General features: G+C 40.6%; 3 protein-coding genes and 1 non-coding gene across 4 annotated transcripts in view; all 4 read right to left on the bottom strand.

Moving 5' to 3' along the window:
* The window catches only part of LOC106728732 (filaggrin), a gene marked incomplete at its 3' end in the record, with an annotated part of 15991 nt that extends 2114 nt beyond the window's left edge, over positions 1–13877 (bottom strand). The window contains exons 1-4 of the mRNA XM_032464773.1: positions 13811–13877; positions 5370–5528; positions 3123–4772; positions 2047–2358 (exon numbers count right to left, since the gene is read on the bottom strand). Of these exons, the coding sequence (XP_032320664.1) occupies positions 2047–2358; positions 3123–4772; positions 5370–5507 (2100 nt within the window). The remainder of the gene's footprint in view (positions 1–2046; positions 2359–3122; positions 4773–5369; positions 5529–13810) is intronic.
* A 28386-nt stretch (positions 13878–42263) lies between these two features.
* Positions 42264–45985, bottom strand: LOC116658823 (filaggrin-2-like). The gene is made up of 2 exons (XM_032464772.1): positions 45155–45985; positions 42264–45042 (listed from the first exon to the last, which is right to left on the bottom strand). The coding sequence occupies exons 1-2, from the start codon at positions 45983–45985 to the stop codon at positions 42406–42408; spliced, it is 3468 nt and encodes a 1155-aa protein (XP_032320663.1). The 3' UTR covers positions 42264–42405.
* On the bottom strand, positions 45901–49560 carry LOC102508893 (filaggrin-2). The gene is made up of 3 exons (XM_032464251.1): positions 49331–49560; positions 48097–48256; positions 45901–47346 (listed from the first exon to the last, which is right to left on the bottom strand). Exons 2-3 carry the CDS (start codon positions 48232–48234, stop codon positions 46051–46053), a joined length of 1434 nt encoding a protein of 477 aa, XP_032320142.1. The 5' UTR covers positions 48235–48256; positions 49331–49560; the 3' UTR covers positions 45901–46050.
* Positions 49561–51090: 1530 nt separating this feature from the next.
* Positions 51091–51162, bottom strand: TRNAS-AGA. The gene has a single exon. It is a non-coding gene; the product is annotated as a tRNA-Ser (tRNA).
* Positions 51163–72089: the final 20927 nt, after the last annotated feature.

Raw genomic sequence — 72089 nt, 5'->3', positions numbered from 1 at the left:
TGACTCGCGCCTGGCCATGGGATCCCTCCTGCTGGTGCCTTGAGGTGGACCCAGATCTTCCCTGGGTGGTCACAGCTTGTCTCCCTCCATCTTGCTCGGAGCGCTCGCTGTCGCTGGCCGGGCTGACACTGGATTCCCTGCGTGTACGGCTACCGAACACATCTGAGGTTTGTCCGTGCTCAGTCCGTGAGTGTCTGGAGCTGTCTCGTTCCTGCTCATGGCGGCGCCCCTGTCTGTGGGCAGCGCTGCTTCCGGACTCTGCGTGGACAGAGTCCCTCTCTGTAGGGGTGGCCCTGTGCCCTTGCTGAGAGTCTGAGTGCCTAGAGCTGACTCGCGCCTGGCCATGGGATCCCTCTTGCTGGTGCCTTGAGGTGGACCCAGATCTTCCCTGGGTGGTCACAGCTTGTCTCCCTCCATCTTGCTCGGAGCGCTCGCTGTCGCTGGCCGGGCTGACAGCTGGATTCCCTGCGTGTACGGCTACCGAACACATCTGAGGTTTGTCCGTGCTCAGTCCGTGAGTGTCTGGAGCTGTCTCGTTCCTGCTCATGGCGGCGCCCCTGTCTGTGGGCAGCGCTGCTTCCGGACTCTGCGTGGACAGAGTCCCTCTCTCTAGGGGAGGCCCTGTGCCCTTGCTGAGAGTCTGAGTGCCTAGAGCTGACTCGCGCCTGGCCATGGGATCCCTCCTGCTGGTGCCTTGAGGTGGACCCAGATCTTCCCTGGGTGGTCACAGCTTGTCTCCCTCCATCTTGCTCGGAGCGCTCGCTGTCGCTGGCCGGCTGACACTGGATTCCCTGCGTGTACGGCTACCGAACACATCTGAGGTTTGTCCGTGCTCAGTCCGTGAGTGTCTGGAGCTGTCTCGTTCCTGCTCATGGCGGCGCCCCTGTCTGTGGGCAGCGCTGCTTCCGGACTCTGCGTGGACAGAGTCCCTCTCTGTAGGGGTGGCCCTGTGCCCTTGCTGAGAGTCTGAGTGCCTAGAGCTGACTCTGCGCCTGGCAATGGGATCCCTCTTGCTGGTGCCTTGAGGTGGACCCAGATCTTCCCTGGGTGGTCACAGCTTGTCTCCCTCCATCTTGCTCGGAGCGCTCGCTGTCGCTGGCCGGGCTGACAGCGGATTCCCTGCGTGTACGGCTACCGAACACATCTGAGGTTTGTCCGTGCTCAGTCCGTGAGTGTCTGGAGCTGTCTCGTTCCTGCTCATGGCGGCGCCCCTGTCTGTGGGCAGCGCTGCTTCCGGACTCTGCGTGGACAGAGTCCCTCTCTGTAGGGGTGGCCCTGTGCCCTTGCTGAGAGTCTGAGTGCCTAGAGCTGACTCGCGCCTGGCCATGGGATCCCTCCTGCTGGTGCCTTGAGGTGGACCCAGATCTTCCCTGGGTGGTCACAGCTTGTCTCCCTCCATCTTGCTCGGAGCGCTCGCTGTCGCTGGCCGGGCTGACACTGGATTCCCTGCGTGTACGGCTACCGAACACATCTGAGGTTTGTCCGTGCTCAGTCCGTGAGTGTCTGGAGCTGTCTCGTTCCTGCTCATGGCGGCGCCCCTGTCTGTGGGCAGCGCTGCTTCCGGACTCTGCGTGGACAGAGTCCCTCTCTGTAGGGGTGGCCCTGTGCCCTTGCTGAGAGTCTGAGTGCCTAGAGCTGACTCGCGCCTGGCCATGGGATCCCTCCTGCTGGTGCCTTGAGGTGGACCCAGATCTTCCCTGGGTGGTCACAGCTTGTCTCCCTCCATCTTGCTCGGAGCGCTCGCTGTCGCTGGCCGGGCTGACACTGGATTCCCTGCGTGTACGGCTACCGAACACATCTGAGGTTTGTCCGTGCTCAGTCCGTGAGTGTCTGGAGCTGTCTCGTTCCTGCTCATGGCGGCGCCCCTGTCTGTGGGCAGCGACTGCTTCCGGACTCTGCGTGGACAGAGTCCCTCTCTCTAGGGGAGGCCCTGTGCCCTTGCTGAGAGTCTGAGTGCCTAGAGCTGACTCGCGCCTGGCCATGGGATCCCTCCTGCTGGTGCCTTGAGGTGGACCCAGATCTTACCTGGGTGGTCACAGCTTGTCTCCCTCCATCTTGCTCGGAGCGCTCGCTGTCGCTGGCCGGGCTGACACTGGATTCCCTGCGTGTACGGCTACCGAACACATCTGAGGTTTGTCTGTGCTCAGTCCGTGAGTGTCTGGAGCTGTCTTGTTCCTGCTCATGGTGGCGCCCCTGTCTGTGGGCAGCGCTGCTTCCGGACTCTGCGTGGACAGAGTCCCTCTCTGTAGGGGTGGCCCTGTGCCCTTGCTGAGAGTCTGAGTGCCTAGAGCTGACTTCGCGCCTGGCAATGGGATCCCTCTTGCTGGTGCCTTGAGGTGGACCCAGATCTTCCCTTGGTGGTCACAGCTTGTCTCCCTCCATCTTGCTCGGAGCGCTCGCTGTCGCTGGCCGGGCTGACAGCTGGATTCCCTGCGTGTACGGCTACCGAACACATCTGAGGTTTGTCCGTGCTCAGTCCGTGAGTGTCTGGAGCTGTCTCGTTCCTGCTCATGGCGGCGCCCCTGTCTGTGGGCAGCGCTGCTTCCGGACTCTGCGTGGACAGAGTCCCTCTCTCTAGGGGAGGCCCTGTGCCCTTGCTGAGAGTCTGAGTGCCTAGAGCTGACTCGCGCCTGGCCATGGGATCCCTCCTGCTGGTGCCTTGAGGTGGACCCAGATCTTCCCTGGGTGGTCACAGCTTGTCTCCCTCCATCTTGCTCGGAGCGCTCGCTGTCGCTGGCCGGGCTGACACTGGATTCCCTGCGTGTACGGCTACCGAACACATCTGAGGTTTGTCCGTGCTCAGTCCGTGAGTGTCTGGAGCTGTCTCGTTCCTGCTCATGGCGGCGCCCCTGTCTGTGGGCAGCGCTGCTTCCGGACTCTGCGTGGACAGAGTCCCTCACTGTAGGGGTGGCCCTGTGCCCTTGCTGAGAGTCTGAGTGCCTAGAGCTGACTCGCGCCTGGCCATGGGATCCCTCCTGCTGGTGCCTTGAGGTGGACCCAGATCTTCCCTGGGTGGTCACAGCTTGTCTCCCTCCATCTTGCTCGGAGCGCTCGCTGTCGCTGGCCGGGCTGACACTGGATTCCCTGCGTGTACGGCTACCGAACACATCTGAGGTTTGTCCGTGCTCAGACCGTGAGTGTCTGGAGCTGTCTCGTTCCTGCTCATGGCGGCGCCCCTGTCTGTGGGCAGCGCTGCTTCCGGACTCTGCGTGGACAGAGTCCCTCTCTCTAGGTGTGGCCCTGTGCCCTTGCTGAGAGTCTGAGTGCCTAGAGGTGACTCGCGCCTGGCTATGGGATCCCTCCTGCTGGTGCCTTGAGGTGGACCCAGATCTTCCCTGGGTGGTCACAGCTTGTCTCCCTCCATCTTGCTCGGAGCGCTCGCTGTCGGTGGCCGGGCTGACACTGGATTCCCTGCGTGTACGGCTACCGAACACATCTGAGGTTTGTCCGTGTTCAGTCCGTGAGTGTCTGGAGCTGTCTCGTTCCTGCTCATGGAGGCGCCCCTGTCTGTGGGCAGCGCTGCTTCCGGACTCTGCGTGGACAGAGTCCCTCTCTGTAGGGGTGGCCCTGTGCCCTTGCTGAGAGTCTGAGTGCCTAGAGCTGACTTGCGCCTGGAAATGGGATCCCTCTTGCTGGTGCCTTGAGGTGGACCCAGATCTTCCCTGGGTGGTCACAGCTTGTCTCCCTCCATCTTGCTCGGAGCGCTCGCTGTCGCTGGCCGGGCTGACACTGGATTCCCTGCGTGTACGGCTACCGAACACATCTGAGGTTTGTCCGTGCTCAGTCCGTGAGTGTCTGGAGCTGTCTCGTTCCTGCTCATGGCGGCGCCCCTGTCTGTGGGCAGCGCTGTTCCTGGACTCTGCGTGGACTGAATCCCTCCCTCTAGAGAACTCCCTTTGGTCCTGTGAATGACTTGTGTTTTCTTCATGCTCAATTTTGTTTTCAGAGGCAGATTGATGGTAGCTGTGTGAGTCTTCTGAGCGTCCTTCACTGTCCGTGTCCTCACTTGTAGTGTATCCTTCGTTTCTGATATTCGTCAAAGGAGGAGATGGGTTTTCATATCTAATTTTTGAGTCTTTGATTGTATCATTTATATTTCTCTCTATGAAGGTAATTTTTTCTTTTGATTTTATATCTGGAGTTCTTCTATTTCTTTGCTTTTCTAATTGAAAATCTGTAGTAGTATCTATAGTTTCTTCAGATTCTTGATATGAGTCCACATAGCGTGGTGTTCCCGATTTTGCTCGTACTGTACTTTTATTTTCATAATGATATTCGTCTTCATTTCCCTCATATCCCGTGTTGGGGCTTACACTTAAGTTTCGGCTTCTTTCTTTCAGTTCAGTTGAACTTGATCTCCTTATGTTTTCCCCTCTTGACTTCTTAGCATAACCGTGTGTATGTCCTGAAGTAACTCTTACTCCTCTTCTTCCTCCACTTCCAGAATGGGACCCATGTCTGTTTCTTCCTCTTCCTCTTGGGCTCTTTGATCTATCTTTCTCCTTTCCATCACTGCTTGTTGAATGACTGGACTTTCTCTTTTTTTCTTCTTTATCCTCTTCTTCTATGACATCTTCTTCATCTTCATGATGGTGTCTATACTTTTTCTGCTTTTGCCCTGATGTGTGGAAATTCTGTCTCCTGGTTGAATTATAATATGCTTGGGCCAACTTGAACACCATCAGAAAAAACTCTGTAAAGTCTATTTTCTTGTCGTGGTCTATATCGAGGATATGCATGAAGACATCAGCAGTATCTGGGTCATCTGGGTTCTGTACAGAGGGAAGATAGAGAGGGAAAGTATATAAGATTGACTCAGATGGTCAATTAAATAGACAAAGTTAATCTAGGGAATGTGAATTCTTGGTATGTAAAAAGACAACCAAATTTTTCTGTAATAATATTTATCTTAACAGGAAGCTGCTGATAATGTAGTAAAAGAAATGTATCCTAATCATGGTGACAGAAAAATTTGATGGGGCAAATTCTATTTTACTACTTCTTCAAATGTAAATAGTGTATAAGTTCCATAACTGTATTCTCTTTTAGATATACCCTCTTTACATTCTTGAAATTAAAATGAGTGTTACGATGAATTAACTAACTAGTATTCCTTTTATTTGTCAGTAATTATTTATATTATGTTTTTTCACAGATCGGATGTGTGTTTGTGTGTGTGTGTGCGTGCGTGTGTGTATAGTATACCTAGAGGCATAAAGAAGGCAAACAAATTATACCTGTTTTGAAATAAGATTAAATCAGTGCATCTTACAAAACAAATGTCAGCAAAATTTCACACTAATATTTTGACAGATTTTTGATGCAGAACAGAAATACTATGCACTACAGTCCTGGCAGATATCTTTTACCTTCAGGATTGGTCGAAACTCCACTTCCAGAAGTTCCTTCAGTTCTTTTTTGCTCAGTGTTTCAGTCTCCTTATCGGTTTTTGAATATTGATGGAATAGGTCGATGATGGCAGTGATGTTTTCCAGAAGAGAAGACATGTTTTGGAAGTATATGGGAACCTAGAAAGAAGAAATATAAATGTGCCTTTTTAATGTTTCTTTTCTTTCGTAGTTCATATCCTTTATTATAAAGAATTTCCACATTTTAAAATCCATATCTTACCCTATGTAGTGCAGCTTTAAAAATGGAAGATGGCCAGGAAAAATTTTTATTATCTACATAGTGTAGATCAACACAAAGTTTGACTGAATTACTAAAACTGCCAACATTTGGCCTTGAACCCATTCCCAGCAGGATTTAAATCCTCTCACAGACCCTAGTGTACTGTAGATAAGATATCCTTTTGTTGATGTGGCCATTGTCCATGGCAGGATTTTAGAAAGGCTATTGGTCAGAAGCAGGAAAGTTTATTCATGCCAATTTGCTAAGAATCAATTCTCCAAAAGGTAATTTGCTAGTGATCGCTGTGTTGGAAGGCAGTTTCCTGAATCCTATTTTGTCAGATGGCTGAGACACTCAGTGAACTTCCTCTCTGTTTACTTGGGTTTTTTATTTTTAATTCGATAGAATGGCTTTAATAGATTTTCGGTATTATAAAGAAGTTTTGATTGGATCAAATGGCTTTACTAACTTTTGAATATTATACAAGATATTTTGTTGTCTAGCTTTCATTTTGCCACTTAAAGAATAGTGTTTAAGGAATGTTCAATTTATCTCACTGGTGAACAAAGGAATTACTAAGCATGTCCGTACAGTCTAATTTTTAACATGAAAGCATCGTAGTGACTGCTTTAGAACTTTTAAAACTAGGCCAAAGATGTCCTTAATTTTTTAGTTCACTGAGGACTTGGAAGCCTTAGAAAATAACAGTGTGAAAGGCTTTACTGTGGTAGCTGGATCTATGGCATTTATGGACCTTGGATTTTTGGTAAGAGGAAGTAGGTATTGATTTATATTTGACTTGGTTAAATATGTATTTTGATAAGCTTGTGGATAAACACTAAAAAAAATGTATAACTTTGAAACCATTAATAGAAGAAAAAGGGGAAAAACTTGATCATTTTAGTAGAAGCCAGGGAAGAAAAAAAATAAGAAGCATAGAAAAGGCAGGGTAAACACGAAGTATAAAGTGAAAGAGTAGAGTAGAATTAAATATAATTTTATCATTAATTACAGTAGGTGTAAAATGGACCAGACTTTCTGGTTAAAGGACAGATTGTAAAGACTAGATTAAAATATAGTTATATGCTTTTTACAAAAATACACTGAAAATTTTAAGATTCTTTTAGCTACTAATATCTGTGGTGATATTTCGGACCTGGACTTTGCTGTAGTTAGACAGTCTCCAAAATCTCAGTCTCAAGGATTTACTCTTTGTCTTTCACTTGTACCCAGACTTCAGTAATTCTTTGACCTCACAATTCACTGCTTTCTGTACTCACTTCCCTTTTCAGCTTGGTTAGACATTATAGTTTATCTCCATCATTGCTCCTTGCATACACGCTCTATTTCTTGTCCCACACTCTCTTGTACTCACTGGCAAAAGTTCCAACAGTGCTCCCTTTCCTTTATCTCAGAAGATGACCTGCTTTTTATTCCACTGAAATCTTGAAAGCCATTAGAAAATTATTTCTTCATTGTCCCAATATCTGATTAGCCAGCCTATTGCATTTGACTCCATATATACCTTAACCTTCACTGCTTTTCTGGTGGATAAACTGTCTGTGCTGCTCTCCTCTGTTTTGGCACTGGACCCCACTCTCTCTTGTGTATTCAAACACTGTGGTTTTGCAGTTGTCCACTTTTCCTCCCACATCATCGGCTTCTTTTTCTTTACTGGATCATTCCCTTCAGCATGTATTCATGCTGAAATGTCTCTTATTAACTACCCTCTTCCCCATTGTACATATCCCTTTAAGCACCACCTGATTTATCTTTTCTCTTTTATAGCAAAACCCCTTTCTCAGTATTCTTTGCTAACCCCTCATCTTCTGCTCAATCTAAAAATGTTGGAAATCCTCATGGCCCATGTCTTTGACCTTCTTTTTTAATATATCTATTTAATTTTCTATCTCATTGAGTCTCTTGACTTCAGATACCATCTCTCTGATGACTTCCAAATTGAAACCTCTAAGCATGACCTTTCCTTTGATTTCTACATTCATTCATTTACACTTTAATTTATTTAACAAATATGGAACACCTACTACAGGATTAGGTACTATTGTATGCTCTGGGGATATGGTAATAAAAATAGATGAGATGTGTTCTTATGAAGACAATAAGCAAATAAATGAATGAAGCAATTAGGTAGTGAGAAATGATATACATACCATTGAAAGAAGAATGGTGCTATATAGAGTGTTGAGAGGGGTATTTTAGATTGATCAGAGAAGATTTGGTGGTAGAAAGGATATTTGAGCTGAAAATGGAAAAACAAGAAAGACTAATCTTGTTGGTTACTTGGAAAAATTTAGGTGAAAGGAGAAGTGCAATGATCCCAACATGAGAAGTAACTTGGTGTGTTAGTGCTGTAGACAAAGGACAACTCGAGAACATTGTGGGCAAATCAGAAGTGATACAACTTAAAGTCAGATTTACAGATGGGTGAAAAAATGATGATTTAAATAGGATAACATTTGTACACTTTATTCTAAGTATTATGAGAAGTCACTAAATGATTTTTTTTATAAGATAGTAATTTAATACGATTCAGTTTTTAAAGGATCACTTTGTAGAATGGCTTATTAGGTGGTTTCAGAATAACAGTCCTTTGAGAACAACTAGAAAGCTGGAGTGTGTGCACACGCACGTCTGTTTAGGCATTATAATCTATCAAAACTATGACAATTTATTGAAGCCTACATTTAGATTGGAAGGAAGTTCAGTAGTTTGGGGAGTTAAGTAACTGCAATTTTTAAAAAGCGAATGAGAGGTATCAAGCCACAGATTCCAAAAGTATTATAAACTCTAAGCAAGATATATAAAAGAAAACCACACCTAGACACATAATAAAAAAAAGTGTTTAACACTTAAGACAATGAGGAACTCTTAAAAGTAGCAAGAGAAAAACCAGATATTATTTTCAAAGGAGCAACTATAGGACTGACAGTTGATTTTTCAAAAGAAATAATGGAAGCCCAAAGACAATGAAATGTACTCCTCATCTTTCTGTAGGAAAATAAGTTCTATACTAGAATTCTATACCCAGTGAAAGTATCCATGAAGAAGAAAGCTTAAGTAAGGACATTTTCAAGCAAACAAATATCACCAGTAGATCTGCCATGAAAGAAATATTAAAGAATGATCCTAGTTAGAAGCACAGAGAGGCAGGAAAGAATGAAGAAAAGTCAAAAAATTGTGTGGGGAAATCTAAATGGATATTTTGATTGAAAATAATAATAATTTTTTTTCAGGATTTAAGATAGAATTAAAATGCATAACAATATCAGATAAGGGTGGAGGGGGTAAATGGAGTTTAAGTACTGTAGGATACTTGAATTGTTTGAGTAATATTAAAGTATTTTTATAATATACTCTAGTAGTCAAGGAAATGTGCTGTAATCTCTAGGGTAAGCATAAAAAGAATGGTAGAAGAATATATAATTAAGAAGTTAATATGATAAAAATTAACTGACAAATATTGAATTTATCAAAAAATGTCAAGAAGACAAAAAGAAACGTAGAATAGGTGGGCTGATAGAAACTAAGTAGTAATATGGTAGATTTAAACCAAATAGTGCAGTGGTAACTGAATATGAATGGACTAAATACTGCAATTTAAAAACAAAGATTGTCAGACTAGATTGAAGAAAAATTACATGCTGCCCACAAGAGACACACATTAAAGATCTAGAATTGCCAAAGCATTACTGAAGAAAAAGAAAGAGGCTGGACGAATAACTCTCCCAGACTTCAGACAATACTATAGGGCTACAGTCATCAAGACAGCATGGCATTGGTACAAAAACAGACATACAGGCCAATGGAACAGAATAGAGAGCCCAGAAATGAACCCACAAACTTGTGATCAACTAATCTTCAACAAAGGAGGCAAGAATATACAATGGAATAAAGATAGTCTCTTCAGCAAATGGTGTTGGGAAAACTGGACAGCAACGTGTAAATCAGTGAAGCTAGAACACTCCCTTACAGCATACACAAAAATAAACTCAAAATGGATCAAAGACTTAAACATAAGACAAGATACAATAAACCTCCTAGAAGAAAATATAGGCAAAACATTATCTCACATACATCTCAAAAATGTTTTCCTAGGGCAGTCTACCCAAGCAATAGAAATAAAAGCAAGAATAAACAAACGGGACCTAATTAAACTTACAAGCTTCTGCACAGCAAAGGAAACCATAAGTAAAACAAAACAACAACCTACAAAATGGGAGAAAATTTTTGCAAATGATGAAATTGACAAAGACTTGATCTCCAGAATATATAAGCAGCTCATACAACATAATAAGAAAAAAACAACCCAATCCAAAAATGGGCAGGAGACCTAAACAAGCAATTCTCCAAGGAAGAAATACAAATGATCAATAGACACATGAAAAAATGCTCAGTATCACTAATTACCAGAGAACTGCAAATCAAAACTACAATGAGGTATCACCTCACACCAGTCAGAATAGCCATCATTCAAAAGTCCACAAATAACGAATGCTGGAGAGGCTGTGGAGAAAAGGGAACCCTCCTACACTGCTGGTGGGAATGCAATTTGGTGCAGTCATTGTGGAAAACAGTATGGAGATTCCTCAAAAGACTAGGAATAGACTTTCCATATGACCCAGTAATCCCACTCCTGGGCATATATCCAGAAGGAACCCTACTTCAAAAGGACACCTGCACCCCAATGTTCATAGCAGCACTCTTTACAATAGCCAAGACATGGAAAAAGCCTGAATGTCCATCAACAGATGAGTGGATAAAGAAGCTGTGGTATATTTATACAATGGAATACTATTCGGCCATAAAAACCGACAACATAACGCCATTTGCAGCAACATGGATGTCCCTGGAGAATGTCATTCTAAGTGAAGTAAGCCAGAAAGAGAAAGAAAAATACCATATGAAATCGCTCATATGTGGAATCTAAAAAAAAACAAAAACAAACAAACAAACAAAAAACATAAATGCAAAACAGAAACAGACTGGACATGGAATATGGACCTCTGGTTGCCACGGGGTGGGGAGTGGGAAGGGACAGGCTGGGATTTTGAAATTTGTGGATGCTGACAGGCATGTGCAGAATAGATAAATGGGATTATGCTGTATAGCACAGGGAAATACATGTGGGATCTTGTGGTGGCTCACAGCGAAGGAGAATGTGACAATGAATATATGCATGTTCAGGTATAACTGAAAAATTGTGCTCTACACTGGAATTTGACACAACATTGTAAAATGACCATAACAATAAAAAAAAAAGTTAAAAAAAATAAAAGAGGCATACATTAAATATGATAACAATGGCTGAAAGTGAAAGGATGGACAATAGATACCAAAAAATTTGATAAAATGCAACATTAATTTTGACTTATAAATAAAAGATATCAATTATATCTACAAAGATGTTATAGAAACATCATATTTAATGGTGAAATGTTGAAGGCTTTTCTCTCTGGGTTTGGGAATGAGATCATTACACCTGCTAATATCCTATTCCACATTGTATTGAAGGTCCTAGCCAGAGTAAGACAAAGAAGTAAAAACAGAATAATTGGAAAGGAGGTAACACAATTATCATTACTCAGAGAATAGTGTGATTTTTGTATGTGGAAAATAAAAAAAGTATAGCTCAAGTATTAGAATACATAAAATTAAGTGTTGCCAGGTATAGGAGAAATACACAAAAATCAATTGTATTTCTATGCAAAATCAAGAAATAATTAGAAATTTAAATTAAAAATGATGCTATTTATAAACATATAAAATCAGGCAATTCCTAGGAATAAATCTAATGAAAGATATGTACTCAGAAAGTTATAAATATTGAAGTTAATTAAAGATTTAGATAAATGGAAGTTATGCCTTTTTCATGGCTTGAAAGTGTCAATATTGTTAAGATGTCAAATCTCCCCAAATTCATTTTCACATGCAATAAAATTTTACTCAGAATCTATGACATTTTTAAAAATAAAGATTAATAAGGTGATGTCTAAAATTTATATGAAAATGTGAAGGGCCAGGATTAGCCAGGACAATCTTGAGTAAGACAAAGTTGTGGACATACCAGATGTCAAAGTATATTATGAATGAAGACAGCATGTCATTGGTGCAAGGCTAAACAAATAGATAAATAAAAGGTAAGAATCAAAAATCAGACCTATATTGTTATGCATGTTTGACTTATGAAAAAGATTTTGGTGCAAGTCGTCAGGGAAAGGGCACTGTGTTAACTGAATTCACATATGGAAAAATGAATTTGTTCCTAGGTGGATTTTGTATGTAAAAGATAAAAGAAGGACAACATAGGAGAATATCTTCAAGAACTTGGGGTAGAGAAATACTTCTTAATTTGAACTTAAAAACTATTAATCATAAAGAAAAAGATTGATAAATTGGACTACACTAAAAATAGTTATGTCTGTTCATTCAAAGAGTTTATTAAAGGAGAAAAGGAAAAGCCACTGAGTGGGAGGGCATATGCAAAACATCAACCAGTAAAGGGCTCTATCCTGAATATAAAAATAACTCCTATGAGTGATATAGAAATACAGACAACTCAATAGAAAAATGGATAGACAGCAGAGGAGCTTTACAAAAAAGGTTATCTAAATGACTTACAAACACAAAAAGTTCTCAACTATATAAATCATCCGGGAAATACAAGTTAAAATTACAATGTGAGATCATAGTACCCCTACAAAAATTACCAAAAAAACCAACCCAAAATGGAAATATAACCTTTCTAGTAGTAAATATTGGTGAGGATATGAAGAAACTGTATCTTCCATATACTGCTAGAAGGGGCGTAAACTGGCAGAAGTACTTTCAAAAATTGATTGAATAAATAAACCTAGTTACCTCCCCATCCCACAAACAAACAAACAAACAAACAAAAAATTGTTTGACAGTACCTAAGACCAGAAATTCACTGCTAAGAATATTTTCAATAGAAATATATACACATTTGTAACCAAAAATCACATGCAAAAATGTATTCATAGGTCCATTATTTATAATACCTCCCTAAATGGAAACAACTCCAATATCTATCAATAAAAATGAATAAATAAATTGATATTTTCATATAATAGTCAAAGGTGAGAGTGAAGGATAGCCTTGACCAAGTGGTCATGGGAGATGGGGACAGGTGGATTGGCATGTCTTATGGGCAGAGTTGACTGGAGTTGGTGGTGAATCTGTGTGGTGTAAAGGAAAGACTGGAATCATGCATAACTTCTAGATTTTAACTTGAGCAAAGAGTTACTTTTCACTACTTCTGTTACCCCATCATCTCCTTTCTCCTATTCTTACCTCCCTATTCTGTTTTCCACACCGCAGCCCAGAGTGATCTTTTAAAAATATATATTAAATTATCTTACTCCTCCTGCTTAAAACTCTCCAGTGACTTCTCAGGTATTTGAAATAATGCACAAAGTCTACTATGCCCCTTTTTACATGGTGTACCCTGCCTAGCTCTCTGACACTACCATATTCCCACTGTTCCTCTTGTTAAGCATGCTCACTGCACTCTAGCTTCTTTCATTCTGTGAAACAAGTTTACTCTTGCTTTAGAATCTTGTTCTTTGCCTTGACTGTTTCTCTTGTCATTAAGATCTCCACTCAAAAGACAATTCCTCAGAGACGTCTTTCCTGGCGATCCAATATACATGATTCTCCTCCCATTATTTTACTTCATGACTCTTATTTTCTTCATTGTAATTATTTGAATTACTTGTAATTCTTATTCATTTGTTTTTAACTGAATGTCTCCCAACTAAATCTCCTACTCCTACTCCTATACTACCACCAGCAGCAGCAGCACCACCACCACCTCTGTTTACTACTAATTGTAAGCTCCTGCGAGTAGGGAATTTATGTCATTCACTGCTGCATACTCAGCCAACAGCAGCACTTGGCAAATAGAAGGTAGTTAATATATATTTGTTTAATGAATGGATGAATAGATAATCCAGCAATATTAAGAGAGCAAATTTATGCCCTCATTTTCCTTCAGTATCAAAATAAACTTGTAGTAACATTGTTACTAAAAATAAAAGAACCCCAAACATCCAACTTTTTGCCTCAGAGTACAATACATCCAGATCTCCACCTTGCTTAATAGCAAGTGGCAAGTTTAGATGCATCCCCTCTTACTTACTTCCTTCACCAGAAGAGCAAGTAGAACGTAGCCTGAAGGAGCTTGCTGGGTGCTGAAGCCTGGAATAATGGCCTTTTTATAGCAGGTCATTTAGGGAGGAGCCATACTCTGTAGGATGGTCTGATTCATTCCTAACCAAACCCAGATCCACCCATATCTCCACCTCTATTTCTCTAGCAATGTGTTTACTTCCCAAATCGCTCACGTACTCATCTGTACTTGTTTTACCAAGTTCCAAAATTAAGTTTACATCATTCCCATATATTGGGGATTTTATGGAAGATTCCCTTTGGCTAGCATTGGCTCTTTGTGTTCAAGGTTCATACCTTCTGTGTTTTTTTTTTTGTTGTTGTTGTAACCCCTACTTTGACTTGGTAGGTGCTTGATAAATATCTGTTGGTGAGTTTACATCCTTATCCTTCTCTTTAGAGAAGTAGAATATATATTTTGAGTAACTTAAATACAATTTATATTTAAGCAAACATCACAAGCACCTAAATGCATGTCCCTTTTATCTATGAATTCCATTTCTGAATCCTGAGAGAACTTGCCATGAAAAATATTGAGCTTCTAGAAATTATAATGAATGCAGAGAAGATAGACAAATTTAAATTTAATTTTTTGAAAGAGAGCAAGAAAGTGGGCCCTTGAGTTAGAATCAGTGGTCACTAGGAGCTGGCATGAACTATTAGGCAAGAATTATTAGTCTTGTTTTCAAGGTTATTGCATTGGGGTAGCAGAGACATATTCTACTTACCATTCCTATGGGTTAAACTATGAGTTTTTCATTGATCCTTGTAAATATACAGGAGACTCTTATCCTTGGCCACTCTCTTGACTTCCAGACTGTATGTCAAACACATTCTGTTTCCATTTGGATGTCGCCTAGTTATCTCAGGTCATACTGTTCAAAACTAAACTCATTATCAACCTCATACCAAAACATACTGTCCTCTGGAAGTCCACATGTTGGTTAATGAGACCTCCATCCACTGAGTGTCTGTACAAAGTCATTTTTTGTTTCTCCCTCTCTTTAGCTCTCATTCTAATGTCATGACATGTCACTCTTACCTAGACTTGTATTCTTAATATGCAGGCCTATTCTCTATTTAGGGCTGCACTTTTCATTCTGGTCCTCACCATCTTTCAGTTGGATGTTAGTGAAAAGTGTCATGACTGGCCCCTCCACTATCAGCCTGCCTCATTCATCTTTTACTCTGATCTTACCATTCCTTCTGCTGGCTCCTCCTTACCTGTGGAATTCCAGATTTCTTTACTTGACATATAAGCCCCTTCGCAATCGGAATGAATCTGTATCTTTTTTAGCTGCTTCTCTTGCCACCTGTATTTTATGGGAAAAATCACTCTCAATTGGTCAACATTCCGTGGACGGTCTTTTAATGGTCCACCAACTGTTCAAAATCTCTGCTTGCTGTCCTACTACCTGGAGAGTCCCTCCACCTTAGCTTCTCTTCATCCTTTGGGACCCTCCAGAATCATCACCTCCTTCATGAAGCCTTACCTTACATTTCCAGATCGATCACAGTTCCCTCACAGACTCTATTGATCTCTCCCATAGCACTGGTGACCTTTTATTTTAATTATTTATTTATGTGTCTGCAGCAGCCCCCAACTTCCCAATTTTGTGTTTCTTCTCACCCTGGTATTGGTTGGGCCTGAATCATCTTTTGTGTTCTTGGGCCCTTTAACAGTTCCTGAGACATGATCAAATAAGAAGTGCAAGGGTGGGGTGTGTGTTGGGGGGGGCAGTCTTGCTTAGAGCTGGTGAGATAGAAATGTGCTTGAAATTTTAAAACTTTGTTTAATGCCCTCATTTCTAACCTCTTGAGGCCACCACTTCTTTCTTTTGTGGATGACTAACATCCACAGAACCCAGGTCTGCATTTTCTCCTATTTTCTTCTTGGGTTTAATTGTCTTTTTGTGCCAGGAGTTACTGTTATTGTCTCTCTCTTATCAGACTATCAAATAGTAATAATCTATTGCATGCCCATTAAGTGCCAAGAATGTGTTAAGATTTTGCATGTATTTCTTCTAACCCTCAGAACAACCCCATGAGGTCATTGCTATTATCCTTAATTTTGAGATCAGGGAACTGATAGTGACAAGGTGCCCAAGATTACCCAGTGAGTAAGTTACAGAAGTCGGATTCACCCCAGGTTATCCTGATTCCAACTCCCTCATTATTTCCACTGACAATGTTGCTCTGGGTGTGAACTTTTCTCCTTTTCTCAGCCTATTTATATTTTTGGTGTTTTAAACAGTGGTTTCTCTCAAAGTATCCCTGTGTCCGGGGTGAGCTTAACTGTGGAAACCATTGCAGGGGCAGCCGATAGACTAGATCATGCAGTGTGAGTTAGCTGAGGAAGGTGGAGTCCAGAGAGTGGCACGGATGGGCAGCCTTGGATCTTCTGTTTAATTGACAATTCTTGCAGATTCCTATCCATGTAGAGGGCAGTCCTAGTAGTCGGCTCCAGAGCTGTTGACCATGTTATGATCCTTACATTTTTTTTATCAGTAACTTGGACGAAAATGTGGGCAGATGGCAAATATTTTTAGGATAGACTGAGGATCCAAGGAGATTTTAGCATGTCACACCAATAAGTCAAATCTAATAAAAATGAATATTATTAAAATGAAAGTAAATTCTGACCTCACAAGGACATTAAACTTCACAAGGACAGGGTAGAAGACCTGAGTGAAAGGAAGGGCATCGTGACCGTGGCGGTGCGATGTAGTAGCTGTAGAGGGAATGCTATTTCAGCTTGCATGAGAAGAAGCACATTAACTAGAACAAAGTAAGTGGTGGTGTTCTCCGCTGGGCATTTGTCGGATTGTTTCTGTAGCTTTGTATTCAGTTCCGATGACTGCTTCTCAGTAGGGATGTGGACAACTTGCGTGTTTCGAGTCAAGTAAATAGGATGACTGGCTAGATGGGTGGTAAAGGGAACAGGATGAGAAACAAGTGGATGGGAGGTGAGTCTGTTTTCCACGATGTGAAATTGTTACTGTGCTTGGGTTGTATAGAAACTCAGATAAACGGGTAGGGACTGTAGGGAAGCCTATTTTGACTTTGTATAGGAAGAACATTTTAATAGTCAGAGTTGTCCAAAAATGAAAAGATTTATCTTTGGAGATGGTGAGCTCCCTGTCACTGCCTAGAGAATTTTGAGTTGGATGAGCTCTTGGCAGTCAATTAGTCTAGCTTCCTCATATTGCATTTGACAACTAGAAGATCCAAAGCTGCATGGCTGATAAATCAACAGTGCAGGACCCAGGCCTCCAACCCAGGACTTTTCACTCCAAATACTCTTCCCATTGCACCAAGTTACATTTGTTACTGGGAGGTGAGCGTGAGACAGGGATATGTCAGAGGGTTGTTAAGGAGGGAACATTGGGTGGATGTCTGATAAATCCCTCTTTCCACCTGAGAGCTATGAGTCTATGATTCAAGTAGATTTCTTTGATCCAGCTTAGATAGCTATTTGATCAGTGCAGTTTAATAACTGCAGGGATAACAGGACTGTACATTGTACTTTATGGTAGATTTCACTATTCCCTCTGTCTGTCTGTCTGTCTGTCTAGCATATATATTTAGGGTATATTACCATACCTTACTCTCTGCCAACACACCTGATCCTTCTTGCATATTTGCTTTTTACCTTTAAATCCTAAAACTCTTTCCCCCTAAACCTTTAAAATTACTGACCATGGAATAGTGAACTCTGAGATGTGGGGCACCTTCTCTGTCCTCAGAGAGAATTTATTTTTTGCCTCATCTTTACAAGACAGTGAAATGGCTTCAGAGGCATTTTAGGTGTCCACAGTTGTATTTTGTGGCTACCAGGATTTGTTAAGGGGTGAAGAAAACTCCCCAAATGTCAGGAGTTATTGACAAATCAGAAATTACAGGATTTCAGCCGCAATCATACGTTTGTGGTTGTCCCTCCCTTTTCCTATCCAATGGGCTGGGAAGGCACTGTGTTGCCATATGGCCTCTGGGCTGCTGAAGTGGGTCAGGTTGTCACGATTCAGGGACCAGCCCTTTGCGATGTGTGACTGAGGCTGTAGGAGTGAAGGGGAGTTGGAATTTGTGGTTAAATGATTCCCACAGGAGCTGTAGTCATCTCCTGGGAGGTGCTGTTTTGGAGGTGGGATTTCTCCAGGCTGAATATTCTCTTGGATTCTTTGGCAAAGTTGTAGCTCATGTGCCTGCTTCGCTGCCTAGTAGGGGAGCAGCGTCCGGCAGGAGCGCCTCTGCTCCTAGCTTGTGCTTACCAGGGCAGTGGTGAAGGAAGTAACGTTGATCCCGAGGAACAATTTCAAGTTGCCTCCAGTGACTTCAGGTTCTTACATTAGTCTTGTGTGTGTGTGTGTGTGTGTGTGTGTGTGTGTGTGTTGTATGTGAGAGAGAGATTGAAAGGAGGGGAGGGATATGTGGGCAGAATGAGAGTGAGAAAGAGCGTTTTCTAGATGTACACAAGCCATTTTATGCCAATCTGGATTGCCTCTCAGATATATAAACATGCCCAACATATGGACAAGTTGGAAATTGAGAACAGAATTGAAGGAATCTTGTGGCAGAAGTGTGGTATGGGATGTATGCTTATGTATGTTTAGCATGTCATTCCAGCTACTCAAAATGCAGGCCACACACACACACACACACAATGAGAATATGGGTGAGAGAGACAGTCAGAGGAAACGACGATTAAAGACAAGTCTTTTGGATAGTGGAGGAATCTTTTCCAGGAGGACTTACGTCGGTAAGATGTTATTTTTCTAAAACCCTGGTGGTTAAAAAACCCCTCACGTACAACTACAGAGCTGGCCAGAGGCTCTCTAGGGTGGAAAGGGAGTTGCATGTATGCAGTAACTGTGTTATATGGAAGTTTTCTCTAAAAGGGACAAAAGTAAGAAAAAAATTACAGAAGGAATGATAGAAGTGCAACTGGTTACCTCACTGTAGTTAAGGAAAACGTCTTCCTGACTTAATTTTTGAATGGTTATGAACAGAGAGATCATGAATCCTCAGAGTGGCCCCATCAGCAATGACTCGTATCAGCACTAAATGACAGACCTGTCACCATTCCACATCCCATAGAAACAGTGAGTTTCGGTGACAGATGCTGCAGCATTAGGAAACTGGAAAAAAAGAATCCAGGAGCAAGCTAGGACAGAGACACGATAGTCATTATGGCCAGACTTCACCACTGTCACCTGTTCCCACAGGGTCTGGAGAAGGCCCGTGATTACAGGAGAATGTGGAAGATCAGAGGGGCTAGAACTTGGAATAAACTCCTACTCTCCTTCCTACCTGCTCCCTAATATGTAGGGATATTATAGACAGATAGTTAGATTAGTGTGTATTCTGGAGGGAAAATTTCTGCAGGTGCCAGAGGGAAGTTCAGATGAAGAACAGGTCACAGAATTCAGGGATCATTCATTCATTCAACAAACATTTGTTACCAGCCAACTACTCACCGGTCATCATGCCTGTCACGGACCATCAAGGAAGAAGTCATGCTCCCTGTCCTCACAGGTTTCATAATCTAAAAACAGAGGTGTAAACAATGTGATCTGTGTTATAATAAAGGTATTTATAAATCATTTATGGAAAGATAAATGAGGAAGCAACTCATCTTCTTCTACTTTTTAACTTTTCCCCAAACTTTATTGAGGAATAATTGACAAATATATTGTATATATTCAGTGCACAGTGTGTTGATCTGATATAAATATACAATGTGGAATGATTACCAAGATCAAGATAATTAACACATGTATCTCCTCTTTTTGTGTGTGTATGGTGAGAACACTTAAGATCTACCCTCAGCAACTCTCAGGTATACAGTACCGTATTAACTGTAATCGCCACACTGCACATTAGATCCTCAGGGCTCATTCCTCTTACATCTGTGAATATGTACTCTTTGACCTGCATCTCCCCATTTTCCCTATTTCTCCTACTTTCCAACTCCTGGCAGCCACCATTCTTTCTTTGAAATCAACTTTTTTTTAAGTGATAACATACAATATTGGTCTTTCCTTGCCTTACATATTTCATTTACCATAATGTCCTCCTGGTTCATCCATATTATTACTAATTGCAGGATTTCCTTCTTTTCCTGAAAATGGCTGAAAAAGCTTCCATCATAATGGAAAATATATATATATAATGGAATATTTATATATTAAATATGTTACATATATAAAGCATATCATATTTTCATAATCCTATTCATGTGTTGAAGTACATTTAATTTGTTTTCATATCTTGGTATTATGAATAATGCTGCAATGAATATGAGACTGTAGATCTCTCTTCGAGATACTGATTTCATTTCCTTTAAATATATACCTAGGGGTGGGATTGCTGGATCATATGGTAGTTCTATTTTCAGTTTTTTTAGGAACTGCCATCTGTTTTCCATAGTGGTTGCACCAATTTACATTCCTACCAACAGTGTGTAAGGGTTGCCTTTTCTCCACATCCTCAAAATTTATTTCTTATCTTTTTCATAGTAGTCATCCTAACAGGTGCCAGTGATAGCTCATCGTGGTTTTGCTTTGCATTTCTCTAATGAGTAGTGATGTGGAGCACTTTTTCATGTACCTATTGGCCATGTATATGTCTTTTGGAAAAAAAAAGTTCAGATTCTTTGACCATTTTTAAATTGAATTATTTATTTTTTTCTATTGAGTTGTATGAGTTCTTTATATATTTTTGGTATTAACCCTTTATCAAATGTATGGTTTGTAAATATTTTGTCCCATCTTGTAGGTTACCTTTTCAGTTTATTATTTGAAGCTCTAGTTTAATATAATCCTACTTGTTTATTTTAGCTCATTTTCTGTTAGAGAGATGAAGAGGAGGTGATATTTGAGTTCAGCTTTAAAGAATGCATTTATTGGATTGTGTGGGACAGAACATGGGAAGATTGACCTGAAAGGCCGCATGGAAAGGCCTCAAAAATCATGCTAAGTCAGGTGATGTTATCTTATTTACACTGGAGAACAACTGAAGAATTTTTAAGTAGAAAAGTGACGGGATCAGATTTTTATTTAGTAAAAATAACTCTTAAGAATATGGATGGTGAATTGACGTTGATATAGGCAAGGATGCAGGCAATTTGAAAAAGGAGGGGAGATGATAAGGTTTCAGATCAAGGTGTTGGCAGTGGGACCTAAGGGAAGAGACTTTTCAGAATTAGAGCTTGACATTGCTTTGCACATGGAAATTGAAGGAGGGCAAAGAACAAGAAGCAATAGGTGAGAGTTTTGGCAACAGCTGGTGTAGAAGACGGGTTAGGGAGGGACAACCTCAGTAAAGTAGGTCCTGAAAGGTGGACAAACTCAATGATAGAGAATCCAGGAACAGGAGATTTAAGTGGGAAGGCGATGGGAGCTGCTATCAACAACGCCAGTTAGGAGACAGCAGGCTTTTAGGGCTCCTCTTTCAGGTCAGGGTTTTAATTTTGGAAGTAGAGAAGGCAGAAAAACAAAGATGCGCTCCTAACATGGGACCCTCACAGGTCAGGAACTAGGGAGAGACCTAGTTTTCACAACTAAGAGGGATCAAAGCCACGTTAGCAGAATAGGTGACCTGATGCTGACTCCTGAACTTTGAGGAACGTCCCTTCCTGCTGAAAGTCACTGTTTGTTCTAGGTGACAGGGGAATCTCACTAAACTGCCAGTCTGAAGACCCCTCTGTCTGCTTTGCAACCACATTTTATCAACTTGGACTTTAGTCCCCCCTTGCAAGTTCCTCCCCTCTTGGAGTTCATCCATAATAATTCACCACCTACACCCTGTAGATTAGGCAGATGTTTGATTGATAATCTCCATGATTATTATTGTAGCCTCGCTCCAGACTTTGACTACACCGCACCCGTCTAACCTAGATGTAGTCGGGGGATGTTCCAGAATAATGTATGTGTCTTAGCTGTGGGACCAGAAGGTTTGCAAAATATAATAGTCTGGGGACTTACGGGTTCAGAAAGTGAACATCAGAACCACTCTGGAGTTATACTGGTATCTTATTTACAATTTCTGCTTACAGCAAAAATTAAAAACAACGATTCGGGACTCTAAACTACCGCATGTCCAGAAGACACCGTGTGATCCAAGGCTTCCAGTTCCTTAAAGTGACTTTATGAGACCAATGATGCACTTTCAACCTTGTAGATTTCCTCATCAGTGGAGATCTTGTGGACATTGAGCTAGACTGTTGCCCCACCAACATTTCTTACTAGTTTTACCAGCACTGCCTAAAGTATGACCAGATTTTTTCAGTTTCTAAGAGCATTCATTTCAAGGCATTTATCTTCCTTTAGGATATCCTGATAACTTGGGGCAGATCCCCCAGGGCCAGGTCAGACATAATTTCCTTGGCATCCCAGAATGTTGACTCTCAAGCCAATGTGTTAGTCTGGAACCTAGCTTCTACCTTTGGCTTTTTTCAGGATGATGTTTCTGCTCTTCTATGGCAATCCTTGAGAAATTGAAGTAGTTTTTGTCCTCAATTTGTGTTTAGTCATTTTAACTCATATTTCCTGGATTCTACTTTCTTAACTCAGTATCTTTTTTTTAACCAAACCATCAGTTACACTTGCAAAGTATACTCTGGCAGCATTTTATGTATATCTATGCTTAAAGCAATTCAAAGAAATCTATTGCAGTTCTTTTTATAGTATGGATTTAGTAATCCTCAACTAATCATTTCATTTTTCCCCATGAAATCCTAATTATAAGAACTTTTCAAATGAGGTACATGAAAGGATTGAATTGAAATGACAGTACGTTCACAATATCAGTGCCCTAGTTGATGCCCATATCCCCAAGTCCATGGCAAAGTGTTGAGAACCCAGTCTCAACAAGTCTTGCAGACTTGACTTTGACTCCTGGCTCCTCCACGTACCAGCTCTGTGATATTGAGTAAGTTTCTTAATCTCTCTGACTCTTGTTTCCTTATCCTTAAAGTAAGGATAATAATATATAATTTGCATGGTTGTCAAGGGTATTAAGTGAATTATATGTCAATGTTCTGGCATTTTGCTTGACATTATAGCAGGTGTTCAATAAATGGCAATTATTAGTATTATGTTATTATGAAATCTTAACAGAATTGGTAACTCAGTGTGATGCACTCTTATTCTGATTTGATTGTTACATGTGGGTGTTTTTTCTTCAATAGAGAAAAGCAGGAGGTATATCTTTTTTCTTTTCCTTCAAGATTTGACCCCGTGAGAATATGGAAATTATTGAAAGTCCTTCAGGGGGCTGGGTGATCTGTTGGGTTCCTTTACTAACTCTGGGAGACCAAGGAGAAGGTTTTCATCTGTTTTAGGAAAAGAGTAGCTTCAGGGAAATAGTGAATGATAAATGTGAATACTAAATAACTTGGTGAAATTACTCCGGGTACATTTATTTTTTACCTCCCTTGTATACATCCTACCTTCTGCAACAGTCCCTGATTTTCATGTGGGAATTCATCCATTTCCCATTCTTACTGCATGTGGTTGGAGCGGGGCGGAGGATCTTGCTTTGACTCCGAGGTGAAGAATGTGTCTGAGTTTTACTGGGCAACAGTGGATGAGCATGTAACCTGGGCTGACTAAGGCAGAGTGAATCTCAGGACACTGGGGGGACCACCAGTAAAGAGACAGCATTCAGTGTCCCCCCACCCTGACCCCTGACACCTTGAGAGTTGAGCCTGGAAGCATATAGGCTGAGCTGCTGCAGCAGTTCACAACAGTATGACTCCAAAACTGGAGTCCGCAGAGAGAAAAGCAAAGGTAGAAACTGAGAGACTCCCTCAACCCTGATGATAACCCTCCATGCCTTGGAGGGAGTACTGTCTGCAAGACCCATGCAGGACTTTTCCATCACGTGAACCAATAAATTCCTTTTTTCATTTAATAAAGTTTGAGTTGAATTTTTCTGTTACTTCAGATGGGAGTAGAGCTAACTGATACAATTGCTGTTTGCTTTTTACTGTGTTCTACATTTATAATAAATGCGAAAAAAAGCAAAATAACCAGGGCATGTTACAGAAAGAGTGATAATAGAGAAAGGGGAGGAGGAGGAGAACCAGGCCCTCCCTACAAATGCTTTCATGGCTTCCCTTTCCCTCCAGACTGAGGACTGAACCTATATTCGTCAAACTGTAATTTTTTTTTAAGGCTACATTCTTTTGTGAGCAAGGGTAGGGACCTGCCTGAGGATGTTAGAGGGCTGTCTGTAGGAGCCTCTACAGAAAGAGGAGTGTGTGTCTGTGGCCCTGCCCTGTTCAACATTGGAAGCTACCCGGCAGCCTAAGCATGGCTCCTATTTAGAAAAGGATTTGATTTTCCCTTGTCTAACTAACTTTCCTTTTATCTTCTGAAGTCAGAGTTCCAGAATCCGTTTTTTCTTAGGTCTTCATTCTCTCCCGTGCTTCACCTTTCCTGAGATGTTCTCGCCTCCTCACAGACAGTGTTATGATCTTATACAATTACATTTCATAGACTTTGAGCCCAGACTTTTTGCTGACTTGAGAGCATCAACACCCAGGACACCAAAGTCTATTTTTTTTAAAAAGTTCCAGTTGTAGAGATTTGAGTCAATCATGTTCTTCACTTCATGGCGTATTATCACTATTGGTCTGTACAGATATTTTTTGGAATTACTGATTGATTGATTAACTTTTACTCCCATTCCTCTGTCTCTCCCCTACCAGACAATTATTCTAATGAGTTTACCATGTATTTCTTAATTTGTATAAGTTCTTTAAAATATCCATTGTTATTTTGTGTACTTTTCTTTTGTGTAGAGCTGTATGTGGTAAATCTCATTGTGTTTCTTACCTTTTTCACTTAGCATCCATCCTGCTCTGTGTATATCCATCCGCTACTTGTGACTGAGCCATGTTGTGCCCCTACTCAGTATACTGTGTCCTTCCCCAGTAATGGACACTCAGTTTGCTTCCAGTTCCCCAGCACAAAAACAGCATCATGAATAACACCCTCTTATATCCATTATGGATCTCTGAGAAGTGTGCTTTGCAGGCTCCAAACACAGAAGTAGAGTTGCCTGGTTTTAGGGTATGTGTATGCTTGATTTGACTAAATACTGAGGGTGCTCTTTGAAACAGCTGCACTACTGTATTTTCCTACCAGAAGCACTTCCTAAACCCACATGCACCCCAGCCAACACCTAGCATTATCTAGTCTAGTTCACTGTTTTTTCCATTTGTGTTTCCCTGATTAATAAGTTTGAGCATCCCTGTGTATGTTTCTAAAGTATTTTGATTACCTGTTCAAACACATTCCCATTTTTATGTTAATTGTTTTTTGACTTGAAGGAGTTCCTTATATATTCTTATATTAGTCCATTGTTGGATGTAGACATTGCAAATAATTTCTCCCAATCTGTTACCTGTTAACTTTGTCATGGCCCCTTTCCCTGAACAGACAGCTTTACTTATGTTGTCATAAAAATAATCATTATTTTTTAAATGTTGTGTGTATATAAAGTTGGGTCTATAATGTCCTTTTCTACCCTGAGATTACAAATACATCTTCCTGTATTTTCTTCTATTTACTTTATTGTTTTATGTTTCACATTCAGATATTTATTGCATTTGCAGTCTGCTTTTGATGTAGTTGTACATAAAGATTCAATTTTACTTAATCTATAGTGTGGGCTGGATTTGCAACTCCATCTATTAAAAAATCTGTCCTTTTCCCATTGATATGTGGTGCCCACTTTATTGTGTATTAAGTTCCCATTTAAGCAAGCGTATATTTCTAAGATCTCCATTATGTTTCAGTGATTTGTGTATTGTTGCAATAAATCACTCTGATTATTATGATTGTGATGTTTCTTAATACCTAGTACGACATGGTCTTCCTGTTCTTTTTTAAAAATATTGACTTACTTATTCACAGATCTTTATTCTTCTAAAAAAATTTTTGACAGAGTTATTTAAATTTCTGAAAAAAATTTTAAAATATTTGAGGTATCTGTGATTGTATTAAGTTTATAGATTAATATGGGATAAACTGATATGTTTAGAATATTGTCACCACAATCAAGAGGTGGAATATCTCTTCATTTATTCACATGACCTCCTATGTTCTTTATTAGATTAAAATTTTTCTCCATGAAGGTGTTCTGTATTGTCACTAATTTCTGGTTATATAGTATTTTGTTCCTTGTCTGAGTGATACCTTGTATTTTTTAATACATTTTTGACTGGTTACTGTTGGTGAGAAAAAAAATGCTTTTAATTTTTTAAGTTGATCTTACTCATAAATGTGCTGAATTATCTTATTAATTGTCATAATTTGCTGATTTTGTGGGGTTTTTCTAGCTAGAGGATCATATCATCTGCAAATAGTGAGTCTTTTCTATTTTTTCCCCAATCAGTGTACTTGTTACTTGTTTGTTTTTGCTTATAGCCATGGGGAGGATACCTCATACTTTGTTAAACTCTAATAGTGATGTTGTCCCTGATTTTACTTCTGAAAGGAATGCTCTAAAGTTTCTTCTTTAGCTATGAGGTATACTGTAAGGTTTTGATGTATAATCTTTGCCAAGTTGATAAACTTCCCATCTATTTCTAGTTTGAGTGTTTATCTCTGATATGCATTGGGATTTATCAAATACACTTTCTGCTTTATTGAGATAAACAGATTATTTTTCCCTTTGAGCATATTAATGTGGCAAATTACAAAGGTAGGTTTTCTGAGTTTGAATTACTTTTTCATTCCTGGTATAAACCTTGGTTAATCATGATATTATTTTTAAATGTGCTGTCTGATATGATTACCTAATATTTTATTTAGGATTTTAAAATATACTTTTATATGTTAAATGGAAATGGGATTATTCTTTTATTGTAATGCTCACATCTAGTTTTAGAATCAATATTATACTATATTATAAAATTAGCTAGGTGGCTTTTACTCTTCATCTTTTCTGAAAGAATTTGTATAAAATACAAACTGCTTAAAATTATGGTAGAACTCACTTATAATCTGGTTGTGATTGTTTTAAAGGTAGGAAGAGAAGACTTTGGATTATTATTTAAAACTTTTCCTATTTTTTTTTGCCTACTGAATTTATCTATTCTTGGATCAATTATGGCAATCTATATTTTTTCTATGAATATATCCTTTTAATGTAAGTCTTCAAATGTGTTAGCTTGTGTTCCGTGGTCATGTCTTCTTTTATATATTTGCTATATTTGTATCTAATTGTTTTTAGTGTTTGATCAGCCTTGGCAGAAGTCTGTCCATTTTATTAATAATTTCAAAGAAATAGCTTTTTAAAATTAATCCCCATCCCTTTTGTTCTTTATTTCATTGATTTCTGACTTTATATCTATTCTTTTATTCCATCATGCTCTATTCTTATGCCTTCAGCTAGATGTTTGGCACATTTGCTTTTACCCTTTGCTTTCCTGATAAATATATTTAATATTTTAAATATCCCTCTAAGAACTGGTTGAGCTCTGCCCCACAAATTTTAACATGCAGTATTATCATCCTAATTAATTCTTAAGTGTTTCTCAATTCTCTTCATTATTTTTTTTAACCCAAAGACTGGTTGAGTTTGCCTGACTGAGCTATCGGTTTCTGATAGAGCATTTTAAAATTTAAAAATCATTTTTATTGATTTATCAATTGCTCCCTGTAGTTTTTTTAGTTGTCTGATACATTTTAAGCCTGATTATTAGGTACATGTATATTTTGATAGTTATATCTCCTTTGTTCATTATATTTTGCAAAATATTATTTTAGATATTAAGAGCTCTACTCCAGCTTTGTTTTGGTCCACATTTGCTTGAATTTTTTAATCCTTTTATTTTCAACCATTCTATGCCTTTGTCTTAAGCATGTTTTTTGTAGACACCATGTTGTTGAATCCTTTTTGTTGTTATCAAATCTAAAAGTCTCTATTATTTACATTTTTGTAATTATGGTAATAGTAAGACTTGTTTCTGCCATCTTATTTAATACTTTTCCTTTGTAGTTTCTTGTCCATGATAAAATGAATGGTTAATCTTTTTATTGACAGGTATAAACTCTGCTTAGATAAATAAATAATTCATATTTAGCTATATATTATTTACTAGAGACATGCCTAATATAAAATTATTAATAAAGGATAAAAGAGAAGGGTGGAAATGATATGCCAGAAAAACATTAAAATTATTATCAGATTAAGTAGAATTAAAGGTGAAACATATTGGTAATTAAAGGCATAACATATTGGTAAAAGGAAAATTCATGAGGAAATGTCTGTGAAGAACTTTTAACCCCTAATACTTTATTTCAAGGTATATAAAGTAAGAACTAATTGAAATAAAGAAAAATATGGATAAATTTACAATTATAGTAGTTGACCTTCACACTTTGTTAGAAGTCAAAATCATTAAGTGAAAAAGATACAGAAGACTTGAATAATACAACTAACAAGCATATATATACACACATATATTTCTTCTTTCAACAGAGAATACGTATTATTTTCAATAGCACATGCAAAATTAATAAAAATTGACCATATACTAAGTTACAAAGGAAGCGTCAACGAAGTGCAAAAATTGGATATCACATATACCAGAGTAACTGACCACAATGAAAAAAAAAAAGGAAATCAATAATAAAGGGTAGATAAAATAAAATTCAAGTAATCTGTACATCTGGAAATGTTAAAATCACACTAATGGAAAACAGCATATTTCTAGGTAATTCATGAGACACAGGAAATAAAAATGGAGATTATAAGATATTTAAATAGAATGACAACTAAGGCAGTTTATTTAAAATCCATAAGATGAAGATAAAACACTCAGCAGAAAATTTATAACCTTAAGTACATTTATTAACACAAAGAAAAATGTAAGAAAATAAACTAAGCTTTAAAGTAGAAAAGTCAAGGCAAAACAAACCCAAAAGAGATAAAATGAAGAGAGTAATAAAGATAAAGCAGAAATTGATACACAAAATTATATTTCTCCCTCAAACTATGAGCATTCTTTCAAAAGAATAATAACACAAATAGAAAAATAAACATAAGACGACTTTAAAGAATAGTAAAAAAAAAAAAAAAAAAAGCACCAACAGGAATAACTACAGGTAAAATAATCATTTTAAAATAAAATATTATGAGCAACTAAATACTAATAATGTTGAAATGTACATAAAATGGATACTTTTCTAAGAAAATATACACCACCAAAATTAGCCCCCAAAACCTATTTCTGATTCTTTCTGATTATTTCAACTATAAAAGACTGACTACTTTAAGCTCTAAATGCCAGAGGAGGTCCAGTATTTTTTAGCTAGATTTGCTAAGCCTTCAAGAAATCCACATTTTATATGAACTATTCCAGGGCACAGAGAAAATGAAAATTCCCCAACCAACTTTATCAGGTTAGTATAACACTGACATGAAAATTAGGTAGTGAAAGCCCAAGAAAAGAAAACTATAGATTAATTTCACATATGAACACAGAGGTGCAAATATCCTAATAAAATATTAGCATGTCAAATCTAGGAGAGTATCAAATGTATTTAATGAGGACCAAATGAATTTTACTGTAAGATTGCAAGATCAGTTCAACCTTTGAAAATCAATTAATATAATTCATAAAATTAATCAAAAAGAAAGGAGAATATCCTCATTATCATCACAATAGACTGAAAAGAGCATCTGATAAAATTCAAAACTCATTTACGGTGAAAATTCTCGGCAAGCTAGGAATAGAAGGGAACTTCTTTAATTTGATAGAGGTTATGTAATAGAAACTTTTAGAAAACATTATAGATCTATACCACTGATAAGACAAGGATGCCTGCCATCACTGCTAATATTTCATAGTCCTAACCAGTAAGAAATGAGGTAGCAATTCCACTTCTGGATAGATTCTGAAAGAATTGAAAGCTGGTTCTTGAAGAGATATTTGCACACACTCAAGTTCATAGCTGCATTTTTCACAATAGCCAAAATGTGGAAACAACCCAAATGTCCATTGACAGATGAATTTACAAACAAAACGTGGTATATACATGCAATGGAATATTATTCAGCCTTAGAAAGGAATGGAATTTTGACATGTGCCACAACATGGATGAAGCTTAAAACAATATGCTGAGTGAAATAAACCAAAGGGACAAACAGTGTGTGATTGCACTTACGTGAGATACCTACACATCCGTGGAGGCAGAAAATTGAATGATTATTGTCTGGGATTGGGGGGATGGGGATGGACAGTTATTTTTTAATGAGTATAGAGCTTCCATTCTGGAAGATGAAAATGTTCTGGAGATGGATGGTGGTGATGGTTATACAACAATGTGAATATACTAATTCCACTGGGCTGCACACCTAAAATCAGTTAAAATGGTAAATTTTATGTTATGTGTATTTCACTACAAGAAAAAAATAAGAAATGAAGCACAAATGTGGAAAAGGTAGACAATTCACTTATCAATTTCAGACAAACAGTACCCCCCAAAATTAACAGATATTCAAAGATAATAAGAGTGCATCAAGATAGCAAATACACAAGTAGCAAAAACAAATCAGTATCTTCCTAAATAATACCAGTTGCCAATTCAAAAACATAACGCCACTTGCAGCAACATGGATGTCCCTGGAGAATGTCATTCTAAGGGAAGTAAGCCAGAAAGAGGAAGAAAGATACCATATGAGATTGCTCATATTTGGAATCTTAAAAAAAAAAGGAACATAAATACAAAACAGAAACAAATTCATAGACATAGAATACAAACTTGTGGTTGCCAAGGGGGCAGGGGGTGGGAAGGGACAGACTGGGATTTCAAAATGTAGAATAGATAAACAAGATTATACTGTATAGCACAGGGAAATATATACAAGATCTTGTGGTAGCTCACAGCGAAAAAGAATGAGACAATAAATACATATGTATGTTCATGTATAACTGAAAACTTGTGCTCTACACTGGAAATAGACACAACATTGTAAACTGACTGTAACTTAATAAAAAATGTTCTGAAATTAAAAAATATATATATATAATAGAAAAGTTCCATGTACATTAACAACAAAAATATGGAGTGCCCTCAAGTAAACTTATTGAAAAAAATGTATCTTCATAGGGAAAAATTACAGGAGGGCATAAAAGAAAACCTGAATAAATTGAAATATATAGCATATTAAGGTGATCATTTGCCTCAAAATTAATTTAAAAATTAATGCAATTCTTTTAAAAGTCTTTGAAGGATTTTCTATAGAATCTTGATGAAACTATTCTGTAATTCACATGGAAGTATAAATACATAGGAAAAGTTGATTTATCTTTAGAATACAAGGATGAAGTGTGGAGAAATTGACCCCCAGTGATTTAAAGTTTTAATTGTTAAAAAATGATGTGGAAAGTTGGAGATCAAGATGGCAGAATAGAAGGATGTGGAGCTCACCTTCTTTCACACATACATCAAAAATACATGTAAATGTGGAACAATTTTCACAGAATTCCTACTGAACATTGTAGAAGATCTCATACAACCAAAGCTGCAAGAAATATTGCCACAAAACTCAGTAGGATAAAAAGGAAATAAAAGGAATCTGGACAGAACCTGCATCCTCTGGAAGGGAGCTGTGAAAGAGGCCAAGTTTCCTTACCCTGGGAACCTCCTTCACTACCTAGGGGGTCAGCTGGGACAGATAAGGAGTTTCAGAGGATCAGAAGAATGCAGCAGCCAGCTTATGGCAGGCAGGATAGAGAGAGACCAGCACATAAGGACCTTACCACTTAGCTGCACTTCCCAGTCCAAGACACATGCCTGCTGGTGTGTGCAGCAGCTGGGTGCTGAAACTCGGGCTTCAGTAGACAGACCTGGAGAGGACTCAGTTTGGCTGTGCAGAGACAGCCCAAAGGGACCGGAGTGTGGTCTGAGTTGCAACTGGGGTATGCACACAATGGAAGCAGGTCTTCTAGAGGAGCCCCGTTGTCAACACGCATGTGGAGGGAGGGGTGTGGCCTTGCCATAGCAGCCTTATTCTCAGCATGCTAACAGGGGACATAGCTCTACCTCTACAAGCTCAGGGAGGGTTCAAGCACTGGCTGGTTGCCGAAACACAAATATGTAGCTGAAATCTGAGCCAATTCATGGCAAATCATATATCTAATAAGGGGCTAACATCCAAAATATATAAAGAACTTATACAACTCAGTAGCAAAAACAATTCAATTAAAAATTGACAGAAGACTGATTTTTGTATGTTAATCTTATATCCTGCTACCTTGCTGAATTCTCTTATTAGTTCTAGTACTTTTTGTTTGGAGCTATTAGGGTTTTCTATATATAGTATCATGTCTCTCTATAGTGACAATTTTACCTCTTCTTTTCCAATTTGGATCCCTTTTATTTCTTTTTCTTGCCTGATTGCTGTGGCTAGGGCTTCCAAGACTATGTTGAATCAAAGTGGTGAGAGTGGACAACCTTGTCTTGTCCCAGATTTTAGTGGGAAGCTTTTCAGTTTTTCACCGTTGAGTACTATGCTGGCTGTAGGTTTGTCATAAATAGCTTTTATTATGAAGAGATATGTTCCCTCTATACCCACTTTGGTAAGGGTTTTTGTCACAAATGGGTGTTGAATTTTATCAAATGCTTTTTCTGCATCTGTTGAGATGATCATGTGGTTTTTGCCCTTTCTCTTGTTGATGTGGTGTATCACATTGATTTGCATATGTTGAACCATCCTTGTGTTCCAAAAATCAGTTACATTTCTTTACACTAACAATGAATCAACAGGAAAAGAAAGTAAAGAAACAGTCCCTTTTAAAATAGCACCCAAAGTAATAAAATACCTAGGAATAAATCTAACCAAGGAGGTGAAAGACTTAAATATGGACAACTACAAAACATTGATTAAGGAAATTAAAGAAGACTTAAAAAAAATGGAATGATATCCCTTGCTCCTGGATTGGAAGAATCAATATTGTTAAAATGGTCATACTGCCCAAGGCAATCTACAGATTTAATACCATCCCTATCAAATTACCCAGGACATATTTCACAGAACTAGAACAAATCATATTAAAATTTATATGGAATCACAAAAGACCCAGAATTGCCAAAGCATTATTGAAGAAAAAGAATGATGCTGAAGGAATAACCCTCCCAGACTTCAAACAATACTACAGAGCTACAGTAATCATCAAAATAGCATGGTATTGGTACAAAAACAAGACATATGAATCAATGGAACAGAATAGGGGTCTCAGAAATGAACCCACAAAGTTTTGGTTAATTAATCTTTGACAAAGGAGGCAAGAAAATACAATAGAATAAAGATAGTCTCTTCAGCAAATGGTGTTGGGAAAACTGGACAGCAGCATGTAAATCAGTGAAGCTAGATCACTCCCTCACACCATACACCAAAATAAACTCAAAATGGCTTAAAGACTTAAACATAAGACAAGACACAATAAACCTCCTAGAAGAAAACATAGGCAAAACATTATCTCACATACATCTCAGCAGTGTTCTCCTAGGGCAGTCTACCCAAGCAATAGAAATAAAAGCAAAAATAAACAAATGGGACCTGTTAAACTTACAAGCTTTTGCACAGCAAAGGAAACCATAAGCAAAACAAAATGACAATCCATGGAATGGGAGAAAATATTTTCAAAAGATGATACTGACAAGGGCTTGATTTCTAGAATATGTAAACAGCTCATATGACTTAATAAGGAAAAAAAAAAAAACCCAATCCAAAACTGGGCAGGAGACCTAAACAAGCAATTCTCCAATGAAGACATATGAATGACCAATAGGCACATGAAAAAATGCTCAGTATCACTAATTATCAGAGAAGTGCAAATCAAAACTACAGGTATCACCTCACACCAGTCAGAATGGCCATCATTCAAAAGTCCACAAACGATAAAGGCTGGAGAGGTTGTGAAGAAAAGGGAACCTTCCTACACTGTTGGTGGGAAAGCAGCTTGGTGCAACCATTGTGGAAATTCCTCAAAAGACTAAAAATAGACTTACCATATGACCCGGCAATCCCACTCCTGGGCATATATCCAGAGGGAACCCTAATTCAGAAAGACACCTGCACCTCAATGTTCATAGCAACACAATTTAACAATAAGGAGACAAGGGTAAGATACTAATTGCAGCATTGTTTGCAATACTGAAAAACTGAAACAACCTAAATGCCAACTCATAGATGAATGGCTAAATAAAATTCAGTATGTCTACATCATAGAATTCTATAGCAATTAAAAGATGAATTTGATTTATATAAATCAACATCTCCAAAACTTATTGGTGAAAAAATGTATAATGCAGAAAATGTAAGTGCAATATGACATCTTTTGTATAAAAATGCATGCTAAACGTAAAATATGTTCTCTGTGTACCAGTTTATGTGTGTAAAAATATCTTTAAGGTGTCTGGAAGGACTTAAACTCAACTTCCTAGGGATTATCTCTGGAGAAGGAGGAAAAGGACTGAATTTGGGATGAAGGTCAGAAAGGACTGTAGCTATACAAATATTCTAATTTTTAAAAGGAAATGTGTTTTCCTATTACTTCATTATTAAAGTTATTTTAAAAAGCACTTTCTGTTACTCTGTGGTATGTTTTTGTTGAAAGAATGCATTCTATGAACTAGTAATGATGTGTACAGTAAGCTTTATGCATATGATTAATAGAGGTGAGGATAATTTTAACGTGTTTTTTATGGTAATAAATTGACTTGTACTAGTAGGCTTACATGTTTATGTAACATGCCAATAATAAAAAAAAATAAGAAAAATATTGAGACTAGTTAGAAAGCTGGACTCTCATGTTGAGTTCTTCAACCTCTGTCTACACTGACATGAATTCATTTCCCTTTTGTTCTGTTTCCAATAAACAACAGAATATGGTAGAAGCAGCACCGGGCTGGGATTTGGTTGCCAACAGTGTTCTGATTAAACAGTTAATACTTCTTAATTGTGTGAGATTGGGATTAACATTCCACAAATAATAAATAAAAGGGTTATCATAGGGTTCCTAATCCATCTGTATCTACAAGCAGACTTTAGGGTGTCTGAGAAGTCCTTGAAATTATAGGAAAAAAATTTTGTGTAGGTAGGCGTGTGCATTTTTTGATGGGATGGCACTTGGGAAAGAGATGCGTAAATAGTTTGAAACAATAAAAACATCAACAACAAAAGGTTTATAGCCATTGACCTAGATAATCTTCGGTGTCCTCTTCAGCTGTGAAATTCTTTTAACATTGACCACTAAGACTCTTTTATACTGTCCTTTCTTTTTCTCTTCCCTCTCATCAAACAAACACAAATACAAAAACAGTTAATGAGTTTCATCAACCATAAAATGAGGATAATAATACCCAGTTTCCAAAATGAATGTGATTATTCAATGGAACAATCCATGTAAAGCCCGAAGTGAATAAAGCTGGTTTCAGTGTGGGGGAGACATTCAAGTGTGATGGAAACTTTCATGAACTGGTTTGCAAAGTGAGATCACAGCTACCCAGATCTGGCTGATTGTTAAGAGGGGGATGTTGGCCCAGGCTGGATATTTGGCTTAAGAGAAAACAGAAATCCATGGACTTCTGTGTGCGTGTGTGTGTGTGTGTATGATCCCCCAATTTCAAAACACTGTTAACTAATTTGTATTTTAAATATTGTGAGCCAGTGGTGCGCTGGCCAAGTGAGCCACATTAGTAGACTAGGGATAGCCTGTTGGTCACTTTTGAACTTGTAGGTTTCTATATATGACCAATGGCCTGACCCAAATTTAATGCCAAATAGAGAAAATATCAACAAAGTTTAGTCTCTCATCAAAGTTTCATTTTTTCCCCTCCCTACACATGTGTTCTGTCTACTTGATGACTCAAGCCAGAAATCTAGCAGGTTATCTCAGGCACCTTCATCTCAGTCACTACATACCATCTAACCGCAAATCTCAGAAATACGTTCTGCATTCAGCCCCTTTTATGTACCTGTGCAACTTCTGTCATCTTTTACCTGGATTATTGTAGTAGTTGCCAGGTTGGTCTCCACACCCCCAATCTTGCTCCTCTGCCACACACACACACACACAAGCCCCACAAAACCACAAAAAAACTGTGAAATGTGATTTTACAAAAGCCCTTTGATGGTTCTTCATTTCTTAAAGACTAAAGTTCTTAGCAAGGCTTGCAAAGTTCATTGTGATCCAACCTATTGTTCTGACATCCTTTCTTGATGCCGCCACGTACAACCTGTGTCTTACCTATGCTGAAGTATTTTCACATTCCCTTAGCTTACCATGGTCTTTCTTACTTTAAGACTTTACACACATTTAAAAATATATATTCCTGGGGTAGTCTCCCAAGCAATCCTGGATAATTCCTGGCCATTTCTGGAGACCCATTGCAGAATTATCCTCTTAAGACTCCTTTGAATCCTGTTTCTTCACTTTTAATCAGAGTTAAAATCAGTTGATTACTTCACTGCAAACACAGTCCCTTGATCATGTCTATTACAGCACTTGCCAGAATATTCATATTTTTTGCTTTCTCATATGTTGGTCTCCCTGATGAATATGTAAACTCCTAAAGCACAGGGACAGTGGCTTTCTCATATCCGTAACTTCAGTGCCAGGTATAATGTCTGTCAACTAAGTAGTTATTAGCTTCCCTCCAATGAATGAATGAGTAGACAAGTGACCCTGATATTGCATTGACAACACCCACATTACCTAGATCATCTGGATTCTGTCATCAAACTAATCAGAGAGGGATTGCTGATCAGCCTAGCCCACATTCTCAGATTACTTGTTGGAGATCTGTAGAAATACAAGTATTTTGTCACCCATAGATGGAGCTCGAACATTTGTTCTTACAGGCTTGGCTAGCTAAGCCTGACAAAATGGAAAGGTATTAGGAAGAGTGGAGCAAAAATTTGGAAGAAAAAAGCAATAGGAACAAGATAATAATGTTGCTGGAAAATAAAGGCTATTGGGTATTCCTCTACTCCCCCAAATATTCAAACCTAGGGCTTATGTGGTGCACTTTGGGAGACACCATAACCTTCGTCCAGCCCTGAAATTGCACCAAATGGAATAATTTCTTCAATGCACTTTAATACTTCTTGGAATGAATTAGTGTAAATGAGATGTGGTTTTTTTGTGTACTGGTTGATTGGGTTTTAAGACACCCAGCCAGCCAAGCAATTCAACAAACAACATCAGAGCTGACATAGTTCATCCTTGAGAATTAGAGGAAGAAGAAGGATGATTGAATTACTGTCTTATTAAAGCCCTCCTAACAAAAGAGAAAAAAAGATAACTGCTGAGTGAGGTATGGCGAAGACTTTGACATTTAAAAAATTCAAAAATTATCTATCTGTCTGTCTGCCTATCTATCTATCTATCTATCTATCTATCTATCTATCTATCTATCTATCCATCTATCTAAAAGAAGAGACATAAGCTGATTTTTAGAGGAAAGAAAGTAAGGGAAACCAGCACTTGATGTATGCTCTCTGGGCATTAGTTTTCTGTGTTAGGTAGACCAAGGGAGTAGAAGACACCTGGGCTTTTGAGTGAGTGGGATCTGACTTTGCCACTTGACTGCATGACAGCTATGTGAATTTGAGTAAGTTTGAAAAAACTTCTCTAAGCCTCAATTTTGTCCATGAAGTATAGACAATTGTTGATTTGCAAGGTTGTTGTAGGGAAAGTAACTGAAACATAGTAAGTAGGCATTCAATAAATTTTAATTTTCTTTCTTTAACCCAGAGTGGAATAAATAACATAAATATTGAATGTTTTGTATTAAGTCAAGTAATAGAAGTAGACTGGAACTCAGTTTTTTGACTCTCAGCCCTAGGGGAACCTTGAAGTAATAACTGTAAGCTGGGGGTAATCTGCCTACACTGGTATCTAGTTATTGAGCTCCTTAGGTTCTGTTCCCCTGCCTTCCCTCCAGCAGATCACCTCGTTTGTATACTTCAGAGCCTCTCTATATTTCCTCCCCTTTAACAGTCTCACTATGGGAAACCGCTTCTCCTACCCTTCATGTCTGTGCTGTAATGAAACACTGATAACCAGTCAGTCCTTAAGCTTCAGTCCTAGAGAAGAGCCAGAAACACATCTAAGTGTTTGGCAATAGAGAGTGATTCTGCATTTCGCCCTTTTCCTAGTTACTTTATTGGGCAGTAGGAGGACACAAGATATTCATCAGTGTTCATCACTGAGAAATGAATAGGCACTATAAGAGACAATTTAATATATCTAAATAATCTTTAAAAGTAGACACACCCCTTGCAAATTCCACACTTCCTTGTGCTAGATGACTTCATAATACAAAGAGAATACTTACTAACTTTTCCTACTGGTGCTGCTACGTACTTCTAAGTAGAACTTCATTCATTTTCACTTACCATGCTCTCCAAAGATGGTAAGATGTTGCTTAAAATAGGTTTCAGAGTCTGGGTTAGTGGCCTTTTAATCGTGCCAAATAGTTTATTATTACAGAGGAAGCTGCCCTCTGTTTACTGGCTTGATTCATTTCCAGTCAAATCCAGCATTGCTCCCATCTTCATCCTTTCCTGTTCTAGTTTCTCTTGCTCATTTCCCCCACAGCTTATATACTCACCTTTGATTGCATGTAGTATTATGTTAGAAGGTCCTTTCTGGTTGTCATAAACTCTCACAACTCGGAGGACTATAACTTATACTCCAACAAAGCAACCAGTGCATGCAGTGTATCTAGTACAAACTGACCTTCAACTTCCCACGTTCAAATGTCACCTTTATCTAGAAAGTCTGGGAAAAGAAGAATTTTACCTTTATGTCTCCTAATTTGGCCAGAGTTTCTCTGCTGTGCTATGTGCTCCTTCCCGACAGTACAGACGTGCTATGAAGAATGCTTTGACGTCACTTGGCATTCCTTGGCACAGAGGTGTTTTATGTATAGAATGCTGGCCCAAGGTGGGGGTAGAGGGGAAATCTCTAATTGTGTATACCCTATGACTCTTTTTCCCAACAGAACTGCATCTAAGGAATTCAATTGTTCCCAGGGGCTCTAAATGGGGGCACCCCATTTTCCAACCTTTTCTCATGTAGACCACACCCGCTGTCTTGATTTTATCTTGCCTTTTATCTTAGAAGGGGAATATGTAATTTTCTTTGAATTATTTTAGAATACTTTTGGTGTAGTTTATAAGGAACAATTTCCTTCAATTTGATTAACACAAATTACTGAGGGGCTTAGCAGTATGGAATATAATTTTTTTCATTATATTTATTTTAATATTTAATTATTTAATATTATATTATTTTGCATTATATTTCACATGAGTGTGATCAAGGGACTATGGGAATCACCAATAAATATTTGACCTTTCCACTTATACACACACACACACACACACACAATAAAGGCAAATTAACATTGATTCAGGGGACTGGTAAAATTTTAGACACTCTTAAATTTATACTTAGAGATTGAAGAATGTAAAATGAGTGCAGACCCCCTAACAGGATGAAAAGAGCTTTAGTTTAAGAATCAGAAACCTATATCCTGGTCACAGCAGCACTTCTAATTATCTGCACAGTATGGGCTGAGTCTCATTTCCTTTACCTACAATAGAAATTGTTTGGATGAGATTAAACATAATATTTAAATTTCTAATGATTCTTTGGTAATTAGCATTTCTTCAATGAATTAATGATGATCGATAGATTTGTATGAATTGGTTACGATTTAGGGTTAACTACCATATACTCAGTTATTTTTATGTGTATCATTAATAGTATAAAATAATTTTATTTCCTGTTACTAATAAACAATACGACTAGTGTTCTGAGTCAATCGCATGACTGAAAGTTTTTACAGTCCTTCTTAAACTATTAAAAACTAGATAGCCTGTGTTCTAAGTCTAATCAGAAGAAGGAGATTATTTTTTGGTTTTTAATATAACTTTTGTCGCCAATACTGGCTTGCAATCTTGAGCACCCATTGATTAATTGTACTTTAGTTTGAATTCCAAAAGTGAAGGTGGAAGGAAAGTAGCTTGAGTTTTTTTGGCAGGAGAAGATGGGGGAACATCAAATTCCGACTTGAGGAATTAGCAGCCTTTATGATTAGACCAAATATGCTTTACTCTGATTTTTTCATTTAATCTGTAAATTAAGGGGATGATCTTTAAAGCCTGTACTAGTTCTGATTTTGTGGACATTTTCTTTTGGTTTCGCAGTAGTAAACTTCCTACTGAAGTTACCATCTTGTGTACACATTTTTCTGCTCCTTGTTATGTCTCTTTCTACTCATAATAAGTTCACATACTTTTTCCTTCTAGGGAGGAGTATTTTTAATTGTTTTTATTTGACTGGAAACTTCAGGACCCTGTTAGCCTCATTGCTAAGAGGTATTTCAATTAATATATTTGGCAGAGAAAAATCTGTGGCTTATAACTCTTATTTTCAGAATTTGTATTGTCTCAGGAAACAGCCACTTTGAACTATCTTTGATCATGATCATGATGATGATCATGATTAACCAAAGGAGTTCAACTCCTCAGTATAAAACATTGCTTCCTGTAAATGCTTTGGGCAGTAATTGGATTGAGGAAAAGATCAGATGTGATTGTCTTGTCTTCTTTGTACTCCCTGTTATTGGTATCTGAGTGTTTTCCTGACGTCTAGGTGTCCAAAGGTAGAAGAAAGAAATGTGCATCTCACCCTGTGGCAGGAGGCTATGTTTGTGTTTGTGAGGATGAAAGAGGAGAGGAAATATAACTTGATGAGAAGTTTATTGTCAAGTTTTATGAAATACAATTTTCTGGATCCTATATACAGGAGGTCATGACAATAAATTCAAAAGTAGCAATGCAGAGTTCCAGTGGTGGCACAAAAGATGCAAATATTCTGAATCTTCAACTACCACAACATTCTTTGCTTTGGATATGGAATGTGTTACAATGTTACTAGGGAAATTTTGGCTCCTAAACCATGCCTCTTAGCTCCTTGGATAGATTTATCAACAATAAATTAAAACAATCTGGAATATCCAAACTTTGAGTATCAGGAATTTTTAAAAAGTGCTCACTTTATTCCAGAGCACCCAATTACTTTACCATACAGTTCTAAATATAGTCCCAAATGCAGTTTACTTCTTCCATCCACTATTTTCTAATCAAAGAGCTCAATGATTATGGAGCCTTACAAAAAAAAAACCCTTGCACCAAGCAAAAGGAAAATACTACAGTAGTACAATTAAAACAAAAGGTCAGACATATGCCCCCAGTACCCAAATAAGGGATCACATTAAATATCTTAATTCCATGTTGTGTGTCTTATTTCTCCTTCGGCTTAGTTTTTCTCTTGAGTTAGTTTGTTTTCTGTTAGTTTCAAATTATTATTGAAAGTATTAGCATCTTTGTTCTTGGACATATTCATAGAGTGGTGTGTTGCTATCTAAGTGAAAGGAACCTGAGTCAGTTCTCTCTCTTCTATGGTAACCCCTGGGCTCACAGTAGCTTGTCTGCTTATCCTCCACATCCTGAAAGTATCTTCTCATGCTCCCTGACAGACTCGATCCACTCTCTTCCTTTTGCCTTTCCCAACTCCACATGGTTGTACTGCTTGATAAATACCTATATCTGTACTCTTCAGGTCCTGTAAGGTCTTGGCTATCAGGTGAATGACTGCCACTTGTCTGCCCATGGCTATCACTTGATTGCCCATGGCTATCACTTGATTGGCCATGACTGTATACTTGTCTTTCATTTGTGCTGAATCCAGATTGTCCCTGGATATCTCCTGATTGTCCATCAGCTGATCCCTGTCTTGCTAAATTTGTGCTGTATCTTACTGGCTCATGAGATGTTGTATCTCCCAACTGCTGTTGGCTGGATCCCTGTATACCTGTTGTATTTAACTCTGACTGTCTATGCCTCGATCCTGATTGTTCATGAATCTTTCCCCCCCAATTATCTGAATGCCCTTTACCATCACTATGGGATCCCTGCCGTCTAGTTGAAGTAGAATCTGAATAGCTGTAAGCTGATAAGGATTTTTTATGACCTGATAGAGAGTGGTTCCTTGGCTGGCTGCTATGAGAAGATCCCTGCCTTCTAGATTGAACATGAGGGTCATTTGACTGTTCCTGAGTTTTTACTGAATGCCCATGACTAGATCCCTGCCCTGTAGCTCTACTAGATCCAGACTGATTATGGGAATCAGTGGCCTGCCCATAACTTATCTGTGCCTGTTCATAACGTGAGCTTTGTCTTCCTGCTATTTCAGTTGCTTTTGATCCTGACTGGTCAGAATTAGAAACTGGTTGTCAAAGACTAGACACTTGCTTGGATTCAGCTCTGTCTGTTGACCTCAGAGGACTAGAATTACGGCTGCTTGTTCTGCTGCCCCTAGAAGGTCCATACCCAGACTGCCCATAGTCATATTCGGCACTTCCATAGCTGCCATGTCTCCAGCTTTGACCTGATCCATGTCTTTGTCGTCCACTAATCTGTGACCGAGAATGACTTATTCTAGACTGGGCATGCCTATGACTTGACTGTCTATGAGCATCGTGTAACTGTGCATGGCTGGACCCATGTCAGCTCTACTGTGCTAGATCCTAAGTGTCCACGGGTAGATGTGGACTCTGCATGTTGGGATCCAGCCTGTCCGTGAGCAGACCCTGCGTGTCTCTGAGACACCCCCGAATGCCTCTCGCTGTCACTGGACTCACTGTGACTAGACTCCTGCCTGCCAGCTGCCCTGGACCCTGACCGAGTGGATTGTCCGTGACTAGCTTGGCCGTGTCTGGTGGTGTCTCCTGACTGTCCGTGAGCAGTTCCCTGTCTCCTGTACTCTGTGGATCCCAACTCTGCATGTTGGGGTCCAGCCTGCCCGTGAGTGGATCCTGCGTGTCTCTGAGACACCCCCGAATGCCTCTCACTGTCACTGGACTCACTGTGACTAGACTCCTGCCTGCCACCTGCCCTGGACCCTGACTGAGTGGATTGTCCGTGACTAGCTTGGCCGTGTCTGGTGGTGTCTCCTGACTGTCCGTGAGCAGTTCCCTGTCTCCTGTTCTCTGTGGATCCCGACTCTGCATGTTGGGGTCCAGCCTGCCCATGAGCGGATCCTGCGTGTCTCTGAGACACCCCCGAATGCCTCTCGCTGTCACTGGACTCACTGTGACTAGATTCCTGCCTGCCAGCTGCCCTGGACCCTGACCGAGTGGATTGTCCGTGACTAGCTTGGCCATGTCTGGTGGTGTCTCCTGACTGTCTGTGAGCAGTTCCCTGTCTCCTATTCTCTGTGGATCCCGACTCTGCATGTTGGGGTCCAGCCTGCCCGTGAGTGGATCCTGCGTGTCTCTGAGACACCCCCGAATGCCTCTCGCTGTCACTGGACTCACTGTGACTAGACTCCTGCCTGCCAGCTGCCCTGGACCCTGACCGAGTGGATTGTCCGTGACTAGCTTGGCCGTGTCTGGTGGTGTCTCCTGACTGTCCGTGAGCAGTTCCCTGTCTCCTGTTCTCTGTGGATCCTGACTCTGCATGTTGGGGTCCAGCCTGCCCGTGAGCAGATCCTGCGTGTCTCTGAGACACCCCCGAATGCCTCTCGCTGTCACTGGACTCACTGTGACTAGTTCCCCTTCTTCCCGTCACGCTGGAATTTTCCTGAGCAGAATGTCCTTGACCAGTCTGGGTATGTGTAGTTGTATCCCTTGACTGACCATGAGTAGATTCTTGTCTTTTACTAGATTCTGACTCTTTATGTGTTTGTACAGTATCTCCATGATTTGTACCAGAGTGTCTAGTGCTGTTTCCTCTCTCCCAGTCATCTGACTGGCTTTCGCTGTCATTTGATTGACTATGTGTTGTTTCCTGCCCTCTGGATGCTCTCCTTCCCTGACTTGATCCTTGGCTTTGTTGGCTATGTCCATGAATGCTGTCATGATCTTCAGACTCACTTCCTGATACCCTGCTTCTTTCATTATCACTGTGAGTAGTTGTTTCTTGGCTACTTCCTCTTGTCTGACTGTGGGATAAATCTGATGTTGGGTTTCCACATATTGGACACCTTTTGCTTGATCTAGGCCCACAGCTTCCTTGTCCACTTACCCTAGATTCATTTTTGTTTTGGCCAGATGATTGACCTGTGCTAAACTCATGTTCATCATAAATTGAAGACTGGCCTGAACTAGACCCATGTTGACTAAATCTAGAAGATTGCCCTGAACTGAAGCCATGTTGGCCATAGCCAGACTGCGCTGATCTAGACTTATGTTTTCCAAAGCTAGACGACTGATGTGAACTAGATCCATATCCAAAACCAGAGGATTGACCTGAACCTGACCCTTTTTGTCCAAAGCCAGAGGACTGACCTGAGCCAGATCCATGTTGCCCAAAGCCAGAGGACTGACCTGAGCCAGATCCATGTTGCCCAAAGCCAGAGGACTGATGTGAGCTAGACCCACTTTGTCCAAAGCCAGAGGACTGACTTGAGCCTGACCCATGTTGTCCAAAGCCAGAGGACTGACCTAAGCCAGATCCATGTTGCCCAAAGCCAGAGGACTGACCTGAGCCAGATCCATGTTGTCCAAAGCCAGAGGACTGATGTGAGCTAGACCCACTTTGTCCAAAGCCAGAGGACTGACTAGAGCCTGACCCATGTTGTCCAAAGCCAGAGGACTGACCTGAGCCAGATCCATGTTGCCCAAAGCCAGAGGACTGACTTGAGCCAGACCCATGTTGTCCAAAGCCAGAGGACTGACCTGAGCCAGATCCATGTTGCCCAAAGCCAGAGGACTGACCTGAGCCTGACCCATGTTGTCCAAAGCCAGAGGACTGACCTGAGCCTGATCCTTGTTGTCCAAAGCCAGAAGACTGACTTGAACTTGACCCATGCCCAAAGCCAGAAGACTGACCTGAGCCAGACCCATGTTGTCCAAAGCCAGAGGACTGACCTGAGCCTGACCCTTGTTGTCCAAAGCCAGAAGACTGACTTGAACTTGACCCATGCCCAAAGCCAGAAGACTGACCTGAGCCAGACCCATGTTGTCCAAAGCCAGAGGACTGACCTGACCAGATCCCTGTTGTCCAAAGCCAGAGGACTGACCTGAGCCTGACCCATGTTGTCCAAAGCCAGAGGACTGACCTGAGCCAGATCCATGTTGCCCAAAGCCAGAGGACTGATGTGAGCTAGACCCACTTTGTCCAAAGCCAGAGGACTGACTTGAGCCTGACCCATGTTGTCCAAAGCCAGAGGACTGACCTGAGCCAGATCCATGTTGCCCAAAGCCAGAGGACTGACCTGAGCCAGATCCATGTTGTCCAAAGCCAGAAGACTGACCTGAGCCAGATCCATGTTGCCCAAAGCCAGAGGACTGACCTGAGCCAGATCCATGTTGCCCAAAGCCAGAGGACTGACCTGAGCCAGATCCATGTTGCCCAAAGCCAGAGGACTGACCTGAGCCTGACCCATGTTGTCCAAAGCCAGAGGACTGACCTGAGCCAGATCCATGTTGCCCAAAGCCAGAGGACTGATGTGAGCTAGACCCACTTTGTCCAAAGCCAGAGGACTGACTTGAGCCTGACCCATGTTGCCCAAAGCCAGAGGACTGACCTGAGCCAGATCCATGTTGCCCAAAGCCAGAGGACTGATGTGAGCTAGACCCACTTTGTCCAAAGCCAGAGGACTGACTTGAGCCTGACCCATGTTGTCCAAAGCCAGAGGACTGACCTGAGCCAGATCCATGTTGCCCAAAGCCAGAGGACTGACTTGAGTCAGACCCATGTTGTCCAAAGCCAGAGGACTGACCTGAGCCAGATCCATGTTGCCCAAAGCCAGAGGACTGACCTGAGCCAGATCCATGTTGCCCAAAGCCAGAGGACTGACCTGAGCCTGACCCATGTTGTCCAAAGCCAGAGGACTGACCTGAGCCTGACCCATGTTGCCCAAAGCCAGAGGACTGACCTGAGCCAGATCCATGTTGTCCAAAGCCAGAGGACTGACCTGAGCCTGACCCTTGTTGTCCAAAGCCAGAAGACTGACTTGAACTTGACCCATGCCCAAAGCCAGAAGACTGACCTGAGCCAGACCCATGTTGGCCAAAGGCAGAGGATTGACTTGAGCCAGACCCATGTTGGCCATAGCCAGATTGCCCTGATCTAGACTCGTGTTTTCCAAAGCCAGAGGACTGATGTGAGCTAGACCCACTTTGTCCAAAGCCAGAGGACTGACTTGAGCCTGACCCATGTTGTCCAAAGCCAGAGGACTGACTTGAGCCTGACCCATGTTGTCCAAAGCCAGAGGACTGACTTGAGCCAGACCCATGTTGTCCAAAGCCAGAGGACTGACCTGAGCCAGATCCATGTTGTCCAAAGCCAGAGGACTGACCTGAGCCTGACCCTTGTTGTCCAAAGCCAGAAGACTGACTTGAACTTGACCCATGCCCAAAGCCAGAAGACTGACCTGAGCCAGATCCATGTTGGCCAAAGGCAGAGGATTGACTTGAGCCATGAACCGTGTTGGCCATAGCCAGATTGCCCTGATCCAGACTCGTGTTTTCCAAAGCCAGAGGACTGATGTGAGCTAGACCCACATTGTCCAAAGCCAGAGGACTGACCTGAGCCAGATCCATGTTGCCCAAAGCCAGAGGACTGACCTGAGCCAGATCCATGTTGTCCAAAGCCAGAGGACTGACCTGAGCAGGATCTACGTTGACCACATTTGGAAAATTCATTTGAACCTGACCCTTTTTGAGAGTTTGAAGAGTATCCACATGAACCAGATCCATGTTGACCATAATAAGAAGACTGACTTCCTCCAGACTCATATTGCCCACAGCAAGAGGACTGACTTGAACCTGTTCCCTGTTGTCCTCCACATGCTCTAGATCCATATCCTTTCTGACTAGAAGACTGGCTACAGGATCTAGGCTCATATTGACCGTATCCAGAGGACTGATCTCCTGAGAGACATCCATGACCTTGTCCTCCATTGCTTCCTGATTGATAACCTGACTGGGTACAGCTAGATTGGTATCCTTGCCCTTCAAATCTACCTGCCTGACAAGAACTAGAAGCAGTGTGTGACTTTCCACACCCACTAGAATTGCTGGAACCACATGCATGGCTTTGCCTTCCACCATCTCCTGAACCTCTGGAGCTGGACCCATGTCTATGTTTTGCAGTTCCCCTTGAGCTCTCAGAATTATACCCATGCTCTTCTCTCTCACTCCAACTTGAATGTCTGTAACCTGATTTCTGTCCCGATATATCCTCTTCTTCTTCTTCTGTTTCACTTTCTTCCTCATGATGTCGGCGACCATGTCTACGCTTCTTTGACCCTGAAGCTTTGCAATATTCTTTGCTGAGAACCTTGTTGCAGGCCATGGCCAGCTTGAATACCATCAGAAGAAACTCAGTGAAGTCCAGTCTTCGGTCATGATCTCGATCCAGCATGTGCATGATGACATCCACTGTGTCTGGATCATCTGGGTTCTGTATACAAGCAACACACCAAAGGAGACCTGGTCAGCTTAGTCTATATACTCAGCTAAAATAATCAGGTAGAGCTGTGGACTTGAGATGTTTAACATTAGGCAGTTTAATCCAATCAAGAAATATTTTAGGCTAAGGCAGCCTAATAGGACCCAGCAGGTGGGAAGAGGTAATAGAAGAGAATAAAGACTGCTGGGATCCTTAGCAGCATACAGTTCAGGGACTTAAGCTAGAGGACTAGGTACTCAGGTACGACACACAAAAAGGAGTTGCATGAACAAAGTTCAGTACCTGGTGTATTTTAAATTTACATACATGTTACGCCTTGCATGCTAATATAGTCTGTGCTATGATCTATAATTATTTTGAAGCTAATAGCTGAGTCCTTCTCAAGTAGATGGAAAAAATGCTTGTATTTTGTTCTCAGATTTTAGTCATCCTGGCTATTTTCCTTCCTCATTTGCTAGGGTAATTTATAAACTGGTGTCTTAGCTCAAACTTATTTTCTACTTTTTCAGAAGGAAAAACCTAGGAGCATGAAAAAGCCCAAGGGTCTGCATGGTGGGAGTGCACAGGAAAGAAAGCATTCACCTTTCTAAAAATAAATACTGCCTGAACAGACTTTCTGATGTCCCAAAAAAGTACCACTCATAGAGTTAGTTCAAAGACCATGGGGACAATGCCCTTTTTAGCTGATCTTTGGTCATAGAACAGAAAATGTACAAGACCCTAACAGCTCTCAGTCCTCACCTTCAGAATTGGACGAAACTCTTTCTCCAGAAGTTCCTTTAGTTCATTCTTGCTTAGTGTGTCACACTCCCCATCCTGCTTGGTGTATTTGTAGAAAACATCAATGACAGTGACGACACTTCTCAAGAGATCGGTCATCTTGTTGCAAGTTTATGTAAACCTGAAGGAAAAAACACACAAAAGAAGCTATCATTCGTTTTATTTTTTTAATTTATAAGCAGTTCTGATTTTAATAATAATCATCATGATTTTTCAAATATCTTGTCTCTTTTAACCTTAAAATACCTCAGCAAATCAGGATGGGTCAGGGATGATCTAACACCCTGCAACACACTGAAACCTTTGTTAACTCTGAGTTACTTTGCTAAGGTAAAGTCATGGCATGTTACTGACTGAACTAGGACCAGATCTCAGATCCCTGTGTCCTGGATGAACACATTCTTTACACAGTATCTCTACACTTTGTGTACTTTGCTGTTCTGTATGTTGTCCTGGAGCTTCCAAAGTTTCTAGAACCAAAGATGTATTGCCCCAGTCTCTCTGGCTAGTTTCACTGGTTTTCTTGAGTCAAAAGTAACAGACCTAACACGCATATCTATTTCCTCTCTGGGTACCAGAAGCTAAACTGGATTGTTAAGGCATTTAGCAAGTAAAAAATGGGCAAAGTGTGTCAACACTATCCTGGTGCTTCAGAAGCATGAGCTAGCCTTTATCATAGCTCAGGAAGTATCCTAATTTCAGACTTGACCAAACACTGTTCTCTTTCAATAATCAGGGAAAAGGTTCAGCCATGTAAGCAGTAGTTTGACTAGTGGATGATTAGATCTTGGAGCTCTGGAAATTGACACTGAACAAGGATGGGACTCTACAATGGTGCTGGTCTTTTCCCTATTTAAGCCAGACAACCCAGAAAAAAATGGCATGCAAAAAGCCTAGGAAGAGAGTGTGAAATGGCCTAGAAGAGGGCAAACTTCTACTTATATTATTCTTCTCAACAACAACAACAACAACAAATTTATTCTAAAAAGACCCTGGAATAAACTACAGTGACCAAACAAATAAGCAAACAAAGAGAAAAAACAAGAAAAGGAAAAAAGAAACAAAAGGAAGGGAAGGAGGAAGGAAAGAAGGCCAAATACATATTAACGCTGTCTTAGCTCATACTCTTGGATTTCTGCCTTCGACAACAACCAACCGAATATCCATTGATGGAGCTGGATGAATTTTCTCTCACCTGGTTCACCAAAGGAACAAGTAGAATAAAGCCTGATGGAGCTTGCAGGGCGACAATGGATTGAGATGGTGGCCCTTATATAGCTAACGTGTGGGTGCTGCCCTCTGTGGGATGGGCTGATTCATTTCAACCAAACCTAACCCCACCTCTGTCCACGATTAACTTCCCACTTCTTCACATTCTCATCTCTGAGATAATTGCAGAGAGGCTGGTACCAGCCTACTTTCCCAGATGAGGACATGTTGCAGGACGCTTTTTTTTAGGGTCATCCACTTCTGAAAAGCAGAGACTGTGTTTTAGAGGACATGTGTAGTTCGTTCCCTTTAGTACCTGCAAAAAGTTGCAAAGTGTAAGATGACTTGGCAGGTGTGCAATAGATGCTTATTTAATCGAAAATGAACCTGGGCCATTAAGCTTACCTAATTCATGTCTTTTTGCAATAATAATAACTACTATTTATTGAGAATTTACTATGTGCTAGATACTGTGGTGAATACTTTTTACGTATCATCTCCTTTAATCTTCACAACATTTCTGTGAGATTTTTATTGTATTTCATTTTACAGATGAAGAAACAGGTTCTAAGAGTCCTCTCCAAGGTCACACAGATTGTAGGTGAAGGAACTAGGGTTTGAACCTATATCTACCTTATCATAATCCCCTTTCTTTCAGCCATTATACTAGCTTACCTCTGTGTATCTATTACACACACCTATTAGGCGAAAATTATGCAATTTTAGAAGTGTCAGTTCCACCCAAAAACAAAATATATGAAAATGCAATAAAAAGAGTGTTATCAGCCAGGAAAAGGAAAAACCATATCCTCTGGCCCCGTGAAGGCTCTCTTCTAGGCTATAAAAATATGTTAACGGGCCATACCTGAAAGTAATGTTTTCAGAAGTGTTCAGGGTGAACTTAAGCGTGGTCCTTCTTCTTGGAATTTCTTGCATCATTCTGCTATCCATTGGTAATCTGGCAGCTTAGGCCCTAGACCCTTGGGAAAATGTCATTAACATACATAAAGGATGTCAAATATATTGCCTGAGGGAAGCAAAAATAATGAGAAAGCTGTATTAAGCACGGAGGGTCAGCTTCTCTGTACTTTTCCACCAGGTGATGATGCTGCTCTAATGCTGATGAAGATAGCAGCCGTCATTCATCAAGTGCCCAGAATCTTCTAGACATGATGTGTTCACATGCTTATATATCTATTCTTCACAGTAACCCACTGAGATCAGTGTTATTGTCATTCTCATTTTACAGATAAGGAAATGAAAGCATAGAGAAATTGGGAATAATTTGTCCAGAATCACACCTTGTGATTGTCCGCTGCTAAAGCCTGTCACTTAACCACACATATACCACATTTATGGGCACAATCAATTCCTGTTAGGGCACTCCGTTAGGGGAGCCATCTTATCTTATTCACCACACCATCTAGACAGTGTCTGGAACTTAGTTAACACTTAGAAAGTACCTGCTCACAAAATGGTAATGGATATACCACTGCTCTCATAGCCAGGGAGTCCCAGACGACCAAGACGACCACCTGGAAAGTGGTGTTGTCCCTTGGATATTATGGTCATTTTCAGTTGCATGCACCTTTTGGAATTGTGCTTGTTTTCATGGAGATGACTCTTGTGGCAGGAGGACTTTCAGACCCCCAGACTCCACACTGAAATAGATTTTTTTTTTAACTTTGTTTTTATTTATTTTAGGGGGGGGGTAATTAGGTTTATTTATTTTTATTTACTTTTTAACGGAGGTACTGGGGAATGAACCCAGAACCTCATGCATTCTAGGCATGTGCTCTACCACTGAGCTATACCCTCCCCCCTGAAATAGATTTTTAAAGCCATCCTTGCACCACAACTTCAGGATCCTAGTTTAGAACTTTGAAACTAGTTCCATAATTTCTCTGCTTTCAGCTCTGCCACTCACTCTTTTGTATTCTTTGTGTTCAGGTCTCTCATCCTCTTCTGATGTGCAGAGTGTACTACATAAAAGTATAGGCTTAGGAGTCAGAGAGATATGAGTTCAAATTTCAGCTCTGCCTTTTGCTCGTTGTGCTCCAGGAGCAATGAGCTAATCCTCTGAGCCTCAGTTTTCCAATATTTATAACACCTACCTGTCAGGTGTTTTATTAGGTAGGAATAACAATACATACCTCACTGGTGGAGATTACTTAAGGTAATTTGTGAAATTCCTTAGTACCTACTTGGCGTATAATAAATGCTTAGTAACCATATAATTATTGCAAGACCCTTTTAAAGTATCTTATAACATCTATCACAGTGTCTTACACATAGGAGGCGCTCAACCATGTTTGATCAAAATAAATTAGGAGCTAACAGTAGGCAGAAATCCTACTTATCTGTCAAAAGCATTGCCCCAGAAGATGTCATGATTTTTTTTAATAACAGTTTTATTGAAACAAACATACCATAAAATCCAGCCTTTTAAAGTGTATAATTCAGTGATTTTTAGGATATTCACAGAGTTGTGCAACTAAAACATAGTTTCATTTGTGTTCTTCAGTAAGTTTCCTCACTTCCCAACGCTTCAGTTTTCCCTCTAAAATAACCACAAAGTGTTCCTAGTGTCAGGGTATAAGTGGACAAATATCAGGTCATTTCAGCTGTAATTCTGGAGACCAGTTATGTTCCTACCAGAGGCCCAAACACTATTTGGAAAGGAACCAAAATGATGATTTCTAAGGATCTATTTGATAGTCTCTGCAGAGGATTTTGCCTGCATGGGTCCTGAAAGGTGGTTTAGTTCAGTGAAGCAGAGGCCCAGAGTCATGAGCGAGGGTACGATCTCAGCTGTACCATTTCCCTGGGTGTGGACCCTCTTCTTGCTCTGTTCTACTCATCTCTTTACCCTCTGCACATCCCACATCTACACAGCTCTCAGTTCTCAGGAACTACCAGACTCTTCGATTTTAGGTCCATTTTGTGAAGCTTGTGCACTCAGCAGATTGATTGTCTTGAGGGGTAAGCAATACCTTAGAATATTAAAAACAACTTTAATTGTGTCTGTAAAAGTCCCAGCTTTTGGTTTTTCCACTGGATACTAGCTGAGTTTTGTTTTCATATCTCATCCTATTCAAGGGGGACCTTCTCCAAGTTTAAGTAGTCTGCTTTAGCTTCCTGTTACGTTCAAAGGGAATTCCTTAAAGGACTTAGCTTAGGGCCTAAATGAGCCCATGCCTATCACAGGAACTAAATGTTTTCACTGTGCTGGGACTGTTAGGACCCCCTATTTTGGGGGTTTTCAATGAACTCAACTTAGAGCTGATACCTGAAAGTTGATCCAAGGACACTGATGTCTATTAAATGCCTCTTTTCTCTAAAAGCAATTTACAGAGCTATTTTTGGCTCATAATATGATGCAGTAGGAAGAATACTGACTTTGCAGAAGACTGATTGTTTTTTGTATTACATCTCCAACGTCTACCACCTAGGTTACCTTGGGCAATTTTCTAAATCTGAGTCTCTTTCCATACTTATGAAATAAGGATAATGTCAGACTCGTGAGAATTAAATGAAATAATATTAGGATAATGTTGACCACATGATAAGAATTTAATATATTTTATTTCCTTTCCTTCTTATTTTCAAGTTGAATCTGATTAGTATAGTGTTATCAATAGGTTTCGGGGCTGATGGTTCTTGGAGATGGTTCTTAACCCTGTTCCCTCCTAGCATTCTCTCTTCTTAGGTAAAATCAGAGGCCATTTGAGTTGAACTGTTGGAACCCAGCTTTCAAAGGAGCTTAAATTTTCTATTATGAAAAGTTCACAGGGAAGATGGAACCATTAGCCACACCAGCTGAGAGTTCCCCCACCCCCAGGTCCCTTCCTCTTTTCCCCACATCATTGTTACTGTCTCAAGATTCTTGTACTAGAGCAGCAGTCTCACAGAGAGACGCCTCCTGATGCACCCAGGCTTTCGGTCGGTAACACGAAGACTCAGTGACTTGCTCCGTCCTGATCTAACTGAGATGTGCCATCTGGGGTGTCCAGATGCTTGCTGGAATCTACTCAGGGCCATTTCTGAAGGCTGAGTCTCAGAAGCACAAGTGATTTTTGCAGCCACGATATCAATAATTGTGATGACAGTATGAAGAAGAGGTTGCTGTCTGATGGATTTAGAAACTTACTGGCTAGATCAGCCTGGCTGAAGAGGAAGGAACTTGGGTTAGCTCTGTAGCTCTATGATTCGCTAGATGATCTAGAATTTGTATTCTGACAATTTGCAAGGCATGATTATTAAGTAAGGCAGGAGATTTTTTTTTCCTTAAAACAACCTAGAAATGGTGTAATCAAAGTAGTTTCCCATATACATATATATGCTCAAAATGTTAATGGGAACTCTTTCTTCAAAGCATTAAGAGCATTACATGCTTTTAAATAACATTTGATAGGTGAAAATACTGGCCAATAAAGCATGAATTTGATTTTTGGAATCATTTGTAAGCATTTGAACCAAGTTTGGTAACAGAGAATAACTTAAGAAGTTTTTTTCAAAAGGGAGTCCATTGTTAAGTATGAATTTAAAGTAACCAGACTAATTTCTTCAATCCAGTGACTCAGCGATTCATGCTACTTCAGTGAGCATTTTTTGTGGACTTGCTATGTTCCCATGACCCTTTTCTTTGTGTGGATGTGCTTCCAATGATGAAGCAGTCCAAGATTGTATGAAATAGAATCATGGAAGTCAGATCCGGATTGAAGCTTGGCCTGGGGTCTGGGTATCAGGAAAACTGCTGAAGATTTGTGTATGCATCACTTTTACCCGCCCCACCCCCATCCCCACCCCGCCAGACGCTCACTCCTCTCTACGCATACTCCCACCCACAGTTAAAATACATTATTGAAAAGCAATAATATGCAAGACCCAGTACTTGTGTCTTCAATGAAAGTGTCTTCAATGAAATTATATTGGCTTGGGATGATTTATGAGCCTGGAATTTTCCATCACTCCCTTCTAACAATCTTGGCACTCTCCCGTTTAGAAGGGTATTGAGGATTTGCCATCTGGGATTACCTAGGATACCGTGTGCATGCATGTGCACACATTTACACAAGTACATAGATGTGTATATACACCTATCCACCCTCTTCCCCAAATCATTACGTTTTAACGAGGGACAGACTTGCTCTAAATATCCATCCAGTAAAGCTGATTTTTCATGCCTTATGAATGAGGAGAAAATTGATAAAAATTGTATCTTGGGCTGCCTAGGATGACATCTTCGAATAGCACTAGGGAAAAATAAATCCAGGATCTCTATGAGTTATAGCTATGGGGCTTAGATTTAATTAATTGTGGTTTAATTAATTTTATTGATTGTTGCCGTTATCTAGGATAATTTTGTTTTCCCTTTTAAATTAGTTGTGTTTATTTTACGTATTGTAGATAAAGTCACTCCACCCATGTGCTAATTCCTTGCCTCTGGCGCTGATTAGGCTTCAGAGCCTGGGTCTTCTGGGACTGCTCAGTTTAGATCGCCTCTGAGCATTTGGACTCTAAGAGGAAGGACAGAAAAGTGGGATCTGGGGAAAAGCCACCTCTGCAGGGCCTTACTTCTTCTTCAGTGGGAAGTTGTCCTCCTTGGGGACTGGTGTCTTGATTTAGGGACACTCGGTCACCACTTTAGCAAGATAATTGCAAAAGGCAGAGAGAGTAATTATTTAATGTAATTATTATAGGGTGACTAAGGTCTCTGGATTGACCTTGTACTCTAACCCAACCGCTCCACTCCCTGCCCCTAGTTTTGTGCGGGTCAAAGACACTGGGAGCAGAATCTGCTCCCTGAGGGTCCAGGACCCCTGGCTGAGGGAGACCAGTAGTGAGCTTTTTCAGATGTTCAAACATGACATTCCACTGATTTCTGAGATGCATGTGGCTTGACAGGCAGCTATACTGTGGAGAGTGGGACCTTTGCTATAAGAGAAGAAGCTATTAGCCCAGACTTCTGCAAGGGCCTTTCTCGCACTCATTGCCTAAGTCGGGTCCACAGAGAGGAATTCAGAGTAGACCAAGCGTGGGACTCTTAAAGAAGTATGTTTAATGACTTCTTCCTAAAAACTAAAACAAAATCTATAGCCAAGTTGTTTAGAGTGATTGAGAGCATAAAACTTGGAATCTGATAGATCTGGGTTTGAATCCTACCTCTGCCACTCACTAGTTAAATGACATAATATTTCTGTAAATGTGAGGAATTTTCTCCATGGGGGTTGTTATAAAGTTTAAAAGAATTAAGTCAAGTGCCTGGAACAAAATAGCCATTCAGTAAGAGGTAGAAATTGCTGGGGTTTTGCCAAAAAAAAAAAAAAAAAAGATATCTTTTTTTTTTTTTTTTCATTTGATTGGAATACTGTATTTTTTACATCTCTTTTATGGATGATACCATCATCATGAAGGTTGCTCTTCATAATTTTGTTCTGAGAGCTAAAACCGTAAATCAGATGTACTCGGGATTAATCAGCATCTCCGAGCATCAAATACTGTACAAAGTGCCCTGTGATAGGTCTGCTTGGAAGAGGGTCTTGGTTTTGGCCCAGCTGGCTGCTGGGAAACACTGATTAAAGGTAATTATGATGCCAACAATCTTGATGCTATTTATGGTGATGATGACGATGATGATAATGACACAAACTCTATTCATAATGGATATAGCATCCTCAGATGAGAACGTTTATTTTTGCCCCAGCAGCTCAGAGCCTAGGTCCTAGGTTTGCCTGCAGGGTGCATCAATTGTCTCCTTTTTCTTGCATTCACACTGTGTTTGATCCACTGCCAGTAAGGGGGTCAATGTTGTATTTATCCTGCTTTTAAAATCTATAACCTTTCTTCACCTGGTTACACTCTAGCCTTTGGAAGCCCTTTCCTGGTTGTATGTGGTTCGCAGCCACTCACCCTCAACAGGAAGGCTTACTCTTCCCAAATATTAAGACCATGGATTCTTTTGGGGCTTTATAGATAGAAAAATCCTTCTGTCTCTTCTCTTTCATAAAGAAGCCAGAGTCCCAGCAACCTCTAATGGATTATGGATTTATGGACTTCACTGCCTCTTGCCCTCCTACCCCTTAGAATTCTTATGGACAGGTAGGTCTGGGTGGTTCAGATTGGTTTAAATGACAGGGAGACATCAGCTGACTGAGGTATATTCTGCAGCTTTAAAAACTGCCTCTACCTGCATGTAAAGCTAAGCTTTCAAGTTCAGCTGCTTCTGTCTCCTGCAAGTTGCTCAAGGCTGCCAGTGGCTGGAATAGCAAAACCCAACCCACCTCAGGGCTGTATGTAAAGCCAGAGGGAGGCTGAGTCAGGTTCATGCCAGCCAAATTCAGATCCTGCCTGCTGTAGGACTGGTGCCCTCACCTGTTAGTGCCACAACCCAGCAATCTGGGGCCTAGGCGAAGCTATTTGTCAAACAGCAACGTGAGTGATAAAACAGGCTACGATGTCTATTTTGCGAATGGTAGTGAAGAGAGGGCCTTTTATATATTAATTTAAATACAGATTCTGTGACCTCCGCCCTAAGAAACTCAGAGGTTGGCTGCTCTAACCCACATCTACACCAAGCCCATGACAGAGGACTGTGCTTTAGCTCTTAGCCAATTTGAAAACAGTCTCATATGCTTTAATTCTTATACCCAAGAAATATTCACAGGAGCTGATATGTGCTGGACCATCACAAAAGGAACAGGTGAAAAAGTATCAAACACACTCAGTGAATTATCCATTCAAACAAAAACTGATATGTTCATATATTCAGAGTGATGCACAATACAATTGATGAATATCTGATCCATTTTGCAAAGTGAGAGAAGCCAGGCTCAGAAGGCTGAATTCTCTGTAATTGCATCTATATGACGTTCTGGAAAAGATGAAGCTATAGGGACAGAAATCAGATCAGTTGTTGCCAGAGTCTGGAGCTGGGGGGAGCGCTTGACTACAAAGGGACATGGAGGTTATATTTTTTGATAATGGGACTGTTCTATATCTTGATTATGGTGGTGGTTATACAGCTATTTGCATTTGTCAAAGCCTGCAGGGCTGTATACTAAAAAGATTAAATTTTAGCCTATGTAAATTACATCTTAATAAAAATTTTAAAATAAATTTAAAATAATAAGACCTTCTGTGGCCACTGTTTAATATCACATTGCCTTTCCAGCACTCTCAGTTTCGTTTCCCTTTGCTTTATTTTTCCATGGCACTTATCACGGTCCAACACACTATATAATTTACTTACCTGTTGTGATACTGCTGTTATGGTATGTGTGTCTCTCCCCCACCCTGGTATATAAGCTCTTTAAGGACAGAGCTGTATCTGTGTTATTTACTGCTGTGTTGCACATACCTAGAACAATGCCTGGCACATCACAGATACTCAGAATATTTGTTGGATCGATTAACAAATTAGTGAATAATTTAGCGTCAGGAGATCTGTGTTTGTCCTCCACCCTCTCCTAGTTGTATACCCTGGATAAACTATATAAACTCCCCTTACTCAGCTATCGCTTCTATAAAATGGGGTGATAACATACACTTTACTTACTTCAACAGACTTTGTGAGGATAAAATGGAAAATTTGTAAAAGCTTGTGATAAACTCTATAGTATATTCATTAATATTATCATTATGATTATTACTTTTAAAATTCCACACCATATTTAATTTCTTTGTTTACTACTTTCTTTTCTTTTCTCCACTTATGTAACATCTATAGTCCTAGGCCTACAACTTGGCCCCCAGTCTTACATTGATCTAATTATTTAAAATGTGAAATGTTTTGTCAACCCAGCGAGATTTTAAGACAGTGGGAACTATAGTTCTGTATCATGTATTTTAAATTCTTACTGATAAAGTGATTTTGTTCTTTTTATTCATTCAATCAAGGAATCGACCAGTGCAAGGGCCCCAAGGTAGAATGTGCCTGGCAAGTTCAGCGAGCAGCTGGGAGGCCAGTGTGGCTGGAGCAGAGTGAGTGGGAGGGAGAATGCTCGGAATGTGTGGTCCACACCTTTAGGCCTTAGATGTTGGCTTTTACTTTAATGAGATGGGGAGTTAATGTCAGGTTTAGAACAGAGGGGTGACCTGAATTCCTTTTTGAAAGCTTCTTTCTACCCACTTATGTTGAGAATAGACTGTGAGGGGCCAAAGGTCGACTTGGGGAGACCAGTTATGAAGCTATTGCAGGAATGCAGGCAAGAGATGATTGTTAAATACATAATTATGTTTGATCCAGTTTATCCTTATTTATGTAAATAAAGAAACAAAGGAAGAAAAAAATCTTTTGTCAGTTCACGTGTTGTCAGGCTTAGAAAACATGATCACCTTACCCTACTGTCTAAACACCTACCATGGTAGAAATAATACGTGCTGAGAAATGCTTCTGAGTTGGGGGATTGGAATTCTTGTACTACGAGGACTGAGAGCTGTGCAGCCCTCTTGAAGAGTCTAAAATCATCTTGCTCTGCTCTTTGGACCTGTGGGCAGAGACGCACCTGGGGCCTTTTCCAGCCGGAAGTTTTAGTTGTGAGACAGAGCCACCTAGGATGATGTGCCCGCACACCCTCCCCGTCTCCTGCTGTCACTGCTCTGCGTTACTGGCACCTGTCAGGGGCACTCGCTGCAGTGCACGGAGACTTCTGTGAGCGTGCCCGTGCCCATCCCAGCACGGGCCCGGGCCCGTCCCCGGCCAGCGTCCTGCCTGCTCACTGGGATACAGCTGTCTCAGTATCTGGAAACTTCATTTCCCGAGGAAATTCAGACTTCTAGGCAGCAGTGAATGCCTCACCAGAAGTGAGTTTTTTCGGTTAATAGCGCAAGGTCTGAAGCAGACTAGATTTGGATTTGAGTCTGCTTTCTGCTCCTTTGCTGTGTCACCCGGGAAGGTGATTGAGCTTCCCTGATCTTGAGTTTCCTCAAATGTAAAATTGAGACTCATCCATTCAATTGCTCATTGACACCAACTGTGTTTATGAAGCATGAGCTGGGCATCGTGCTAGGGGCTGGGGATACAGCGGTGAATGAATAGACATGGTCTTTGCCTTCAGAGCATTTACAGTATAAAGGATAGTAGTAAGAAGTACCTCACAGTGTCATTCTAAGGTTAAATAAGAAACTTGTGTGTGTGGATACCTTGGCTTGTCTTCCCTGCTGCTACCTTTTCATGGAACTGTCCATCCCTTCTGAGCCCTCTCCACGGTTATTTGGTCCCGGTTTTCTGCCCTATCAAGCTAGCCAGTGAGTACCTTTCCTTGGGATTCAGTATTAGCACTATATAATTCCATTTTTAGTCTCTGCCCTGTGTGTTAAGTGGAGGTGATATTAACTCCAGAAGTACAAACATCCTTGTAGCTTGGGAAAAACACTTGGAGAGAGAATAATGAAGCAGGGAGCAGAGGCACAAAAAAGTCTGGAGACAAGAGATGACAAAAATCCTGATGGTATGGTCCTCCCTGGCTCCAGTTCATTGCTGAGACAATTGTATCCCTGCCCTTGGGCCTGTGACACGCCCTCGTAGTTTTATCTATGCCGTCATTTTGTTTAAAGTAGCTCAAACTAGTCTCTATTACTCCCAATCAGTTCTTGCACACCGAAGGCACTCAAGTGAAAGCTTTTATAATTATCGTTCAAGAACATGCAATTCCCTTGTATTTCTTCTATCCCCCCTCCACACACACACACACACACACACACTTTGTGCAGAACATGACTATCTCTCCAATTCTGATCTGCCCCCAGTTCTGGGCGGTGCCCTGGAGAGCTCCGTCTAGATGTCTTGTGGAACCATCCCACCCAAGCCTAACACGCTTACCCCATCCACTCACGTAGCTTTGCGCACTTCTTCGGTCTGCCGCCTGTAAAATCACTCACCTGGTTGCTCAGAATCCGGGGAGTTGTCCTAGACTTCTGCTCTCTCATTTCCCACATCCAGTCATTCAACAAGTTGTCTGGATTTTGCTTTCTAAACACCTCGTCAGTGCCTCCTCTCAGCCCCGTGCCCCCTGCTGCCATTTAGGTCGTATCATCCCTCCCCAGCATTGTCGGTCCGTATTCCTCCAGCCTCTTGTTTAACTATTGGCGAAAGACAAGAGAGTGGCTGTACTAGACCATATATGCATAAGACAATTAAATATTGTTTTGCCTTATTTGGGAAGACTGAACTATTGCATCACTTTTTTTTAAAGTTACATTTGATTTTAAAAAGAAGGACTTAGAGGAGACTGAGGAGCTGTGCCAAGTCCTGTTCCAACATTCTATTAGTACACATGATAAAATACCTTTCTCCTCGGTGATACGTGTAGGCAGGGAAATTCCATTGGGAATGGGAATGGAGAGAAATAGACAATTGATAAGTGAATAAACATATGATCTGACAGATAGTGATAAGTACTGGGAAGAAAATAAAGCAGGGTAAAGAGGACTGGGAGTTGAGGGTGTGAGGTGTGTTTTATATGTGGTGTTCAGGGAAGGCCTAACTGATAAAGCGACATTTGCGCAAAGGCAAGAAGGCAGTGAGGGCTCAAGCCACGCTCCCGGGCAGGGGGAGTTTTCTAGGCAGAAGGACAAAGGTAAAGGCCCCGTGTTAGGAGCCATGTGGTGCATTTAAGGGACAGCAAGCAACCAGGTGGTTGGAGTAGAGTGAGCAAGGGAGAGAGGGATAGGAGGATGAGTTTAGAGAGGTAGTGGAGGCAAGACCTTATATTATAAAATAGTAGTTGGGTAGGAGAGTTTTGAGGTGTAAGCTAGCTCAAGCTTACAGCTTGACCAGGAACAAATAAAAAAGCGATTTGGTGGTTGTCGGGGGGGGGGGGGGAATGCATCAGGGGGATCAAGAGGTACAAACTTCCAGTCATAAAATAAACAGGTCAGGGGGTGTAATGTACAGCATAGAGTCAATAACATTGTCTTGCAAACTTGAAAGTAAATAAGCAAACCTTAAAAGAAAGTAGATCTTAAAAATTCTCAACACAAGAAAAACACTAGTTTTGTAACTTCGTATGGTGACAGATGATAACTAGACTTATTATCATTTCACAGTGTATACAGATGTCTAATCATTGTTACACCTGAAACTAATGTAAGTTGTATGTTAATGATCCTCCAGAAAGGCCCTATTTCAGGATATGTGTGGTAGACCAGGTCGACGGAAGACAGAGCGTATGCCTGGCGAGCCTAGGCCAACACATCCTTATTTGGCCCATAATTGGGATAAAATAGATGGAATGGCAATAAGAGAACAACTAGGAAGAGAAATCAGATTTTAGTGCAGAGCCAGTCAAGTTATTATTACCATGTGCTTATTATGTGCCAGAAATATACTGAGCCCTTTAAGGCAGTATTTCTTGAATCCTTGCTATTATTACCCCTATTTTGTAGATGAGTTACAGAGAGGTTAAACAGCTTTCCGCAAATCAAACCAGGCTGTAACTTCAGGCAGTCTGGCTGCAGTCTGCACTCCTGATCACAACAGCAGGCAGCCTCTCTGTTTGGAAGAAGGGAAAGGCTGGCCGCTAAAGAAGATTCAGAAACCCAGCTTCTGAACAACTCAAGTAAATTAGGTCCCCACCATGTGCCCAGCACTAAGTAGGACTTATTTGTTAAGCTAGACAAAGTCAAACGCTTTAAACTCTGTCACATCCTAGTAATTTGCTAAACTCTGTATACAGCTGGCTTTGGAGCCTGAGGCATGATATTGCCAGTGGTGCTGTAAAGAACCTTCTTGTTCTCTAAACAACTGGCTGAGTATGATCACGATGAATCACTACTTAGGAAGGTGTTAAAGAGGATCCAGGATCAGCCCTGTGATGTATCCAAATTGCATACCCATTGCCTGATTCCTTATTGGTGAGCACTGCCAAGAATGCAAGGCTTTTGTCTGAGGTGACAGCATCCAGTTATGTGGGAGCGTTGTGGCAATGATGGCACCCAAGAAGAAGCCTGCTCTCAAGAATGCAGGAAGCATTTTAGGTTGACAGGCGCCAAGCATCCAAGGCAATGGTGTCTGAGGTGTCACCAGCTGTTTTGCCAAATGACAATGCCAAGGAAAACAGAGTTGAATGGAGGCCAGAATAATTAAATGTTTCTTCCTTTCAAAGAGGGTGCGGATAGCTCTATCATCGCTAAGCTTGGTATACCCATTTGGTTTTGATTAGGAAACGAGAGCCAATATGAGTGTTAAGGGGATGAGAGATTTGATGTTATCAGTTAGAGATTATGTGAATGAGGGTGGAGCTGAGAGAATGAGGGCTTTAGAAAATTGGAGAAAAAGTCTAAAAGCTATCACGTCTGGCCACTTCAACCTCCTTGAAATAAAGGCTTCCTCTTTGGTCCCACCTTCCATGTCTCTTTCATTGGCAGACTGCAGTGTGGCACTATATAGGAAGGGGTTCTGGGAAATGTTGTTCTCAGACTTGGAAAAGCATGGGATGGTGATGGTGTGATGTTTGTAGCAGGCAATGTGGCAAACCTGGTATAAAATCTCCAAGAAAGCAAGGATCAAGTGATGAAGAGAGAAATCCACCAACTGTTCTCACCAGTATCCTCTACTTTTTGACCTTCATCCCTCTCCACTTGCTGCTCAGAATCCCTCTTTTGGACCAGTCTTACCATCTACACCCTCCTCCTGTCTACATATAGGGGACACCACTCTACTCTAGATTTATCCCAGCATGTTTTTTTCCAACCCTGGTAGCTTTACCACTTTCATTGAGCTATAAATCAAACACTAATTCATTCTCTATTTTTAGAGAAAATAATGATCACTTCTTAATTTCTGTCATGCTTTTAGAAATTTACCTCCATCTGCACTCCTCCTGACCTCCTCACATTCTCTTACAGTGGGAAAAGGGTCCCAACGCTGGTCCAAGGCCAATCCTTGAGGTCCCAGACCCCATCTTCTCCCATCCTCTCATGGAACTTCCTTCCTCCATCTGTCCATCTTGCTTTTTCTCCACAGTATTTCCTTTCTCTGCTTAGCAGAAAAACATGCTCAGGTCTCTGCTATCTTGAAATAACTTCTTCCTTGATCTCTGCAGTGTGAAGCTTTTTGAAAGAACAATCTCCCCTTGACTCTTCTTCTCCTCCTCCTAATTTTGCTGCATCCATTTTGGTATGACTTTGACTCCTTTTTTTGCCACATTCTACTGTAATATTAAAATCAAGGTCACTCTAATTGCTAAATTCAATGGCCATTTTCAGTTCTGACATTTTCTTGGTCTCTCTGTAGCGTTTGAACATTTCACAGCTCCATCCTTGACACTGTCTCCTCTCTTGGCTCCTGACAGACTGCTATCGTCTAATTCTCTGTTATTCTTTCACAATTCATTGTGATATTATCTTCCTTCCCTCATGAACACTTTAAAGATTGTATTCCCCTGTGTTTCATCTGAAGTCTTCTTTTCTTTATCTGTACATTTTTTTATGGCTTATTCATATCCCTGGCTTTGACCTTAACCCAATTTGATTATCTTCCTTTGTAATTTTTTTTTTCTGGTGGTGATATACTTTGATTCTTTTCTCTTTATCTTTTTTTGTATCTGCTGTAGATTTTTTCTTTGTGGCTGCCATGAAGCTTGTATAACACTTCTTATTGTTGTAACAGTCTATTTTGAGTTGATTACAACTTAAATTCAACCACATACAAAAAACTCTGCACTTTTATACCCCCCCTCCCACACACTATGTTATTGATGTCACAGTTTTCCTTCTTTTTATATTGTGTGTCCATTAACCAGTTCTTGTGGTTGTAATTTTACTTAATACTTTTATTTCTTAACTTTTATACTAGAGCTGGAAGTGACTTACACACCACCCTTAAAGTACTTTGTTATTCTGTATTTGTCTTTATACTTACCTCTGTCAGTGAGATTTATACTTTCATATGCTTTCATGTTGCTGTTTAGCATTTTAAAAATTTCAGCTTGAAGAGTTCTCTTTAGCACTTCCAGTAAGGCAGGTATGTGGTGATGACTCCCTTGGTTTTTGTTCATCTAGGAAAGTCTTCATCTTATCTTCCTTTTAAAAGGATAGTTTTGCTGGGTATAGTATTCTTGGTTGGCAGTTTTTTTCCTCCTTTCAGCACTTTGAATATATCATTTCATTTGTTTCTACAAAGTTTCTACTGAGGAATCCGCATATAGTTTCATGGAGTAAATCCCTTGTATGTGACAAGTCACTTTACAATTTAATTATCATGTGTCTAGAGGTAGACCTCTTTAGATTCAATCTATTAGAAATTTTGGGGGCTTCAAGAATTTGAATGTCTATCTCCCTCCCTAGATTTGGGGAATTTTCAGCCATTAAAAAAAAGTTAGCTTTTTTTCCTTTTATCTTTCTTTTCTCCTTCTGGGATTCCCATAATCTGTATGTTGGGTTGCTTGATGTCTCATAAAGTCCTATAGACTTTCTTTAGTATTTTTCATTCATTTTTCGTTTTTTCCCCCCTGACTGGGTAATTTTAAGTGATTTGTTTTCAAACGTACTGATTTTTTTGTTTAGCTTAATCAAGTCTGCTGTTTATGCTCTGTATTGAAATTTTCAGTTTAGTCATTGTGTTCTTCAGCTCGACCTTCTCTTTGGTTCTCTGTTATGGTTTCTTTCTCTCTGTTGAACTTCTCATTTTTGTTCATGTATTGTTTTTCTGATTTTGTTTAATTAGCTATCTGTGTTCTCTTGTAGCTCACTGAGCATCTTTCATATGATTATTTGGAATTCTTTGCCTGGCAGTTTGTAAATCTCCCTTTCCTTAGGGCCGGTTACTGGAGCTTTATTTCGTTCCTTTGGCAGTACCATGGTTCCCCAGTTCTTCATGATCTTTATAGTCTTGCATTGGTGTCTGCACTTTAAAGGAAGTAGTCGCCCCTTCCAGTCTTTGCAGGCTGGCCTCAGCAGGGAAAGCCATTAACCAGTCAGCCCTGCCAGAGATTCTGGGCAGGCCAGCTGGCAGCATCCATTGGTAGGCCTGCTATCAGAGTTACAAGTGAACAGGCCTGATACTTGGGTCTGCAAGCAGGCAGTTCTGGTGCCAGAGGCTGTAGATGAGTGAATCTGGTTCCAGGGTCTATGAGTTAACCTGGTGCCTGAGTCCATGGTGATAAGCCTGGAGCCAGGGTCTGGAGCGGCTGGCTTGGCAGCAGGATCCACTGGAGTGGATCAGTAGTGAAGCTGGACTCTCACTTTGCTCTCTTTTCCCCACAGGAGAACTCCTGGGCCAAGGGATATCTCTTGGCCCTGCACGGCATGGGTTGCAGGGAAGGGTGATGTGAGTAAAGTGATACTGTCCCTCCTACCTTCTTAAACGCATCATTTCTAGGTTCTATACTCCTCCCAGATGCTGTAATCTCTCACCTGGATTCTGGAACCCTCATGAGGATATTTTTGTCTGTGGATAGTTGTCAGATTGGTGTATTGGTGTTTCTGTAGGAGGATGAGGACTGGAACCTCTTGTTTCACCAACTTGCTAATGTCATTCATCCACCAGCAATTTGATTATGATTGATAAATCTATCTCATGATATTGTATGAGGCAGGATAAGCTGTTGTAACAAAAGACTAAAAATTGAATGACCTAAAGAGCAATACATTTATTTTTCTATCATGTAAACAGCCTAAGATTAGTGTTCTAGGTTAGCAGACAGCTCTAATACATACAGGGACCCAGGCTAATGGATGCTCTGCCATCCTCAGCTTGTGATTTCCTGTGTCATTCTAGTAATTACCATTCCAATCAGTAGCAGAGGGAAAGAGCAGAAACTGTGGGACAAGGATTTCTTCTTAAACAAGTGAGAAAGAATTTGCACACCGTGCTGTTGGTCATAGCCACATCTGAGATACTATTATGTGGAAAAAGGAGAAAATGGGTCCTGGTAGACAGCTAGCAGTCTCTTCCACAAATATCAACAAGTACTAAATGGATTTCACGATTTACTGCTATTTCAATTTTCTCTTCTTCCATAGTCTTTTTCTCTGTGTATCACAATCTCCTCCATTGCGTTTACCAGAAACACAAGAACCATCCTAAATTTCACTCTCTCTCACTTCCCAAAGTGAGAAATTCCCATCAAATACTGTCAATCCTGGTGTCTAAATACTTCCTTGAACCATGTCCTCCTTGTCCCCACTGCCACCGGTTTCTTACCTGGATTTCTGAAACAGCTTCCTAAAGTGATCTCTACTCATCTCCAGTCTTGCCGCCATCTAAATAATCCACTTCCCAGACTCCAGAATTAAATTTCTAAAGTACGAATTGAATCATAGGACTCTCAGTTCCTCCAGTAGTTACTCAATACTGTTTGGATAAAATCCAAACTTATTTGTGTGGATTAGGAAGCCCTTCATGAAGAAACACTCAATAAATATTCATTGAATGAACTGAATGATTCATTGAAATATTCATTGAATGGCTTAGCCCTTGCCTACCTCTCTGGTCTTGTCGGCTACCACACCCCGACATCTACCTGTGTACAAACATATGGAAGTTCTCTCAGTTCTCTGTACCTGCCATGTTGTTTCACCCCCCCATGCACCGCCGGAGCTGCGCCGTCAGCCTCTGATGTCCTTCCTGTATTCTCTTTCTCCCATAAGGTTTAATTAGTTCAAGTGTCATTAGTTCAGATATTCCTTGTCTCTTAAGAAATGAAGAAATGTGTATGTATAGTATAGCTCTTGTCATAATCTGCTTTATTTTTTTTATTTTTTATTTTTTTAAGGGAGTGAGGTAATTAGGTTTCTTTTTTTATTTTAATGGAGGTACTGGGGATTGAACTCAGGATTGTGCATGCTGGGCCTGCACTCCACCACTGAGCTATACCCTCCCCCCATAATCTGCTTTAAATTGGTCTTCATGAGCATGATTCAGCATCTACTTGTTAAGTGTTTATCATGTGCCAGCCACAGCCCCTGATGCCCTCATGCAGCGTGCAGTATGGCAGGCAAATTGATACTAAATAGTGCACAAACATAAAATATGAACTGTGAGTTCTCTAGAGAAAAACTGGAGAACACTGGGAGACAGTGTTACAGGGACACTGAGTTTAGACAGGGCGTCAGGGGCCAGGGAAAACCTCTAAGTACATTACATTTAAGCAGAAACCTGCAGTCTATCTTTGGTACTTGCTGTTGTCACTTTCTTACCTCCACTTACTTCTCAACCCCCTGCTTTAATCCTTGCCCCGGGGGATTCATGTGTATGTTGCTCCCTTTGCTTCAAATGACGCCCTCTGCTGGGGGGGGAAATCCTCCACATTATGTTTGAGATCCAGTTTCAGCCTCATTTCCCTGTGTGAAAACTTTCCTGCCCCTCCAGGCAAAATTAGCCATTTCTTCCTCATTTTGAATCTGCCTCTGTTACAACACTAATCACCTTGTACGTGAGCTCGAGAGGAGAACCTATCCTATAGTTTCTGTAACCTTCTGCTGTCTTGCTCCCTGAGAAACCTGAGGGGATTTTATGTGGTCTAAAAGTCCCTGCTGCCTTCAGACACACCTCTTATGACATGGTTTTGAATCCTAATGATTTCTTGTTTAAATGTATTTCATCTTACCAATATCTTGCACAGAATAAGTCACCCTTAGCTAAATTTAATTCCAAAGGTGTGGTCTAGCTGCATAGGATAGAGGAAGATCATTACTTCCATTATTCTAAAGCTGAGCTCCTAAGGCATCCTTAGACTGCATTGCTTTGAGGGTGCAATTGTATGGCAGGATGAAATCATACTGGGTTGGCTGTGGGAGAGTAACTACTGCTGAACAAATTCAATCTCATCCTACAGGGGTGCTGCTAGTTTATTGGACTCAAAGAAGGAATGTTACATCTGCCCCCTTTAAGCTTCTTGTTTTATTCAGCTCATCAATACAACCTGCTAAGATACGTATGTATTTTTGAAAATCATTTCTGACTTGAAAGTAGTTTCGAACCTTTCCAGTTTTCTGTCATCTGTAAATTTGCTTGACCTGTTTAAGAAATCAGCATTCAAGTGATTAATAAAGATGTTAATTAGAATAAGATGTGGCTAGAATGCTGGCATGACACTATCCACTTTCCTAAGAGAGGTTCTGTTTCATCAGCCATCACCTTCAGTCTTGGCAATTGTAATGACTGTCCATACATCCAAGATATTATAAGAGATCTGGCTAAATGCCCTGTTGAAGTTCAATGACATACCTTCTCAGCATAATAGAATAATTATGATGTATGTTTAAATTAGGAATGAAAATACTTTTACTGGGCTAAAATGGAATGAACAATGAACATGGCTACAAGGCAGCACCAAGAAAGTAGCACCAGAAACTCAGAAGTGTGACATTTGGGAGCCGCCAGGACATTCAGTAGAAAAAATTGAAAGTAGAGAGATTGAGAAAACAGGCAGTGATAAGAATGGCTGTCAGTGGGACCATCAGAGGATATTGCAAAATGGGAATACAGGAATAACAGGAACAAATTAAAGGAAGAGACTTGAGCAGGCTTGTTACGTATCTTCCTGACTTTGGTATTGTAATAGCCCTGGAAATAAATAATGACGGCGTGAAGAGGTGGCTTGTCTGAAGGCTCACAGCTAGAGGTGGGTCTGTGGATTTAACCCGACTCTCTCTGACTCTAGAAAATTAGGAGTTGTTTTTTTTTTTTAAACTATACCAGGCTGCTTAGTCTCATGAGGATGTTTTTTAGGGGAATCTAGAAGGCTAATACACAGAATTTTTGTGGCTTCAGAGAGAACAATTCAGAATAGGCTCAGAGGAGTGGATTCTGGACTCAGTGAGAAGGGACTTTTCTTTAATGAATAAGAAAGCTAAGCCCCAAATAATGTTAACTTAGCCTTTTAACGTACGAGGCAAGTTGGAAACAGCAAGGAAAGGCTGAGTCACATTCTAGGTCCAGGACTAAAACCATGAGCCTCGTTAATAAGTTAGTGACTCGAGTTGAGCCCTGGGCTTGAGACAGATGGTCCTTCACAGCAACGTGAGGTTGGTGAAGAAGCAGGCGGTGCTGGCTCCAGGCCTGGGGGCACGCTTCCTAGACAGATCCTGGGGACTGAGCTGGCTCCAGAGGTGACTACTAAGGAGATATTCCTATGGTTGCTTGTTGCTTGTTTATAGATGAGGACATTGAAGGCCAAAGACATTAAACAACTTGCCCAAGGTTACATGTCACGTCCAATGTGTGGCAGAAGCGGGACGTGAACCCGGCTCATCTGGCTTCAGAGCCCTCTCTGGCCACTGGTGCTGCGTTGCCTCTTTGGGTGTCACCTCCTCTGTGAAGCCCTCTCAGACTCCCCATCTGGGTTCCCAAAGAGCTGTCATACTTTCATAACTATTCACATTGTATCTTTAATTACTTTGCATTGTTGTTTGTCCTTTTTGTTTGTTTGTCTTAACAAAAATTTTTTTTCATACAGTTGTGAGATCCTCAGGAGCAGAGCCGGAGCCTTGTATCCCCTCTGCACCAGCACAGGTGCCTGGAATTCAGTGATGCTCAGTGGAGGCTCACTAGGTAAATGTCTTTTGAGATAAGATTGTTGGTTTTAAGCGGCAGTCATCGACTCTGGCTCACTCAGGCAGAACAGCATTTTATAGGAAGGCTGTGTAGTGCTTTACAGACTCAGCTGGAAGGGTAAAGAGCGATAGTAAGAAAACAGACAGGAAACTAGGGAAGTGGGGCAGAGAAAAAAAGTCTTCAGGATTTGGCCGTGTGCAAAAAAAATGAGTTCTCACAGGTAAGACACTTAAAACATTATTAGTCACAGAGCAGGAGCAGAGCGCAGCAAATGCTGAGTCTGGCAGAGGAGGTCAGAAAGCAGACTGGGTAGGGTCTTGTGAATATTTCTCAGAATAAAGTCCTTGTTTGGAATTTGTTCTAAGGGCAAAGGGGAACCAATGGTGGCTTCTAAATGGGGCAAGAGAGGTGCTCAGTTCACGCAGGGTCTGTTTGTAAGTTGCCTGAGACCCATTTCAACACAAATGATTGGGACTCCTTGCTGGGAATGGAAGGGCAGGCAGGACTGGAAGGCGTCATTGGGCCCATGACCCCTGAGCGCAGTCAAGGACTCACACAAAAATCGCTGAAGAGCTTACATGCAAATCTTGACCTCAGCTTTCTAGAGGAGCATCTGAAGCCATGACTGCTAAGGTGACCCTCAGAGTCTGGAGGAGCTCATCAGGGAAGTCACCCCGGGGCAAGCAAATCATGAGCTTGGTTTGAAGGAGGGGGTCACAATTTGCCAATCCCCTCCTCTCACCAGTGAAGGAGGGAAGGTCCAGAGAGGGGGAGTGTCTGGCTGATGGTCACAGTGCGGAATTCCCAAGGCTGACTCCTCTGGCCCTTCCCCGCTGCGTTGTGTTGCTGCCCCGACATGACTCTCTTGGCTGCACGTCAGGCAGGACAGTTCCAGCATAGGTCCTGGGGCCATCAGGAGGAATCCGTCATGAAGCAGCCATAAATTCATCCACGAGACTTGAAGAGACCTTGCAGATGCTCTCCAACAATGCCCATGCGTGGGCAGGAGCTCTTTATGAGCTCCTCCGCAAGCCTGAAACCGCCTTGTAAAGGCCGAGGGCAGGGCCTGGAGGGGAGAAACTCCTGCTGCAGAACACGCAGGCGTCTGCCTGTAGGGCCGGGCTCCTCGTTGGCCGGAGCAAAGAGCTCGTTCAGGGAAACTCAAGTGGATTTAAAGAAACACATTTTTTTTCCTGACTTTAAAAATAATATATATTCATAATAGAAAAGTTGTAAAATGCAGAGAAATACAAAGAAGAAAGAAATAGCTCTCATAATTTCATGAGTCAGAGCTCACAATTCACTGCTAACATTTGGCTTATAGCTTCTCAGTGTTTCATTTCTGCATGTGTGTGTCTGTGTGGAGATGTAATGGATAAATATATATGTATACGTATGCATGTATAATATGTATCATAGTAAAATACATACAACGTGAAATTTACCATTTTAACCATTTTTAAGTGTCCAGTTCTATGGCACTAAATACATCCACACTGTTGGGCAACCATCCCCACCATCCATCTTCAGAAACTTTTCATCTTTCCAAACTGAAACTCTATACCCATTAAACACTATTTCCTCCCACCCCCTCATCTCTGGCAACCACCATTTTTTTTTTTGTCTCTATGAGTTTGACGACTCTGAGTACCTCATTTAAGTGGAATCATACAGTATTTGTCCTTTTGTGACTGGCCTGTTTCACTTGGCGTAATGCCCTCAAGACACATTCATGCAGCATGTGTCAGGATTTTCTTCCTTTGGCTGAGTTAACATCCCACTGGGTGTGTACAGACCACGTTTTGTTTATCCACTTACCCGCTTGAGTTGCTTCCACCTTCTGACCATTGTGAGTAATGCTGCTGTGAGCATGAGTTTACAACTATGTTCTGAGTCCCTGCTTTCCCTCCCTTCGGGTGTACACCCAGGAGTGGGATTGCTGGATCATATGGTAATTCCATGTTTTATATATTTAAAAAATTGATCATATACTCATAATTTTATATCACATTGTGAGCATTTTGTAATGTCATTATAAACTCATTTAAAACCTGATTTTTAAGGCCTGCCTAGTATTTACTCCATTATCGTGGCATCCTATTCTAAGATATTTTGATTATTTCTAACTTTTCACTGTTGCAATACGTCCTATACACAAATATTTGAATATATCTGATTATTTCCTTAATATGATAAACTCCTAGAGATGAGACCGTTGTCAAAAGGTAGGAACATTTTAAAGCTT

Source organism: Camelus ferus, chromosome 21 (assembly GCF_009834535.1).
Source record: "Camelus ferus isolate YT-003-E chromosome 21, BCGSAC_Cfer_1.0, whole genome shotgun sequence".
NCBI lineage: Eukaryota > Metazoa > Chordata > Mammalia > Artiodactyla > Camelidae > Camelus > Camelus ferus.
This window is presented reverse-complemented; position numbering and strand designations above follow the sequence as displayed.

Bases quoted from the DNA above. Each gene is read 5' to 3' on its own strand.
- LOC116658823 (XM_032464772.1), bottom strand. From the start codon at position 45,985: ATGGGTCTGGCTCAAGTCAATCCTCTGCCTTTGGCCAACATGGGTCTG. The intron at 45,043-45,154 runs GTCAGTCCTCTG...AAGTGGGTCTAG, and splicing joins ACAACATGGATCTGGCTCAG to CTCACATCAGTCCTCTGGCT.
- LOC102508893 (XM_032464251.1), bottom strand. From the start codon at position 48,234: ATGACCGATCTCTTGAGAAGTGTCGTCACTGTCATTGATGTTTTCTAC. The intron at 47,347-48,096 runs GTGAGGACTGAG...GCTTGTATACAG, and splicing joins AGTTTCGTCCAATTCTGAAG to AACCCAGATGATCCAGACAC.